General features: G+C 40.5%; 3 protein-coding genes, 1 long non-coding RNA gene and 1 pseudogene across 4 annotated transcripts in view; 4 read left to right on the plus strand and 1 right to left on the minus strand.

Moving 5' to 3' along the window:
- The first annotated feature begins 6,112 nt into the window (after positions 1 to 6,112).
- LOC136373749 (large ribosomal subunit protein mL50-like) lies at positions 6,113 to 7,717 on the plus strand. The gene is given in 3 exon segments (XM_066338720.1): positions 6,113 to 6,450; positions 7,212 to 7,369; positions 7,372 to 7,717. Coding segments are annotated over 3 exon segments (474 nt in total). The 5' UTR covers positions 6,113 to 6,370; the 3' UTR covers positions 7,608 to 7,717.
- A 4,126-nt stretch (positions 7,718 to 11,843) lies between these two features.
- LOC136373848 (serine/threonine-protein kinase RIO2-like) lies at positions 11,844 to 22,358 on the plus strand. The gene is given in 10 exon segments (XM_066338865.1): positions 11,844 to 12,156; positions 12,278 to 12,424; positions 13,713 to 13,763; positions 13,766 to 13,825; positions 16,388 to 16,563; positions 18,486 to 18,581; positions 19,649 to 19,833; positions 20,205 to 20,297; positions 21,693 to 22,052; positions 22,054 to 22,358. Coding segments are annotated over 10 exon segments (1,668 nt in total). The 3' UTR covers positions 22,241 to 22,358.
- A 769-nt stretch (positions 22,359 to 23,127) lies between these two features.
- On the plus strand, positions 23,128 to 25,876 carry LOC136373578 (uncharacterized). Its single transcript, XR_010745675.1, has 2 exons — positions 23,128 to 23,943; positions 25,565 to 25,876. It is a non-coding gene; the product is annotated as an uncharacterized lncRNA (long non-coding RNA).
- Positions 25,877 to 38,582: 12,706 nt separating this feature from the next.
- Positions 38,583 to 47,355, minus strand: LOC136373849 (ketosamine-3-kinase-like; annotated as a pseudogene).
- Positions 47,356 to 49,831: 2,476 nt separating this feature from the next.
- The window catches only part of LOC136374473 (3'-5' RNA helicase YTHDC2-like), a 32,348-nt gene continuing 11,061 nt past the window's right edge, over positions 49,832 to 71,118 (plus strand). The window contains exons 1-22 of the mRNA XM_066339848.1: positions 49,832 to 50,006; positions 50,690 to 50,780; positions 51,158 to 51,351; positions 53,002 to 53,201; positions 53,805 to 53,971; positions 56,401 to 56,503; positions 59,262 to 59,418; positions 61,574 to 61,681; positions 62,743 to 62,891; positions 63,258 to 63,393; positions 63,750 to 63,876; positions 64,893 to 64,958; positions 65,707 to 65,885; positions 66,053 to 66,149; positions 66,226 to 66,313; positions 66,420 to 66,500; positions 67,351 to 67,433; positions 68,364 to 68,469; positions 68,606 to 68,725; positions 69,557 to 69,829; positions 70,344 to 70,470; positions 70,928 to 71,118. The exon at positions 70,928 to 71,118 is cut by the window's right edge and continues 15 nt beyond it. Coding sequence (XP_066195945.1) covers positions 49,832 to 50,006; positions 50,690 to 50,780; positions 51,158 to 51,351; positions 53,002 to 53,201; positions 53,805 to 53,971; positions 56,401 to 56,503; positions 59,262 to 59,418; positions 61,574 to 61,681; positions 62,743 to 62,891; positions 63,258 to 63,393; positions 63,750 to 63,876; positions 64,893 to 64,958; positions 65,707 to 65,885; positions 66,053 to 66,149; positions 66,226 to 66,313; positions 66,420 to 66,500; positions 67,351 to 67,433; positions 68,364 to 68,469; positions 68,606 to 68,725; positions 69,557 to 69,829; positions 70,344 to 70,470; positions 70,928 to 71,118 — 3,018 coding nt within the window. The remainder of the gene's footprint in view (positions 50,007 to 50,689; positions 50,781 to 51,157; positions 51,352 to 53,001; positions 53,202 to 53,804; positions 53,972 to 56,400; positions 56,504 to 59,261; positions 59,419 to 61,573; positions 61,682 to 62,742; positions 62,892 to 63,257; positions 63,394 to 63,749; positions 63,877 to 64,892; positions 64,959 to 65,706; positions 65,886 to 66,052; positions 66,150 to 66,225; positions 66,314 to 66,419; positions 66,501 to 67,350; positions 67,434 to 68,363; positions 68,470 to 68,605; positions 68,726 to 69,556; positions 69,830 to 70,343; positions 70,471 to 70,927) is intronic.

Below are 71,118 nucleotides of genomic sequence, written 5' to 3' on the forward strand. Positions count from 1 at the left end.
GAAGGGACACCAGAACAAATCTAAAGGACAAAATTTTGAGCAAGGATTGAAGCTCTGTGCTTCAGAATCAATCATCTTACTGCTGATCACCCTTTGGTAACATGAAAGTGCTTCTAGCACCAATCAGCCATTAAGAAAGAGATGTCTTTTAAAACACTGGTGTTTCTACTTTTGGTTCAAAGCACCAATGATCAAAATAGCAGAGCAAGATAGAATCACCTTGCCTGTAGCCAGAATATGAGGAAATTAAGGGGGCTATGAATTCAGTACAAGCTCTTCATCCTATTTATTTATTTCTTGTAATTGTTTTTAACACAAGACAGCTGAATTTGCTTTGAAAATTTATGTACACACATATGACAGATCTGGTACTTTTATTTGGAAGTATGTTCCACTAATATACATTTCCTATTTTTATCTTTTATTTTCTTTCTGAGACTTTTCCTTCCTTTACTTTACCTCTATAATCTGATCTAGTAGGCACTGAACAGATGTGCCAGCTGCCACAGGACACACTGAGGGCTGTGTTTAATACCTGCTCTCCTGTGGTGGCTGGGCACTGCGTTATCATGAAGTAACTGCTGTGGTTCCAGTTAACAACCTAGGAAATGAAAGGCTGATTTGCATACTGACATAAAACCACACCTTTACCACAGAAATAATAATGGATAATATTAATTAAATATTAGCATTTGCTCCATTGAATTTGGAATCTGGTTATCTCTTTTAGGGCGGTTAGTCTGCTCTGAGTGTTTTGGGTACTACTTTGCTTTGCCCAGTCACTGGCTGCCTGAAGATGTCGCTTTTCCACCTTACTATGTTAGGCTGGCTGCTTCTTGTGTCTTTGGGTCCATTTGTCCAACCTCTTTCCTTGAGTGTGTAACCTACAATCCCTTTCTTCATCTGCCACTGACAGCACCTGAAGCTGACTGGTCAAAGCCCTTCTGTTCCCACTTTTGGGATGAATCTGTACTCTGCTATTTCCTCAGCAGACTCTTGGCACACAAATCTTCTCACAAAAGAGAGGATTTCCCTCTGCCCTTCAGGGCAGAGCCTTGTGCTCACCACAATCTCAGGTTCACCAGCAGGTGTGAGAGAGATCAGCTCTCACACCATCTTCCATAGGGCCTTTCCTCTTGGAAGGAGCACAGTTCTGATGGATCAAAGATCACTTTAGGTATTGTCCTGGGTGTGCCAAAGCTCCAGATTTACCTGCAGACACACCTGGGTAATATGTGAAAAGTTCACAATGCTGTGTCTCCTCCTCCCACCTTACCAAAGAGGATGCATTTCACACCCCTGTGTTGGTCTTGCCTAGCAAATTGATGGGTGCTACAACTCTTACAGCTTGAGGGAAAGACAATATTTGAGGTTTTGTAGGTCCTTTTGATTTGGAATAGAGGTTTGGAATAGGTAATGGGTGATGCTGAGCACAACCCTGGTCACAAGGCTGTGTATTTCTTGTTTACAGAAGGAGAATCAGTTCATCCAAGTGTTCTTTTGTAGCCACAGCCCAAGCACACCAACCCTGCAAGCTCAAAATTGTCTCCTCTCTAGGCTGTTCCTTAAATAACATTTTTTATTCAGTTCATCTCTAGATCTTTGGTGGTTTTCTTCATAGGCTTCCCTCTGCTTACACTAAAAACATACGTACATCCTTTCCAAGAAACACTCTGCTTCAATCAAATCCCTAACCAACTGTAATTTTGTAATGTGCTCAACTCTCCCTTGTAGCAATTGCAAGTGAAGGACTGGTTGAACCCGTGAGGAAAAAGCTGCCCCACTTGTCGCACTCCTGGTAGACTCTAAGTAATTGCGAATTGCTGCAAGACTTTCCCTGCAGTTCCTGTGCACTGTCATTGGATTGCTTGGCTCTCTCACTTTCTTCACAAAAATATCTCAAGTATCTTCACAAAAGTATCTCATGTATTAATACAGGTATTATTAATCCCTCTCTTTCTCTCCTTACCACTCAGATTTTTGCTTGTATTTTTTCCTTCATCTGCTGTGTTGTCTCTGCACAATAATTCACAAGGAGGTGACAGTTAAACTACAAACAACACTGAGGAAAGCAGAATATTCTCACTACTGGAGGGAAACAACAGCCTCAGTCTTGAGTTTGCAGGCTGTACGGAAAATCCACATTTAGCCTGCAGCATAGCTGTTTCTTTTTTAGCATCACAATCCAGCTAGCAGCTAGAACTTTCCCTTTTAAGTCCCATTTTAAAGCATCCCCAAACACTTTGGTCTGTGATATGTGCTGTATAAAAGAGTGGCTTCAAAGTTGGTTTGAATGCTTATCTAAAGTGTGGTGATTAAGACAGATAGGAAACCCAAATGAACAAGGGTAAGAGTGCTTTGCAGGAAATGGAGGAAATACCAAGGTGCACAGAGATAAAAGATACTGGCATGAAATAAAATAAAAGCTTGTGGCTGTCCCTATTTCAGTTACAGCTTTGCAGAGAGGACATCAATCTATTCTTCATGGGTTCAACACCTGAGAGAAAAATATAGAGAGGAGAGAAAAAAACAAGTATAAAGAAAGTGCAAGGAAAACATGCGAGCTGAAAGGTGTGCTGACTGGAAACCCTCAGATGGAGCCTGTGAGATACAACTGCTCACTTTAAAATTTTCAAAGATTTATTGAACCTCAACAAACACCACAAAGGACTGAATAAGGAAAAATGGTAGCACCGCGAGTGTGACTGACTGCCACAAGCTCATCCACAAAATGGCTGCTTCACCTTTTATACCTCTGGTGTTGTATCAGCCAACTCTGGCCCTTCTCAAAGTCTGCCCGTCAGCTCTTCCTCGCCATCCATTGGTGGGGACTTTCTTGCAATTTGATTGGAAATGAAGTGTTCTCATGCTATGCCTCCCTAGCAACAGGCTTTCCCCATTCCCAGCTGCCCCATGCAAGGGGCACTGGTGCACGCCTTCACTCTACATGAGCCTGACAGCCCTGACAACCAAGGCTGTCCGGTGGCAACAACAGCAGGGTGGAGGAATAATAGGGAGAACAGAGGGTGTCCACACAACAACCTATAAGAAAATAGCCATATGTCAATAACATTTCTTTTTAAATACATACAATATTTGTCTCTTAATTGTGAGAGCCAATCATCATATTACCCATCTATAACGGAGCCCATTTGATGAAGCATAAAAACTCCTTTTTGTTCCAAACATTTCGATGAACAACTGGCTGCACTAAACATACACTAACATACACTAAAGAAAAAGAGAGAGAAAAAAATGAGACATTCAAACACCTTCTGTCTCCCCCCCCACCCCACCCCACCCCCTCAATCTGTTCACTTTCCCACTCAACACAGAGAGAAAACTGAGATTTTTCAGTCAGTTGTCACCATTTAAACACGATCCTACATCACTTTGGGAGAGGAGCCTCTCTGGAGTTAGGGAGAACATGCCGCAAGAAAAGGTCTGGTGGCTTTCAATGCCACAATCTGCAACCGCCCGGAATTTTTGCAGATTCTGTGCAGTCCCACCCATATAACAGTTTCCCAAGATGTTTATGGGCCTCTGCATGTTTGGGGTATCGTTTAAAGAATGCTTTTCTAGTACAAAACAAGGATTCTCTTCTGTCTCTAAAATCGAATCTATCTCAAAAGAAATAGATTTCCTTATTCCTTCCCAGGAGTTGGGGACATATTCTGTTCAAAAATCTCAATTAAAACCCATGTATATCAGTACATACAACCCTTTGGCTAGAACTTGCATTCCCCCAAGCACCATTAGGATATTACAAAAACAGTCCATCTCCTTGTAATTCACATCCAGAGAAGTCTGGTCAAAAATGTCCACTTCCTCCATCCCATCTTCAAAATAGTCTTTTTTAGTTCTTTCACTGACTTTCTCTCAATGCTGTCTCTCTACATTCTAAATCACTCTTTCTTCCCCAGGACCGTGTGTTCGTGGGATACACAGACAGCGGCCAGGGAGAGGTGGTTTTTTTCTTCTTTTTTTTTTTTTTTTTTTTTTTGTGTGTGTGTGTTTTTGTTTTGGTTTGGTTTTTTTGGTTTGTTTGTTTGGTTGGTTTGGTTTTTTTGTTTGGTTTGTTTGTTTTTTGGTGGGTTTTTGTTTGGTTTGGTTTTGGGGTTTGGTTTTGGTTTTGGTTTTGGTTTTGGTTTTGGTTTTGGTTTTGGGTTTGGTTTGGTTTGGGTTTTTGGTGGTTTTGTTTTTGTTTTTTTCCTTTTAGTTAGTTTAGGTAGCTGAGACAAAGAAGCTTCCTGGACTGTGGGTTTTTTTTTCCTTTTTCTTGAGATTGTGTAAATCTGCTCTGGACGAAAAACACAGAGGAGGACCGGGATCTGGTACCCGTGGCCCACTGGGGCCCTGGACCTTGGCATTTTCCAGCAGCAAAGGGAGTAGGACTGATAAAGACTGAGAGAGTCGAACTAATTCCTGGCAAAGGCTTCCTCAGTTTGCCGTCTCTCTTCAGAGCAGCGAGAGGTTTTATTGTTTCATTTTTTTCATTCCTCATGCTTGTGGGCATGTTGTTGTTAAATAAATAGTTTTTTTCCACTGTTCTCTGAGGAAATTTTTTTTCCTGGAACGGCTCAGGGGAGGGGCCGTTTGAGTTTGCTCCCCAGAGGAACCCCATTCAGAGGTTTCCTCCCAAATTTGCCCTAAAACAGGACAATGTGACGCCTGGGTCCTGCCTGTCACTTCGAAGCCTCACCCTGATCTCTAGAAAGTTCTGGTGAGGACTTTGAGTGGTTGGTGTGGTCCAGGTTCCCCTTCCCCCTTTGTTTCTTGATTTGTTCTATGGGTTGTCAGTTAGGTTTGGGGTCACTCCCTTCCCATTCTGGATTGGTTCCAAGTTTTACCCTCCCCACCCCTATCCCCATACTTCAGGTGAAAAAGCCACACTCCGGTGGCCGACTCCTGGGTGAAAAGAGGTCACATGGATTCAATAAAACCCAGCTGAAGCTCACCACCGGAGTTCCATCCCTTTATTTCTCGTGTTGTTCACACTTCTCCTAAAGCAAAGACTCAAAGGATCAGAACTGTATTCCCACATACAGGACCATACCTCTTTGCGACGTCGGTGCCAGAGCTGGCCAGGAAGCAAGGGCAAAAGCCCTTAGAGAGGTACTGCAGCATCGCATATAGTTAACTAGTTCTTAAGGCTGAACAGACAAAAAAAAAAAAAAAAAAAAAAAAAAGAAGAAGAAGAAAAAATTCGCCAGGTGGATAGCTTTAGAGATAGATAAGTATTAATTAAAGTACTAATGAAAAATTGGCAAGTGCAAAGCCAATTTAACACAAAACAAAGAATTTAGGCTGGCTAAGACCAGACAGACTAAGGAACACCGTAACTGCAAGTGCTCTGAAGACAAAGTTGAAAAACAGATGCAAGGAAGACTTTTTGGAAGCCTTCATCAAAGACCCCCAATGACCCCTGAACTGGGGAAGTACAAGCACAGTGCAAAAGAACTATTCATAACCACGAGATCATACTATGTAAATTAGTTCAGGCACTTATATGATGAAGCTATAATGACATAGGAACACTACCGAGACTTAGTGTCTAAATATACCACAGCACTTGACAAGGGTGGGTGAGTTAGGTGGAGATATTCCTCTGATCACCAGTGCTGTAATAAACAAATACCTGCTCTATAGATATCGGTCGATGGGGATTTATTTCTAGCCTATCTTTTGGGCATCTCAACAGAGAAATTTGCATGTCATTGCGGTACAGGTCGGACCCCAGTGGGATTTTGGGGAGAAAATTTGGCTTGCAGCTGTGCACCTCAATGTGTGCATGTTTGGTATAACAACCATTATATTCACACGTACACTGTGTTACAGGACATCAGAACTTGCTCTTTCATTAAACTTGATCCTGTAGTATCACGTTTTGCCTTTCCATATACCAGCTGGAAATATGTTTCCATGCTAGATTTTCCAGTGAGGAAAAGCAGGGTAACACTTAGGAAGTCACTGAAATGGCACCTGACAGAGTTCAAGAAGCATTTGGACGATACTCTCGGGCGCATAGCGTGACTCTTGGGAATGGTGCTGTGCAGGGCCAGGAGTGGGGCTCGATGCTCCTGTTGGGTCCCTTACAATTCAGCATATTCTGTGGTTCTGTGAGCTTTCCAACACCTGGACACCACTTACAGCTTGCTGCCTGCTTGATTAAATCTCCCTTCTTGTCGGGAAGGATTGAAAGCACACAAAGACCAAACATCAAAGAATGCTTTCCGGAGGAAATTTTCACACCCTCCATTTCCCAGCGACAGGGCCGGCTTGAGGGGACGGACTACATTTCCCATGAGGTTTTGCGGGGCGCGGCAGAAATGCGTCACGTGCGGCGGCCGCGGGTAGGTGCCCGAAGGGCATGGCGGCGGTGCTGGCGATGGCGCGGCAAAGGCTGGGGCTCGGCCCCGTGGGGCTCAGGGCGTTCTGGGGCGGCCGCAGGTACCCGCAGGGCACAGGATGGGAGGTGGCTTCTGGTCTGCTCCGCATGCTGGACATTCAGCGGGCCGTAACTAGAGGTCACTTAGCCCAACACCCCCTGAGCAAGTCCCTCAGGATTTGTCCAGGCGGAGTTTGAATGTCCTTAGGGAAGGAGACTCCACGGGTTCCCTGGGCAACCAGCGCCCACCGAAGTGCACTGCTGGCGGGCGGATGCAGTGGTGCAGGGTTGGGGTCTTTTTAGAGGTGATACTGCTTTTGTTAGGACTGGCAAGAGAGGGATTTCACGGGAATGAAAAATAGTTCCTCTGTAACATTTTTCGTGAGGTCACGCATGGGTTGTTGACTAGATGGTGCCACACGAAGGATATTTTTTTTACTTAAAACTAGTGATGATTTTTTTTTTTCTGTACATATGGGCACGGATTTTCTTCTGTACTAGTGGTTATTTCCTGTTATGCTTGTTATTCGTAGCAAACTAGAAAATGGAGCTGTAACATAAAACAAGTAACTAATCTCGTTAAAATGCTCTTTTCACTCAGACCAGTGAAATAAGGTGAGTGGGTGATTGCTCTGCAGTGGCAGCCTGTGTGGGGAGCAGCACTTGGGGAAAGCCTGTGCACTTCTGGATAGCAGACCTGATGAGTCCATGGGATGTGTGAACTGTCTGGATTGAGTCTGGTTTAAAACACCACGAATGCAAAAATGCTGTGACTCTGTCTTAGTAGCCCAGAGGCTGAAACCTGTTTCTGTTCTGGTGCCAGCAGGAAGGAGGAAAGAGAAATGGAAGTAGACCGAGCAGTACCTGAGGAGGAGAGGAGTGAGCCTAGCCTGATCTGCCCCCTGCCACAAAGCCGGAGTTACCTCCCTCCCGAGGACCTGCAGAGCTGCCTCGAGTCCCACATCAGGGAGGTCTTTGGGCCTCTCTTGCCGAGGACTGGCAGCAGACTCCTCTGCAGGAGAACAGGCTGAAGCATCGCCTGCTGGCCCGGCTGGCGACAGAGCTGGGACACGCTGTCCCCAACTCCCAGCTGCACCGGATGTGCTGCGCCAGGGACGTGCTGGGTTTCTACTGTACCCCCGTGAAGGAGGGGACCAAGATTGATGAACTCGTGGCCACAGAGCTGCCCCCGAACCTGAAAATCATCTGGCAGCAGTGAGTCCCCCCACGGAGCATCCCTGTGCCTGGCTTGTGCTGCAGGGCAGCAGCAGAGCCCTCTTTTTGGAATGTGATCTGTGAATTCCACTAATAAAGGTTCACTGAGCTGTGCTTGGGTTTAGATGTTCCTGTTCTGCTCGTTTTTGCCTACAGACCAGTTCTTGCAAGGCACTGGTGTAGTGTGGGCACTGCCCGCTGCCCCCTGCTCTTTCCTTGCCACCAGGCACTGACACAGTCCAGTGGGGATGAACAAGGGGGCCATCTCTACAGTTTCTATTCTGCACTTCTGTGTTGGTTTTGACTGGGGTAGAGTTAATTTTGTTCCCAGGGGCTGTTATGGGGCCGTGTTTTTGACCTGTGCTGAACTCAGGGCTGATAATACAGAGGTGTTTTTGCAATTGCTAGGCAGGGTTTGCACAGAGCCAATGCCTTTCCTGCTTTTCTTACTGCCACACCGGTGAGGGGATTGGGAGGGGACACAGCCAGGACAGGTGACCCAAACTGACCCAGGGGATATTCCAGACCGTCAGACTCAGTGTGTAAAACAGGGGAAGAAGAAGGAAAAGGGGACATTTGGAGTGATGGCATTTGTCCTCCCAAGTCACTGTGATGTGCGATGGGACCCTGGCTCTGCTGGTGGTGTTGCTGGCTCAGCCGTGAGAAGCAGTGTATTAATTCCTTATTTTGCTTTGCCTGTGTGTGCAACCTTTGCTTCCCCTATTAAACTGTCCATATACCAATGCACAAGTTTTCTAGCTTTTACCTTCTGATTCTCAGGACCAGGACAATATGTTCCCCACTGCTCACACTGGTTCACACAGATCTCCTGTGAACAGATTTTCTGTTCCAGTGCTGTGAAAGCCAATGCCCATGTGGCCACGCCTGGGATGTGCTTGGCAAGCATTGGAACATAGGTGTCAAGCTCTGGAATGCTTTTTCCAGGACTGATGAATGGCACTGTAGCTCTCTGCCTGGCTGGATTTCTTCGTACTGCTCCTGGTTGGCCCAGATCTGGCTGTCAAAACTACTGAAGGAGTTGCCAACAGGACTGGTGTGAGGGTTAGTCTGGGTTACCTATGCTAGCCTTCAAGATGCTCTGATCTTTCCATTTCCCTTTCTCAAAAGGAAAAAAAATATGAAATTTTTTTTCAATTGACCTGTTTCATATCTTACTGTATGTCAACAAGAGCTCTCATGGAATGAAACACTCAACATAGTCAAAACTGATGTTTTCTTTCCAGTGTATGAAGCTTGATGGGTTTTATAATACACAGTTCAGTTGAGTTTTACTTCTGCTTATATTTAATTTCACTTGAAAGCATCAGAATACTGCATAATTGCAGTACAATGTGGTCTAAGTAATCCATGAATTTGTGGAGCATGCCACCAGACTTTACAACTTTACATCCCTGAGCTGTGGATCAGATGGGATACATTCTCCTTAAGCATCCAGACAGTTCCTGTTTAAAGGAAAAAGTAACCATTTAGTTACTTGCTTTGGAGATCAGCTCTCTGCTTTTACTATTCAGCATTCACAAAATGTTGGCCCGTTCCAGGGAAAGTCAGAAATTTTAAATCGAAGTGGTGTTTTGGTATGAAGTGGTGGGGGTTTGTGGTGTTGGTGGTGGTTTTTGTTGGGTTTTTGGGGGGTTTTGTTTGGCTGGTTGGTTTGGTTTTGGTGGTGTTTTTTTGGGTTTTTTGTGGTTTGGTTTTGGTTGTTTGTGGTTTGGTTGGTTGGTACAGTCATACAAAGCAAAACAGGTGTTCATGAAGTTTCTATTTCTAGAATGCTGTCAGTAAGTCTTGACTGTAATGATTTGATCTCCTCTTCCTGGAGATTTCACACCCTTAGAAAAAGACAGATTCCTACAGAATAATTTATATCTACACAATTGTGGAATCCTTGGGACTCCTTCTGCTTCTGTTGGCAAATGGAATAGTGAAACATCAGGAACACAGAATTTACTAACTGGTTCTGCAGGCAGTCAGATTGTGAAGGAAAGTAAAGGTAATAAATCCGTAACAGAAAGCTGGACAAGGACATCAAGCCTCGCATCTTCATTTCCCTGTCTCTTGAAACTGTAAGTTTCTCATCTTTCTTCCCCTGTTGACCAGGTGTCAAAATCTGTTCCAGAATCAGTGACAGGATCTTTTCAGCTCGTGGGTCTAGAATCAGAGCAAGGCAAGAAAGCCAAAGGTTCTTAAAAAAAAAACAAAGAAAGATTAAAGGATAGGAAAAAATGATGTTCATTTGCTACTAGATGGGCCTGGGAAAGGTGAATGCTTGTTTTGTGTCAGCTCAGTGAGGAATTGGGCCAAAATCAAAGTACTTTGGAGGATGCAGTCAGCCTAATCCCTGTTGTGTGTTCATGAAATGGACTCATCTGAGAGTACTGACCATGGCATTAGCAGGCAGATAAAAACAAGGATAGATAAAATTAACTTTGCCTGTAATCTGTAGCAATTATAGTCTCTTAAGTTTAACAAACCTCAATAAATAATGGAAATTTAATGAGCAATTATATAGTCTACATGGAACGTAAGACTCAGAGATCACAGAAAATAAATATGGGCATTTGTTCACAATATGGGCACCAGCTATGGCTGTCTTCTGCTCTTTAGATTGTTTTTGTTTGGGTCTTTTTTCCTTTTCAGGATAGCTGAACACAGATGACTGGATGAGAGAAATGAAAATTATCTTCTTATTTTCATACCTACAGTAGACAGTGGGGGAAAACAAGAAAAAAAAAAAAAAAAAAAAGGGAGAGAAAGAAGTGTGCCAGATGAGCTTCCAGTACATTAATGTGAAGGAAACTGCAACATGTGTTGATATTTTGGCATTCAGAACTTGCTTTTACAGGGGCCTAAGTGGTGGAATGTGGATGTGGACGTTCTTGACTTTCTCCTAGTGGAATATTCACTATGAAGTGTAAAGGAAGACCAAAGAAGTTTCTCTTCATAAGTGAGAAAAAAAAAAGTTCATGGTTTAGAATATTTTTAGTTTGATAAGGGGATAAGAAGGAACGACATCCAGCCCTGGGGCCTTCCTGGCTATCAGCCAGAGAACACACCAGTAAATTATATTTATGTTATCTCTATACTGCTACTTTAGTAGAGGTACATATATATTCATAAGTTTCATACATGATTTAAACATTCTTGGGAATGTTTAAATGCTTTTGATGTTGCAGGAACTCTTTGTTGTTTTGGTTTTACAGTCTGACTTATCTGCATGACATCCTGCAGATCAGATCAATGCATTTTATTCCTTCTTGTGGTTTCGTCCTGTTGTTTCACACTTCCCTGGTAAGAGGAGTTAACAAGTTCTTCTCTAATTCATTTCCGGTGCTCTGGTTTGTGTCACTGTTATCGCTTGCAGAGGTCAGTCAGCAGATGTGGGAAAACAACATGATTGCTTTAAACTGTTCTCTTAGTTAGATATGTGATATATTTTGTGGAATTAATTCGTGTTTTATGGTAGAATGTGATATAAAATTATTCATGTGTAAGAATGAAAGATGTTCAGGAACCGTGTTTACATCACCTGGTTCCCGTAAATGCAATCAAGTGTCCATCCCTGCCTGTAAAACTATTCATCAGACTGGCAGCCAGAAGGAAAAGAAAAATGAATCTGCAACAAAGACCAGGTGGACAAAAGGATAAGGCAACCTACTTTCCAGTCGAAAAACTGTATAAAAACCAACCCTGCAAAGACAGACTTCGTGAACGGCGGGATTCGGTGCGGTAGAGGCCGGATCTGAGGTTCACCCAGTACTGATCCTGGGCCTGGTGCTGAACTTTGCTTGTGGCTTTCTTGGACTTTCGTTTGGCAATTTTTCAATAAAACTATTTATTGATAAAATTGGCTGATCACTTATTACATACAGAAGCACAGAAGCATTTTAACATTGCATGATTTGCTAAGGCCCGCAATATAATCAGAACTCTATTTCTATAAGCTATATGTTGTATACATAGATATATTAATCACACTACTATTTCCATGACCCATACAGTCTATTTCCATGTATACTTTTAAGTACAATATAGTATAATATATTATAATATAATAAGAAGCAGCTAAAATATGGTAAAAATTGCATCATATTTGAATACTTATGATCAATAACAACAGGTAAAAGCTAATACATAACTGCAAAAGCCAGTATTGTAGGGCTCATTTTTAACAATTAATTTTGCCAAAGTGTCTGGATTCAAGTTTAAACGAGTTGGCAACATGGGATTATCCTTTGGAGAAGAGAGCTCTTTCCCAGCCAGGCCCCGGTGTTACGTCACATTCCACACTGTCCTACAGCATCACGGGACAAGTGGAAAGGACTCCTGCAGGGAATGGATCCTGGCAGCTGCACGGGTGTCCCAAACAACTCCCCTGCAGCATGGAGGGATGGAAGGGGGTCCTGCCGAGCTCCGAGCAGAGTTTCGTGGCATTTCGGTTCCGGTTCCCGGCTCGGTGGCGGGCAGAGTGCAGCAGGACCCGGCGGAGTGCAGCAGCAGACGCAGCTGCCACGACCTACCCAGGGCGCTGCTGTGTATGTGCAGCCTGTTCTCATCCTCCACATCCTTTTCCTCACCAGTTTTCTGATTTTCTTCCTCCTTTTCCTCTTTTTCCCATTCTTCCTTTTCCTCTTTTTCCCATTACCGTGGCCATAGGCAAGCTGAACATGGTGATGCTGTGGTACCTGTCCCGGGAGTACTTCAGGGCATGGACAGTGGAGCGAGGCTGGTCCGGGCTGGGCGATGTCACAGATGGTGGCAGGAGGGACCTGCCTGTGGTGTTCCTCCCTCCCCTGGGGCTCAGTGCTGGCCAGTTCTGGGGAGGGCCTGTTTTGGGCCTGTATTTCCTTTGGCCACTTGGCCAGGGGGAATCAGGAAGGGCAAGGAGTTCTTGGAGGTGCTTGGGTGTTCTCTGGGGATGCCAAGGAGAGTCCCTGGGGATGCCCGGGTGGTCGCAGACCCATCAGGGTGAGGCAGCGTCCCCAGCGTCTCTGCTCTCTCTGCTTCTCTTGACTGGGACCGAAATCTAATTAGCCACGCGTGTTGCGGCTGGCACTGAAGGTTCCCAGGGTGGGTTGTACATGGCTGCCAAGGAGCAGTGAAACAAACGGAAAGGTTTGTTAAGTCTTAAAACAGAAAGTTAAGTCTTAAAATCTGTAATCTTTAAAAAATTGCCTGTTTGAAAAGGGGTTTTACTCTTGAGCAGGATTTGATATTTCATTGTTGAACACAGGGCTGACAAATCTGGTTTTTTAAATATTCTTTTAGGTGGAAATGGGCATGAAGAACCATGAAATAGTTCCTGCTGGCTTAATTGCTTCCATTGCCAGCCTTAAACACGGTGGCCGTAATAAAATTTTGAGAGACCTGGTGAAGTACCAAACTTCTGACTTACAAATGAACTAAAAGTGAGTTTGAATTTTGTGTTGTTTTTTGTCTTCCTTTCTTATCCTGTCCCCAGTGCCTCACAGTGGTACCTGCCCAACAGATTGGGTTGTAGGAGTGCCCAAAGTGTTTGCTTTGCCTTCTTTTGGACTCAGCCTAGAAATGTGGGTTTGTGCAGTATCAGGTTCTGTATCTCTTGTACTTTTAGAAGTGACAGACAGGAAACAGAAAAACAGGTAAATTTCTTTTTTTCTCAGAATAAGGTAAAAAGAATCATCACTTGAAGCAATGTTCAAGTGCATGTAGGAATCAACCCAAATGAGTGATATCCTCACAGTACTGGAACAGACTGCACAATCCTTGAACATTTGACTGCCTCAAGAACAGCTGCTAAAGCGGTGTTTATTATCTGCTGTATAACGAAGTTGTGCAGGCCTTTCCCTTCAGCCTTTTAGTTGGATCTGGCCCTGCAAACACAGCAGGGTCGTCTGTGGGAAATACCTCTCCCTTTTGTCCCAGTTCTTCGGAGGACTGAGGGTTGTTCCACTCCAATTTAAACATCTTCACCATTCAGTCAAATTGGGCTGGTAAGAGCCAGGGGGTGAAATATTACTTGTTAAGAAACAAGCAACAAGACTAAATTGAGATTTATTTTAAATGTGATGTATGCATAATAAGGAGTGAAATGCATTTTATTTTTACCCAGCTGTCCAGGGTTATTGGTTAACTAATGCAGGATATGATTATCTGGCTCTGAAAACTCTTCCCGACAAGTCATCAATTCTGTGCGGAACCAGATGGGTGTTGGCAAAGAATCAGGTAAACTAAAATAATGCTTTAAATAATTTTTTTAAGCAAATGTAATATTGCAAATATTTTGCTAGAAACTTAGGTAGTTCTCCTCTGGATAGGCAGATCAGTTAATCTGTCAAACACCAAGATGTATTTGTACATAGCATGTTCAAGTGCTCTGTGAGGCTTTTGGCTACATTTGAGTATCTTTTCACAACAATGTAATTGCATTTTGTCTGTTTCTTAGTTTGTTATTGTGCTGGTTTAGCATGGATAGCAAGAGCCAATTAGTTAATGACTTTAGAATTGAAAGCTGGTGTGGGTTTACACTCCACACTCTCTGAGGGTCCAGCCTTGCAGAAAAATCACAATAATAATTAGTGAGACCACTCCTCGAGGATGTTTTGTAAATCAAAAGGTTTAATAAGGAAAAAATAACAAAGTAACAAAACATTGCAGGGGGGTGGGGTGGAGGTGGGGGGGGGGGGCGTGGAACAAATAATAAACCAAGCACAGGTGCGTGAGAAACCCTCAGACACCTTGCTACCGCATCTCGAAAAGCCCTTTCTTTTGTGTCCTTTTAAAGTACTGAATGTTTTAGGAGGGATAACTTGGCTAACAGCCAATAGAGAGAAATGCAGAGTTTGAAGAACAGTGACAAGATCCAATAGATGCTTCTTTCTTGGCCCTGAGCCAATCCTTCTCAGAAGGGTATCAAACTTTCCGGGCTCTTTACCTTAAGAGGTGAGCCTTAAGCTTTCCCTATATGGAGAACATTTGATGGGTGTGTGGGGATTGCATTACTACAAACTTGATTGACCAATTAGAAAGATGACACGCCTCCGGGAACACACAGGGTTAAAAATCAGGAGATGCCTGGGAAATTTCCTTTTCTTTCTGGCTTGCTAGCAGGTAACACCGAGCTGGGGCCGCTCTGTGGAGTGGTCCAGGCTGGCCAAGCCCCACCACACCCCCCTGTGGGCGGGGAGGCAGCCCTGGTCTGGCCATGCCCCCCCCAGGCCCCATTGGTTCCCGGTGGGGGAGGGGAGGCTGTCACTTAATATCACCTAATTTTAGAGCCTACCCTGAGCCAGCCGAGCCAGGGTAGATGTCTGCCGGGCTCCCCCCACTGATAACACCTATGGGCCCGGTTGGGTTGGGCCCACCCTGATAATCACCAAGGCGAGATGCAGGGCTGTGGGGCGGCAGGAGGCATCTACCAGCCAGGCCACTCGGAGATCCCTCATGGTGAAATTCTCTTCCCCCCATTCCCAGGGCTTTTGAAAATCCTAGAGGCTGCTGCCTGGCAGAGATCATGTGACCATTTGCAGGCCTGGGCAAGAATGTTAACTCTTTCCTGGTACAAATGAGACTTTTTAAAACTGCAATCTTCCTTTTGAATAAAAGGAAAAGGACAAAGTCATTGAACATAGAGAAGACACAGCATGAAATCAGTGAAAGAGAGTGAAATTCCTAAGTGGGACAAAGGAGGAGGAGTGTCCTCATTTGGCTGGACTTTTTCTTGTGAAACCTTGGAGACTGGATTATTTCCTGTAATATATGAATGCTTTGTGGGGGAATGTATATAGTTCTAGTTAAAAATTGTGGATTGATACAATTGAGATTTAATGAAGAATTTTGAACAGAGGAAGAAAAAGTGATAGGAAGCTCCTTGCTCCAAGAAAAAAAGGAGATCTCTAGTTTTAGAGATGAAGATGATTTTGGAGATGGAAGAAGAGAATCTTTGTCTTATACCTGAAGAGGCATCCTTGAACAGTATCCCAAATAAGCAGACATAACCCATACGCAGTGTTGGGAAAAGCTGCTATTGGGAGGGACTTCACAAAGGTGGTTGGTTTTGAGTTGAGACCCACAAGAGAACTGTTCTATGTCATCAGTGGAGAATCTCCATGGAAGCTCTAAGAGAGACTCCTCTCCTAAAGAACTGATGAAAAATCATTTTCAAGTGGTGTTCCTGCCCGGTTATGACTTTAAACTGTTACAGTTTTTTGAAAAGGTACATTGCAGGCAGGTGCTACTTGTGTTGCGCTTTGTGAAGGGTTTCAAACCATTTAACAAAAAGATGATTTCTTTTTGTTAAAGAAAAACAAAAGTAAAGTAAAACAGGCTCAAAACTCTCAGAACACTATCTTGGTTCCTCTTATGAAGTATGACACAGAATGTGACTTCTGTAATTGGAGAAGGGAATTGTTTGGGACAAACACTAGAAATTAAGTTTAGGGTATTTGTTAACACTTTAAATTAAGAGTCTGGTCCCTTGAGTTGTCTGTCCATTCATCAGGAAGGAGATGTGTTTAAAAACTCTTCCAGGATGTGTTTAAGAACACCGGAACACTGAAAGATACTTCCGATCGTATCATCGTTTCTTCTATTGGAGTGCCATGAACTCTTTAACAGTAATTTCTTCATGTTCAGACCTCTGATACACACTGTGTAATTAGCTGCTTTTGCTAAAACTTGCAGGTCAGGAAGAGTTAGGAGTGAGGTCACAAACTTGCACTGCACTTTTTCAGCTGGCTTGTTAGACATCTTTCATTTCTTAGATCTGTGCTGGTATGTATTTTCTAGATATTTATGTTGCTGCCAACGAAGAGGAGCAACAGTTTGTGCTGAAATTGCACCGGCTGGGGAGAACCTCCTTCCAAAACCTGAAAAACAAACGTGACTACCACAAGCACAGGCACAAAATGTCCTGGCTGTACTTGTCCCGGATAGCAGCAATGAAGGAGTTTGCCTACATGGAGGTAGGTGGCCAGTTACACAGTGCCAGCAAAGGTGGGACAGACTGGAAGATGCCTCTCAGGCTGTCTTTTAAACAGGTTTTGTTTGCAGTACTTGTAGGATTTATGCTTAATTTTTTCTCTGTCCTGATGGACTTGAAGTGTACATTTCAGGAAATTTCAATGCAATGTGCTTTGTACACTTCCCAGTGCCAAAATTAAGCTTTGCCATTGAAATCACACGGAACAGATTCAGGTGTCATGGGAGAATTTCAAATTAATGATGTCGTTTATGGCTAGATAATCTAAATATCACCAGTTCTGCAGTTTTTCTTTCAAAAGTTATTGCATAAACTAGGAAGCATTTCTTAAAATTACTTTCCTAATTTCTGTCATTTCTTAGAATTAATCTATTTTTTATTCTACCAAGCTTTCACTTGTTGCTGTGCTATTGAGAGAAATCTTTCAGATCAAAACTGGTGTTTTGATCTAAAAAGGCATACTTAGTTCTGCACTGTGAGAAAGGATTCCATTCCCAAGCATATTCTGCTACTCTTGAATTCTATGGTTTTTTACCTGCTTTTAAAAAACATAGATACTGTATACTGATCAAATATGATAGCTGAAAAGTAATTATTAATAAAAACGTAGTTTTCCTTTCTCCTTCTGTGCTATCCAATAGTAATATGTACATGAAACATGATTTTCTTGTCCTTGTAAAAAAGAACCATGATAAATTGTCTCAGTGGCCTCCACAGAGAGAGAAAGAACTAACACTATAATATAGAACTTCTGTGTTGGTCCAGGGGATCCAGCTGGTAAAGACTTATGTGGTCAGAACCTGTAGGAATGTAATTGTGGGGGTCAGTTTCCCTGAGCAGAAGGTTAGGGGAGGTTTAATTGAGCAGTATTAGCTGAACTGAGTGCTGAAAAGCAGTAATGTTGTATTTCTCTGGGAAATGGGTTTTCCCCAGGACCCCTGGAGCCTGTAACCATGTAGTTTGACCCTTCCTTGTTTTCTTGACCTAATTGGCTGAGGTCCAGCCATCTCCTCTGGGCAGGAGCCTTGATAAGGCCCTGTTCTTCCTCCTTCTTCCTCTTGCCCTCTGGCCCTCTCTCCTTCTGGACCCCTCTTGCCCTCCTGCCCTCGTTTCCCTTCCTGGAATAAACGTCTTGGATCAACCCTGGGGATAAGAGCCTCTTTTGGATCTTTTGCCCTGTCCCTGAAATATTCCCCCAAGCCTCCCAAGAAACTGAGCTAGTCTCAGGGGGCTGGTTTCACAGTAATACTTAAGTAACAAAAACTGTACTTATGTTGCTTTAACTTAGGACTCTTAGAGAAGACTTGTAACAACAAAATGGGTAAAAAGATAATTAACTTCTAGAAAGTCAAGTGGATCCAGTGAATCTGTGCTAGAAAAGGCAAACAGAAGGGCTTCAAAATATTATGACCTACCTTTGGTTAATCTTAAGTGTGGCATAATGCTGATTATTACGGTTTAAGTATGAACTTCTTGTTTACAGCAATTGTTTACAGCAATTGAGCATAGATTGACTAATCAGGCAGGAGCGTATTGGCAGCAGTTTAGTGTGGAATTCTTTTCTAATGCCAAACACCCCATTTCCAGTTACCTGCTACTGATTCCACAGGCTAATGTACCAGATAAGGTTCTGTCATTTCTCCAGTCTGTTGTGGTTTTCTTCCAGATGCACAATAATTAAACTGTAGGCAGTGTACTCAGCGTCTAAACATTGGCATTTTATTGTCTTTGCAGTGAAAGTTCCAGTGGCTGTGAGGCTGTTTTCCTTGTTAAGCATATAATTTGGACAATATATGCTGCTATCACAGTGATACGTACTGCTTATCTTAGAGGTGAGTTTGTCAATATATGTAATGTTTCCTTAACTATTTAATTTTATTTTTTCAGTGTGTTGTCTCATCCTAGGTTTTGCACGACAGAGAATTTCCTGTTCCAAAGCCCACAGACTACAACAGGCATGCAGTTGTTATGGAGCTTGTTGATGGATATCCTTTGTAAGTAGTGAAACTTGAATTCTCTGTGTTACAGGGACCTTGACAACCTTAGGAAAAGACACAGCATTAGAGTTTTTCCTTGTCTTCTACACAGAAATTGCATATTCTGTATGTTACTTTGTATATATAGTATCAATACCCCTCATATTCTGAGCTCCAGTTTGTGATCCTTGCTCTGTTAATTCAGGTGAGTTTGTATATTGTTTATATAGACAACACGTACAATGTGGTTTTGCACCTTTGAGAAAGATAATTTTGCTTGAGTTTTCCAACCTCTGGAAAATTAAATATTATTGAGGTTTGTAGGTGAAGGGTTGGTTTGGTTTTGAATGCAAAAGACCTGTCTCTTTCATACAATAACCAGGTCTATTCCAGAGATCTTAAGTTTAATCAGAAGGGAATGAATTCCAAAGTAAAACAGTTGAAGAATAATGTGGCAAGGACTTCATTGTATTCTGTCTTCCCACTCTCATTTGTTAAATAATTCCACATCCAGCGTGTAAACAGGACACTTCAAGTTCCTTGTGGCAGTCTGCTGTGGAAGTTTACTTTTTCTTCTTTTCCTAACAAAATCTAGAAAATCTGATTTTGTAAAAGAAAATGCCAGGGGCCATTTCAATTTCAGTATAAGAAGATTTAGCTCTTACTGACATGATACGATTACCTAAAACAGAAGAAACAGAAGTTTTGCATGTTTAAATAATGCATTATGACAGCAGTGCTCAATGGGAGACAATGAGTGTGAGTTTAGATGAGACTTAGTGTGCCTATAAAGACATATTTTCTTCTCTTGAGGGCAGAGAGGCAGTGGCAGAGGTTGCTTGGGGGGATTTCACTGTCTCTCTCCATGCCTGGAAGTTTTCTATCCCAACTAGACAGAGACCTGAACACTCTGGTCTGGTCTCAGATTTGACTCAGCTTTCAGGTGGATGCTGAACCGGAGACCTGAGGGCCCTTTTAATTTTAATTACTCTGGCATTCTTTCAGATGTATTTCGTATACTTTATCTATATTTTTGAATTAAATCTTTCAAGGTTCACAATATTTTATTTTGCTTAACTTTTCCGGTGTCAGGTACGCCAAATGGAAGATCCTGCTGGTGTCTACAGTGAATTAATGGATCTCATCGTAAAACTTGCCAATCATGGTCTGATCCACAGGGATTTCAATGAGTTTAATCTCATCTTGGATAATAACGACTGTGCCACTTTGATTGATTTCCCTCAGACGATGTCAACATCACATGCAAATGCTGAATGGTAGGTTTAGATCTAAGCATGTTTTGCAGGTGAATCTGACAAATGCTGATGACAGCAAACAGTCAACCATGACTTGTTTCCATAAGTCTTTTCCTGAATCTTTTTTCTGCCATTGTTGTGATGCAGCACAAGTAATGTTCCAAATGAAGAATGAGTATAAATGTCTCTGCAGAATAAATATGTGATTGCTTCTCAGAGATAATAATATTATTTGGTTAAGAAATCAACTGTATCCAGTTTCTTTTCCTCAAGCCTTTTGGCTTAAGATTACTAATAGAAATAATTTTCAAATAAAACCATGTAGAGTAAATGTTTCTCATTGCGATAGACTTCACTGATTTTTTTATTTGTATAATTCTGTATTTTTACAGGTATTTTAACAGAGATGTTTACTGTATTAAGGAGTTCATCAAGAAATACTTCAACTGTGACAGTGAGCTCTTCCCAGCCTTCAAAGATATCAGGTAGAAATGGCCAGATGAATTTGAGTTCTACTTACGGCACTAGTGTTGGTTTTCTGAGAAAAGTGGATTCTTGTGAGAGATGCCTACAGAAGAAATAAAAAAATAGGCCCAACTATGCAATTTTAAGTTATATTTTTCTCATTTCTATTGTGTTTTCTTCAAAGTTACTATAAATGGTTTTCAAATGTGCTTCAAAATCCTCTGCTGCCTTCTATGTCTTCTTGCAACCAAGGAAGAGAGGTCAGCCTGAAAGCTTGATCCAAATGATGAATGTCCAGGAAATTTTAACAGTGACACATGAAACTTCCTGGAGTCTGCCCCAGACTATCAGACCCCTTTGAGTTTCCTTGGGTCTCAGCTTGATGGCAACTTAATTGGAGAGTGTAAGAGCTTTGATCCAGTTGTCTGAAAAGTAGTTTTAATAATATGAAAATAACAAAAAATAAGATGTCCACTGTATTGGACCAAACCAGATCAAGGCAGTAACAAGGGCCAAAAGGCACAATGCCAAAGGCAGAGTCAGAGAGGGGGAGTTATACACCCCGGTGTGGGTGGGGAGTTAAGGTGTGGTCTGAGGGAAAGGTCCAACGGGGGACAACGATTAAGAATATTAAAATTCCTGCACCAAAAATCAACCTATCATAACAGAGAGAACTGAGAACTTTCTAGTAACAATTTGCATAGAGAGCATGTCAATCAGCCTTTTGCTTATGGCCTTTAAGAATGGGGTTTCCCAAGGCATTTTTCCAAGATTCTCTTCTTCTCCAGGGAATCGGCCCTCTACAGATGCAGAATCAGCCTGTTTGACAGTCCTAATATATTGAGGATTAATTTGGGTTTCCATTTTAAAACTATACTTAAAATGCTTGTAAATAGGGTGAGTGTCTCCTCAGGCATTATTACATTTAAACTTTTCTTCCTGAAGTCTTTTGCTACCTCTGAAAAGTAAACTAATTTTTCACTTGTTTTTCAGATCACAACTATTGCAATGAAAATAGGTCTTTTTCATCCTATCACTTTTCCTAAGAAGTTCTACTCTTCAATCAGCCTTTGTATGTCACACCCTTTAGTATTCTGTTTGCCTAAGCAGTGATTTGAACTTGTTATTCCTGCTAAAGTAAGACAATTTCTTTTTAAAAAAGCCGCATAAATGCAGGTTATGGAGATGGAATCATCTTCTGGAGGAGTTTTCTTGGACTACATTCCAAGTTAGTATTTAATCTAAAGCTCAGCACCATCATGTCTTTGGTGTGTTTCAGCAGAGTGTATCTTTTTTGTTAACAGTGTGGGTAATTTTAGTCTAGCTTGGTTAGCATTTTAAACCCAAAATGTAGTATATGAGTAACTTGGCCTATTAAATTTAGCATATTAAAAGAAAACATTCCTCTTTCACAGGAGGGAGTGTTCTCTTGATAAAGAGATTGCTGGTAGTGGCTGTGCAAAGGAGATTGAGGAAGATGGTGAACTGCTTTACCCCGCAGGTTCTGATGATGACGATACAGAGGTGTTAGAACTTGCAGAAGACGCTGAGAAAGAGCTCAACTTCTTCAACAAAAATGAAGGAAACAGCAAAGACTTCATGTGTGAAGTGGGTGATTTCCCTGAAAGCAGAACTTCTGACAGTGCCATGAGCAGCAGTGAGGAAGAGGCTGATGCAGCTGAAAATACACAAAGACTGAAGATGGCAGAGTTGAGTTCAGCCTTGGAAAAAGTTGAAGGGCCAGCTGTGCCTTGGAAGTCCAGTGAAGATGCAGAGTTCTGCAGTTCCTTCTTTTAAGGGCAAAAGATTAACTGAAAATGCTGCTGAACTGGAAGGTCAGGCAGGTCAAGGAAGGTGCTATGAGGGTACAGAGAAGGAAGACAAGTGCCCTGAGCTCGTCAAATCATCAGCTTTAAAGGAGGAATTCAGTCATTTCAGGCAGAGATTCCCATTTACTGTCTAGGAGTGTGACCTTTCCCTTTCCCCTGAAAATGTAAAAATGTCAAGTAGCTCAAGGAGAACTGCTCTTCAGTTGCCCTTGTTTAAACTGAAGACTAAAAATTCAATTTATTTTGACAATATAGCAGTAAATACCTGTCTTGGCTTTTGCAACAAAAAAAAAAAAAAAAAAAAAAAGGTTTATTCTATTCCATCTGTTGAAACCCGGATGGGGAGATTTTCTTTATCCGTTGGAACTCCAGAAGGGAGGAGGTAACTGCCTTCTCCGATAACAAGCCAGCTGTTAAAACCGGGTAGGGCATTGTTTCTTATCACTATTCAGTCTTCCACTACCCCCATGGGAATATCTTTTGTTAACGGGCCATTAAAGCTCACCAAAGACAGGACACATTACATCATACTACTGTAAGATGCTCTACCCAGGGAGGAGGAGCCAAACCATTTTCACCTAGATAAAACGGAGCCACAACTGTCACCAGACATCCAGTGTTCCCATGGGACTCCCAAAGGAAGACCGGACCCATCTCTGGACCCTTTTCTCCACTGGACCATCTCTGCTTCTAACAGGACCACATCTGCCACTCCAGGAGGGCTTATTTTTGGACTGTTTCCAACATCCTGACCAACAAGGTGTCAGGTTGTATTTCTGACTGTCAGGGTTTTCTAGGATTTCTTGTTTCTTTGCTTGCTTATTCTTCTGTACTACAATATCTGTATTTTTTAATATATCCCTAGTAAAAAAACTACTATACCGATTCCCAAAATCTTTGCCTGACAGCCTTTTAATTGCATATTTATCCTAAATAAATATGGGGGGGGGGGGGCTTACATTCCGAGGGAGACTCCAATATTCCCTGGCAGATACCTGTCTATTTAAAACAAGAGAATACCCTTCCTATTGGTGCTATGGTTTTCCATCTCTGTTGTAATATCTAATGAGAAAACAGGTCTTGCACTTCAAAGACCAGCCTTTTTTCTGTGGTAGATTTCCCCCCTTTTTCTTCATTTCAGCTAATATTGGTAATGAAGTAGTTCCTGATGTTAAAATACTACTTCTAAATAACATTCATGAGTGAGTTCATAATTCAGATACTCTGTGTCAAAGCCAAATGTTCTGCTGCTCACTCAGCTGAAGTTATCAAGAACAAGCTCCTTGGAATGTTTCATTCAAATGTATTGTACTGTATGTTGCTCTGGCTTTTAATTCCTTTCCTGACATGCTTAGAAATTCCTGCTTGCCTTCAGACTACCCCTTGTGTGTAAATTCTGTTTCTTGCGTGTGCCAGTCCACCATGTGTGTGGATACAGAGATCATACTCCTTCTCATTTGCTTTTGCTTTTAAATATTATCAAAATACTGTGCAGGATCTGAAGTGTTTTACTGCCCTGAGGCTTCTCTTCTTCTGCTCAATATTTACACGGCTGCTGTGCAACAAATTTTTCCTTTCGCGAAGTGTCTGTCTTGAACAACCAGTGTTAATGTTTAAAACTTCCATATTCTGTCTCAAGTTTTCAAGTTGTAGTCTGGGAAGGGAAGACTCAAATAGGGTGCTCATAAAGGCAAAGGTGTGTTTATCTTGCTAGTGGAACAATACATTCATGTATTTCAGTAATGAAGAGCGTATTGTTCCTATTTCTGGGAACAGAACAAGGACAAAGAGCACCACATCAGTCAGAAATATTGGGAGCTGTTCAACAATTCCTCTGGTAAATATTGTTATTTTGTCATCTAGTTTACCCTCAGACCGCCTTTAATTGCACAGAGCTGTTAGCACCTGTTTCTGAAATTTTTCTCTGGCATTAATCATCTTTAAACACTCACCGTCTGTCTTTCCAGTGTACTTCTCCAGTCCTACAGAAAAATAGGACTGATACTGCTGTAATTGTTTACAAGGAGTGATTTCCAGCACTCTTCCTTCATATTTTGCTTTTTGGTCTCTGACTGAAGTTCCATATCATCACTAACAACTCTCATTTACCCAATAACTAATTTATATTAATATATGTTAATGCACTAACAGCATGAGTTCATCCATTTCTGTTGCTAGCCACAATTAATATTATTTATTTTGAACATGGATTCTTGAGTCTAGATTTAATTTTGCTTTTCTCACCTCTCTTAGAGATTTCTTCACATTCTTCTCCAAAAGATTTCTGTGAACTCACCTTTAAGAGCAATCTCTTGGGTAATTTGAAATTGACCTTCTGAATTACATAAATCAGGACATTTTCAGCAGAATTTAATCTGCCTTTCTTCAACCCCAGAGGAGGCAGTAGGTGATACATCTACTTGGCATCAGGAGTTTCAGAACACATGTAGGTTGTGATGATGCGAAGACTGAGTCTTTCCACCAAGTGCTGCAGTTCAGCAATAGAATTTGGTGAGTTTACATGTGATAACATGTCATAATGGTATCTGTCTTGCAGAATTTATTCTAGCAGGTATCCAGCAAGATATGGTTCCACCATGATGAAACAAATTAAAATAATTTAATTTCTCTTTTTCTTCCAATAAAAAAATCGGCAGGTGTACACTTGGCATCAGCGTGGCAACTTGAGCTGGGACCATGCCACGGTCTACAAAATCATGGCTTTGTTTTGGTTGTGGGCAGATATTGCTATCACAATGGAGAGCAGAGCTCAGAATGAGCCACAGGTGCAAGTAACAGATGAAATTTCATAAAACTATTGCAGTTTGATGGAATGGGAACACTGGATAAGGAATTGTAAATGTCTAATTCCCCATCTCTCTTAGCCATGCTTGTGTTACAGAGTTGTTTTCCATTAGAATCAGTCATTTTTTTTTTTTTTTGTAATCTAAACTTCAGAATAACCAGGGTGCTAAAAAAACCAGCCCAAAACAAATAATACTGCTGGACATGGAATGTTCTGCAATACTATAAGAACTTACATTTTTGTGTAAGGCCTATGTTCTGCACTGAGAGGTGTTGGTCCTTTAGCATCTTAGTAAGGAACACACTTGGAGTTAAATTTTAAAATTAAAAAATATTTCAATTGCTATTTATTATAACAAAGACTATCAGAAGATCAAAGCACAGATAACCCCGTAACCCTTTAGGTGCTGAGTCCTAAACATGTAGCACACAAACATAGCACTCCATGCAGACCTTGTCTATAGCAGAGAATCTCCTTTTTCAGTCAGCTGAACTTTTTATGATTTTCTTATAAGGAAACAACTCTGTTCATTTCTACAGTCAGTTTCTACATCACGAATGCTCATGTTGTTCCTGAAAAATTCCTGTTGTCATATCATGTCCTACTGCTTAATGATGTAAAGAAGTTTTAATGACAAATTATGTGTTCACAGGAGCTGGCGAAACACAAGATAAAGCGTCAACTGACCAAGCAGCAAAAGTCTGCTCTGAAGCAACGGCTGCAAAAAAGGGAGGCAAATATTTACACCAGACATCCTCGAGAAAATATGCACAACATTAAGTCAAGCTTGGATGCAGCCAATTTCTGGCGATAATTTATTAAAGCTCCCATGGAACATGAGGAATGTACACAGCTGAAAGGATCATGCTAATTTACCAATAATCCTTTTATGTAAAGGAGCAATCTCTGCTATGCAAACCAGAAGTTTTCTGGGAGTTAATAAACCTCATCCTCATTCCTGTGACTTTGACTGTTGATTAAAATTATGACAGGAATTTTCGGCAGTGTTTTGTCATAACTGAATTGTAGTGCGTTTCTGGTGCAGAGACACAAAAAGGCTTTTTCTTTTCCTCATTTGCAGATGCACAGTTATTTGCATAAACGTAAAATGGAAACAGTTTTTGGTAAGTTAATCAGATGTGACATTGTCGCGATCGGCGGGAGAAATGCCACAATCGAACGACTGATCAGCAAGACTCAGTTTATTAAAGTGAGTTTACACAATTTATAGCACACCTAATGAAGCTCATGCACAATACTAAAGCAAGCTCACTATTGGTTACATGATAAAGCATTAACTAACCCCCACCTCTGCATTCCTATGGCTCCTGCTACACCTTTTGATAATGTCCAGAAGTTACACCCATGGACACTGTGCCCCCGACTATAAAGATAAGGGCTGATTACGTATCTTGATGCTATCCAGCTGCAGAGTGTTTACGTGACCTCTCTCAGCTAGCCATTCCTCTACATATCCCCTGTTTTTCTGCTGGGCAAGGATAGCATGGTTAAATGATTGGCAGGCATTTTTCATAAGCATATTTTGCAAACATGACACCAAGCAAGGCAGCACAAGCAATATAAGGCAGATTATAAGCAAAATGATCAACCCCATCTGTAATATTCCCTTCAGTCAACCGGTTATTCCCCATTGACCAAATTTTATTCCAAAAACCCATCATCTTGTTTCAAAAGCTGCACATGTTGTTGTAGGTCCTGCAGCTTCCGGTGAATGGATTCCAATTGGCTTATCTATCAAAGGAATTGTAATAATAACACATATAAAGTTGGATGATTGTCAGTTACCAAAATATTATCTCATTGTTCCAGATTCTGCAACAGCTGAAAAACTCCTTTTCAGGGAGGGCTTAGGTAGCCTCCTCGAGTAAGGCTCTCTAAGTTTACCTCAAAAGTCTGTTCAGCTGTCATATGCATAAGGTCAGATTGTCAAGTCAAAGTGACTTGTATTTAGTTTTTGTTGTGCAGAAAACATCTGGATTTGCTGATGAAAACATCTCCTCTAGTTAAAGTGTGGCCAGGACTTTGGCTTTATCTTAGAGTGATATCTTTTAAAACATTTTTAAAGCAAAGCTCTTAACAATAACAACAACAAAATACTCGATCAATTAACAAGTTATGTTTTTTAAATAATTATCTTAAACTTAACGTACTTGTCTTAACTTACTTAACTTACTTATCTTACTTAACTTACTTCTTACCTTAAAACACAAAAACCTTACAAATAACTATAAATCTATTATCACTTAAACTTTAAAAACCTTAATCCTAAGTTATACTTATCAAAGCCTAAACTTAAAATAAATCTTATTATTACTTAAACTTCACAAATCTTAAATGTAACTTATACTTAACAAGCTTTACACCTAAAACAAATCACATAAAAATAATTTTTTTAATACCAATAAAATACTAAAACACAATCTCAGATCCAAGTACATTAAATTATGACAATTAAAAATTCACTTTCATTTTAACAAAATAAATGATTACTGCATTTTCTTTTGTGAACTTTGCTTGTGATCATGACACCTGCTTTGCAGGCGTTCTGTGGTTTCCACATTTCTCCCTCTCCTGCATGAGGAGTGGGGGCTCAACTCTTGTGGTGCTGAAGCTGAAAAGCTGGAATTCTTCCATTCCCCGCTGATCATGGTGGGGGAGGGAACACCGTCCACTGTCACCTCTCTCGTCGCCGCCTCCCCCCCTCCTGTGCTCCTCCGCTTCCCTGTTGCCAGGAGAGGGGAGGGGGCTGCACCGCCTCTCTTGCCACCGCCGCGCTCTGGTCTCCACCTCACACTCCGCCTCCTGCGTCGTCCCCGCTGCCAGCCCCCCTTGTCGCTCTCAGCCCTGCCTGACCTCTTGTGTTTCACCACGCCCTCAGGGTCTGGCATCTGTGACACTTCCTGATCGGTCAGCTCGTTCTCCGAGCTGGCAAGAGAAATTCCACTCCTGAAGCCACGAGGTCTTATTCAATGCATCAGAGCGACAGGCAGGGGCCATTGTGCCTTTCTCGGGACAGGGGTTACAAAGACTGAAAAAATTCGCAAAACTTGGAGGACTTTTGCATCTGTCTGCATCATTCCTCGTCCCGTTAAAAGCCTGAATGGCGATCTCAGGAGTCAGGCAGTCTCAGCAGCCTTTGTGTTCGGCTGAGACAGTTCCCAGGCAATTAAACCCTCTTTCCAACCCGCGCCAAACTCCCAAGCTGTTTTTCTGTCTTTTCCGCCTCCAAATGATACAGTTCCACAGTATTTCTCTTATTTTCTCCACTCTGTCTCACTAAACATGAGCGATGGTCTGGCTACTTTTCCTCTTCTGTTTTGTTAGCCCATAGGGCTAGTCATTGTCCTTAATTGTTTCACCTCTCTTAGAGAGAATATTTGAGAGGAGCCAGTAGCTCCCTGAAACTTTCTATCCATATTTTTTCCCTTCTGTTTCTTTGTTTCACAAGTTCAGCTTACCGCAGCCATCTTCTTCACTCAATGCAAACCCCCGCGGCTCCACTTTTCAAACTGGGTGGTCCCACCTCCAGCCTCCAAACTCTCTGCTGTACTTCTGTTGGCACGCGGCGGCTGGACAATGAAAAGAACACTCCCCAACACCAAAAAGTGGGAAAGGAACCGTGTTACTGTGGGGGGAGGGTACTCAGCTTCTCTTGCAGACCCAGGACTTCTCCAGCTTCTCAGGTCAGGTCAGGTCCAGAGCCGGTTCAAAACCTTGGGGGGGTGCGGGGGGGGAAAGGAAGGAAAAATCCCAAACAGAAGCAGCGAAAGCCAGCGGCAGGGGCAGGCAGGAGGCACAGAGAGAGAGAGAGAGAGAGAGAGAGAAAGAGAAACAGCAGGAAAAAAAAACCCAGCAGGCCAAGCAAAGCAGCCAAGCCAGAAAACGAAGCAGGAGCAGCCGGCAGCAGCAGCAGGCAGAGAGCGAGAGAGAAAGAAAGCGAGCCAGCAGCAAAAACAGCAGGCCTCGCCAGAGAGGGAGGGGCAGCTGCCAGACAGAACGATGTAGTCCAGGATGTGGGATATATGGGATAGGAGACAGGTCAACCCAGAACACCTCTCCATCCTTTTCGTCAGTGCTGTTGCAGCCTTGCAAGGTTTCGGCAGCACATTACGGCTGGACCCTCCGCTGAGGTCGTCCGGGGCGCAGTACGTTGATGCTTTTCACTGTCCCTGCTGCTAAGAGGATCCATCCCCCATCTGCCGACCGGCCATGGTCCATTCACTTTTATCTCGTCAAGGTCACCATTTTGTTGCAGTTGGCGGGAGAAATGCCACAATGGATACGACTGATCATCAAGACTCAGATTATTTAAGCGAGTTTACACAATTTATAGCACACCTAATGAAGCTCATGCACAATACTAAAGCAAGCTCACTATTGGTTACATTATAAAGCATTAACTAACCCCCACCTCTGCATTCCTATGGCTCCTGCTACACCTTTTGATATTGTCCAGAAGTTACACCCATGGACACTGTGCCTCCGACTATAAAGATAAGGGCTGATTACGTATCTTGATGCTATCCAGCTGCAGAGTGTTTACGTGACCTCTCTCAGCTAGCCATTCCTCTACATGACATTATTGTCTTTTAAATTTTCTTTGAAAACTCAGGGACTTGGTCAGGTGTAACAACTTAGTTTCACTGGCTGAAACAATGATTTAGTGCAGGATGTGACTTACCTGCTGGAGCTTAGAAACATAAATAGGAGGACTCCCTAAAATATTTATTGGCACAAGTATATTTTGAAGACCTGTTCTACAAAAAAATACTGAAGCACAAAAAACCTTACTGTCATTTTATTCTGAAGGTGTAAGTAACTTACAGTAGATGTAAAAAGTTAATCATAAAAAAATGGTAAAATACAACTGATAAAGATCTGTAAAAGTATCAGTATTCAACAGTCATTTAGAAATCCTTCAGTAGTGTGCTTGTGAGTGTTCATCGTTCATAATGTCACAGTCATTTGCACAAAGTGCTACCTCAACATTATTCCATTATTTCTGTTTTTAATCATCAGTACTGGCAGAGGTGACCAACAGGAGTTGTCTCATTTGTGTAACCATTCTGATTAGTTTTGGAGGTGTTTCATTGATGGTTTGTTGGGTTTTTAAAAAATATTCAGTGTCTTCACATGACCTGCATAGTACTCTGTAGGCAGGAAACCCTGTTTTATAAATGATTAGAAGCCAATTCAAAATAAGAGAATTTATTTAGCAAATTTCCAAAACCAAATTAAAAAGCCACAGTAAAATTGGACAACATCAATCGAATGCTGGGTGGGCAGAGTGACAGTAACAATGGTACCATCAAACCTCAACCACACACACTAGGTCCCAGTGTAAGGTTTTTGTACAGTTTATTTTCCCTAAGGCTAAGTCCATTGAAAGTCCAAATATTCATGTATCTCTTTATTTCCAAGAGGTCTTGAAAGGGATTCCCATAAGTACGAAAAGGCGTTTATAGTCTTCCCGGGTCTCGTCTTTGGGGTGCTGATTTGATCATCGTCCAGATCCCCTATCAAGATTGATATCAAATGTCGAGCAGCTGTGAAGTGGAGGCCTATCCTTGATGAATGGGCCATCTCCAGTCCGGCCATGTCATTTCTGTTGCAAATGTTGTGGTTTCGCAGCTTGCACCACAGGTCTTGGAATCTCGGAGATGCCCTGGAGTAGCTTTTTAATAGACCAAATCTTTGATACACGAATTTATCCATTACATTTACCACACTCTGAATCTGAAGTTTTCTTTGTAGAACTGACAGTAAGTGACCTTTTCATGTGAGCTACAATTTTGCTTTTCAGCTGCTTCAAGTGCCTCCTCATTGCATCTGAAATATACAATCTCATATATTTTACTAGGCATAGACAGACCGAGTTTGTTTCACCCTTCGTGCCTTGTAACATAAATGACAGGAAGAATATAAAAGAATAATCCTGGTTATTTTTTGACCTTGTTTTAGTTAAACTGATGGATCATATTTTAATATGGCTTTTTAGATACCGTACTACCAGAAGTATCATGGACCTAACTTACACTTAGCAATCTGAGGCCCATAAAGTTTCCTGGCTTCTAAATATTTGTAGGATGCTATATCCACGGTAAATTGGTGTAGCTGGGAGACCTGCCGTAAACTTTCAAAGACGTGAAAACAACAAAAGGTAACAATGGGAGAGACACATACTTTCTAGTATTGAAATTGTATTATCATATCATAAACTGCAGCATGTTTTATTTCTTGAAAGACCGATGGTTTTTTTTAATCCTGGCTGATTGAGATCTGGAGATCATTATCATAAAATTAGTCCTTACATTCTGCAATTTAGAATTTAATCTTGGATTCACAAAGGGAAGTATTCCTTTCATTATTTGACTGCTGTAAGCACATATGACATGCAAACTTAAGAATGCGTGTGAGAAGATGTTTCCTCAGTATGTTAGAATAGAGGTGCATAATGCATCATAAGGAAAGTAAAGCTATCTTTTTATCTCCTTTAAAAACACAGTGTGAGTGTGGCATTAAGAATAAGTGGATTTTGTTGGTTTTTTCTGCCTAGAGAATCATTTCACTTAACTTACATTAACATATCTTAGTTAATGAAAACTTTTGAAATGTAATTATCTTACTATATAAAGCAATACAAATGCTTTTTAAACTACAGATCGTCACACTAGTTAAACAGAAATAATTTTCTTCTGTTTAATTTTCTGAAATAGCAACTTTTAAAGGAGTAGTTTTCTTCTGCTGTAATTGTCAGTAATTTTTTTTTTTTTAATTAATGGCATTGCACTCCAAAGATGTAATTGTATTGCTTGATAGTGTTAACGCTTTTGAAATACCCTTCTGGCTGCACTGCCAATCCTGTACCTGAAGTTACTCTGCTCATTGCCTAAATCAAACCTGTAAGGATAAAAATTGAAATTAACTGACTCAAAGCCATAGTGACTTGTGAGACATGCCTATTTCTAAAATACAACACAATAACAAGCAAGATTTTTCAGTACTTTCTGTTAAGATTTTGTTGGTATTTTAAAAATACAACTCAGTGCTGTCTTTCATTCTGTCTCTTCTCACACTTTACACTTCCAGAACTTTAAAAAAAGAGACCAATATAGGAAGTTGTATATACTGTATTGGGAGGGAAAGGGGTGGGAGTTAGGTATAAAAGAAGTGAAAGAAACCTAACATGGACGCTTGTACCAAATCTAGTTTTATTGATAGCTCATGGAAGAATTTCTATTCATTTCACCTGGATTAACTAAAGGCCTCCCACAGAGAAAAGGAAAAGCTTCTGAATGTATGGATCATGATTTTTGCTTCAATATTTTATTTTTAGTAATAAGTGGAGGATTTTGCTATAGCTTGGTATGAAAATTTTAGAAAAAAAGCACTACACAGCATCACATGGGGTCAAAAATCTCTGCAACAGTCAGTTAAAATAAGAAGTCAGGGAAGAAGCTATGCTGAACAGGCAAATTGGGACTGAGGTACTCACTACTAATCTGCAAGGAAACATAATCTTAATATTTTTGTGCCAAACTGGTTCAGAAATATTGGGTGGAGAGTTCAATTCCAACAGAAGGAGAAAAGGGTGGTAGATCTGTGAGCTGTACAAAGAAGCTGCAACAATGCTAGGAGGCATGACTGCACAGAGGGAAACTGTGCAGAACAAAATAAAGAGTTTTTGATGGAGATCAGGCAAGGCCAGGCAGGAATGCTACAAAAAAAAAAATTTGACAAGTGAGGACTATTAGGAATTCAAGAAATGGTTGCTCTTTTGTCATATTCAATGCCTAAGGACAAGCTAACTCTATACCAGTTCCCACCTGCCTTTACTTCTGCTAAAACAGCCTCACAGGAGTTTTAATCACTAGATTTATTTTGGAACAGCACTGAACATGAAAAGCACATGGAAAACCAGTACTAGAGTGCAGCATTTGAATCTGCAGGCAGTTTTTGCAGGTGGTAGCAATCACTGGAAATGAAAAGAGAAATCACACTGAAATGCTGGGCATGCAGGAACTTTAAGCAATTCAACAGGAAGGCAGGTTCTTGCAGAGAGGTATCTCCACAAAAACGACAGTAAAGCCCAGAGTGGTTGTGCAGGCTCCATTCTTGGACAAAGAACTAAGTGAGGTGGCCTGTCCTTGTAGCAGGTCATCCCGCTCTAATGCAGACCTTCTGAGGTCTGTCCCAACCTGAATTTTCCTAAGATTCTTCCCACTGAATTCCAATTTACAGGTTTCCCTAACTCTTCTCCAAGGCAGAAACCAATGTTACTCAAATTATGCATAATCATATCCCAGTCCACCATATAATTCCCAAAGGAAATAATTTCACAGTTTAGTTTAAATTATGCATGCGGTGTAATACATCTTAAGAAAAGACTTGGAACTATTATTAGAGGACATTATAATTGCTTACAACATAAAATGCAAATACACTGTGTAGTCCAGAAAAACCCAGTTTGTTTGTGTAGGTTTTTTACCCTTTTTTCCTTGTCCAAAGTGAAATGGAAAGTCAGTAAAATTATGATAGAGAACCAGGACATACTGAATAATAGCATGGATAGAAGGAAATATACTCATCAGACCAAGAATTTACAGAGGAAGCCAAGTCAGAGAAATGGATGAGAAGCAGGACACAATCTTTAAACTGTGAGAGAAAGAGATGAATACTAACAAAGACATGCCTAGAACACTTAATGCAATAAAATGATCTCAGGAGAAAAAATTCTAAGAGCACTGCAGAACTACACAAAATGTATTTTAAAAAATCCAATTAACTTGTAGAATTGCAATATCTTCTTGAGGAACCACGAGAACCCGGCCTTCAGGAGAGATTTTATTCTGTCCTGTATTAACACAGCTTGGTTTTTAGTTAAAGAGGAAATAGTTCCCTGTAAGGACCTTGGAATTTCCTTTGGAAAGAACAGGGACCTATCAGAGGCCAATTTTTAGATACTGATGTATTATATAGCCACTGAAGAAGCTGAACACGCCTTTGTGAATAGACATGTAAGTTGAGGAACCCGGGAAATTTTCCTTTTCCTTCCTGCCTCGGAAGGGCTGATCCCCGTCCGCTGCGGGCCCCACCTCGGGCCTGGCAGAGCCTGGCCAGGCTCTGCTGCTGCTGCAACCATGGCAGGGCTGAGCCAGGCCCCTGAGCCCAGTGGCTGCTGGTGGGCAAGGGGAAGCCAAGGCTATTAACATCCCGCTGACCCTAAGGCCTGCTCCCCTGCTGCTGGCGGGCTGAGGGAGATGTCCCCCGGGCCCCTGGGAGCTAGGTCCTAGCTCTGAGCCCAGGCTAGGCTTGGCCCACCCCATGAGACTGAGGGGTGGGGGAAAGTTCAGCCATGCGAGAGATCCTGACTGCCATTCATGAGCCCCCGCCCCCATCCTCAGCTTTAAAATCTGCAGCCATGCTGCCAGAGCAGCTACTACCCAGCAGAGATTCCATGACCATCTGCAGGCCTGGGGGAGATGTTAACTCTTTCCTTGACAGACAAAATTTACAAAGCACTAACCTGAGTGAGAGAAAAGTCAGAGTGGGAGACATGTAAGAGACAGTGTGAAGATACCAGGGTTAGTGAAAGAGAAGTTATATCCTAAGTGATGAGGAGATAGAGAAGACGCCTTGGTATTTGGGGTGAAAGTTTTTTGTGAGCCATGGTAACAGACCATAATATGCTAGAATATTCCTTTAAACCATGAGAAAACTGGGGAGATGAAGAGAATGTTTAAATTGTAGAGATAAGCAAAGGCATTTGCAATGGACTAAGTGAATACTGATCTTATGAGAAGCTGTGATCCTATGAGAAGTTTGAGCAGAGAGAGAGATGATATATGAGCCCTCTGCCACAGGGAAGAAAAGAGATCTCTGTTCCATGAGATGAAGAAAACCCTTTGCCTTTGGAGCTGTTCATCTTTAAAAATGATACCCCATGAGTATGCATGAGTCCATGGCCCATATGTAGCCACAGAAAGGACTGTGTGATATGGGAGGTTCACAAAAGCAAATTCCCCAGTGGCTGTTTTTTGTGAGAATTAAAACCCACAAGAGAAGTTTATGTTGTTTTATGTTGTCAGTTGTGAAATTCCATGACAGACCAAAAGAGACTTCTCTCTCTAAATACACTGATAAAAGACTATTTTGTAAGTGATACTGACGTAGAGTTCCAAGTTTTGTCTTTATACGTTGTCTGTGAGAAAGCAAAGAAGCTATTGGGGGAGAGGGAATTGTTTTGAAGGTTTCACTTTGATTCTCATTTTTTCTTTTAATGTTTGTTAATAAATCTATCTTTATACCTTCTAAGTTTGAGCCTGCTTTGCGTTTCTCCTAGTCACATCTCACAGTAGGAAAAAGAGTAAATGATTTTGGTAGACACTCAAACTACCACAAAATGTGCATTGGCCAGGAAACAAAATTGGTGAACACGACACTGCTACATGATTTCTGATGTTTCCGCCCCGTTTGAACTTAAACCATCACACATACCCAGATTCAACTGTTGTCTAGAAGGGCTCAAAGACAAGGGATCTACAGAAAAGAGGAGCTTCCTGTTACATCCCATTTGTCTGCCTCTTTATACCCTTTCCAATTTTAATGACAGCACAAAACAGCTTTGGAAAAATGAGCACAGTGTCCCTTAAATTAACACTCTAAATACAATTGTTTACATTTGTGTAACTTGGAAATAACACAGTTTTTCTTCAATGACAAAAATCCTTTGATCCAGTTCTATTAGGAAACTGTTCTCTGAACACTGTTTATCAGTGACTTTCTCTCACTAAGACTGACAGAAAAACCACTTTCATATTCATTTTACCCTGCTAATAATAAAGAGTATTTGGTATTTTAGAAAAATCAGCATCCTTGTGGCAGATTGGTAAAGAGAATAACCTTGTTAAATCACTTTTAAGTTTATTATGGAGGAAGATGGATCAGTTAAGGGATCTAACCAGGATGACTACTGGCTAAAGCTCCACAGCATTTCTTCAATTAACTGGACTAAGTTTGGGTGAAGGGAACGAGGAAAAAGGCAGAGACACAATGTTTTATCATCAGCATCCACTGGTAAAATACATAAAAATTTGAAGGCAGAGTAGGTCCTCCAATTGCACTGTAATGAACAACACATGTATTTTCTTCAGTGACACACTTCTCCAGACCAATCCATAACCGTGCATATTCCCATAAACACCTCTGATAATCATAACTCTCTCATGTAGTAATGACTTCTAGCAGGTCAGAGCAAGAAACTCACCAAGAATAAACACAAAATGTAAGGCTTTAATTTAGGAAACAGAGAAAACCATAATCAACTGGAAACTTTTTTTTTCAGCAAGAAGGTAAAAATAAAGCCTGTTTTACCAAGCAGACTTTGTGCAGGAAGAGTCAAACAGCCAGTGAGAAAAACAGCAGAATTAAGGAGCAAAAACTGTAGGAAGTAACAGTCTTCTCCAAACTTGCTTCCACTTTGTATAAGTAACTGCAAAACCAGCACCCAAAAACCCCCTCAGTAATATGCCAATGTCCAGTGCAAAGCCCTTTTAGTTAATAAAAGTTCCCCAACATTCAAAGTGCATGTTAGACATCATGCACCTCTCTCACCTACCTGGTACGCTTGCACAGAAGCACCAGTACCACCCTACATCAAAAAGAGAACAATTTCAGTATTAACACCTTGGAGGCAAAACCCATAGTCCGTGAAACTATCATCAAGGACTTCTGACACTGGTGAGATGCTGTCCTCTGAATTACGTATTTATCTCCCTCACTCTCATGTCTCTTACCACAAGAGCTACAGCACATGCACTTAGTGGGGACTGTGATGTAAAAATTTAGGAAAGGAAGACCCCCTTTCTTTCCACAGATGTACTGAGCCCAGAAGTGTCTACATCTTCCCCTCCTTAGTTTGTCTGAGTGCCTGGGAAACCTTCACAGATAATATTTTAGAGTGAACAGTGCAGCACTCTTAAGTCTGCATTAGAACTCCCATGAGCACAGACACACAAAAGGTGCAGCATTAAGAGTGGGCACACTCCCAATTTCATAGGCATAAACAGTGTGGTTTACTGATCACTGTGACAGAATAAGGCTCATAAACTATCGTTGATAAATACACTGCTATGAAAAAGCACAAGCAGTACAATCCCCTTGGGAAAAAACATTACCTGACGGGCACCCCTGTGGAGAAGCAGTGGAATACAGCCCATCAGCCATCCCAGGATACACAGGGCACGTCTCCTCTGACCCCCACTCCTATATTGTATTTATGGTTTTCTTCGGAGGTGGGGAAAAGACAACGTTCCAGCTGATGTCATTGCATGATTACATGGAGATTAAGTGACTTTAGCTCACACATGTGAAGCATGTACAGGTTTTACCTCACCAGCATGTGCAGGTGTAAGAATGTTTTATGTATTTTCAAGCCAATGAAACAAAATTCAGGCTTTGGTGACTGGTGACTGGGCCCTTCCTTGGTTTAGCTCCCATTGGCTGCATTGCTTTAAACAGAGCATGGCCACAACACATCCGTGCCACTCCATCTTTTGTTTCCTGCCTCTCTCAGGGCAGCACACCAAGATCCCTCAGTGTCCTGCTCCTAGGGCTGCCGTTTGTTTCTGGTGACCTACTGCTGCCATGGACAATTCCCTTTGCTCAGACTTGTCTTTTAATATTTCTCCACAAGGACTGAAATAAAATGTTAGCTTATGGCACCTGTAGTCTAAAGCTACAGTAAATGTATGTGAAGACTGTACCACGACCAGACGGCATTGTTGTGTGGGCAGTGACAACAGTCAAAAAGCACCTTCTGTTTGCAGCGGTGAGAGAATATACCTCCGCATGATGTGTACATGCAAAGTGTCTTACCTGGAGAGTTCTCTAAGAATGAAGACTACTGGACAAAAACATAATCCAAAAAAAGAAGACAACTAGTTCTCTTCTGACAAGAAAGCACAGAACAGCCCACAAGCATGCCAGGAGGCACCAAAATTTCACACCACTTTATAAGAGAACAACCTCCATCCAAAAGAATCACATTAGCAATGCACTGGAGGTCTTTAAAAACCTCTGGACACAATCCTGAGTAATGTGGTCAATGGGATTCTGCTTAAAGGAAGGAGGTTGGACTTGATGACATCCAGAGATCCCTTCCAACCTCACCCATTCTATGATTCTGGAATAATAAATAGCAAGTCCAAATCCCTTCTCACATTTCCCATTACATTATTTCCCTGTTGGCTTTCAAACCATGTTCTTAACATTGCTCTCATGCTTACAACCAGATGAGAAAGAGAGGGGAAGACACAGCAGAACATAAAGGGCAACTTTTTTAGGCATCTTTTCAATGCTTATTTTTACTACTTTGCATGATCTCTAGTGCTTTCTGGATCCTGAGACGTTAATATTCACTGTGCAAATGAATAAACTCCTTCTGCAGATATTTCCACGATAAAGCTATTTCCAACTACCCTAAAAAGAGAGGACTAAGCTACACTTGGTACTCAGTAGGACTCACTGATTTTAAGGTCTCCAGCTGAGCAAGAAGGTCAAGGATCTCACAGGGTTTTTTTCACAAGCACTACGCCTTCAGCTGCACCAGCAAGTCTGAGGTTTTCCAAACAGCACAGTAAGTACTTGGCTTAAACAGCAACTTCCTTTACAAGGTTTCTCATAATGTTTATAGAAGACCCTCTGTACCCTGAACCAAAATGGCTCCAGTGGTTCACGTAGTGGAACAGCTGATAAAGCTTCAGGTATTTCTCAAACCTTGTGGCTCTGGGGATTTTACTGTGGTAAGCAGAATAAAAAAACTGCTGAAGCCACCAAACATCCCAGCTATTGCAAAATCATACTCTGAATGGCCGTCGAAAGAAGCTGGATCAAAGATATTTGGATCACAATCATCCTCAGCTACATTTCCTCCCCAGAGATCCCCATGCAGGGGAGAAGGAACGATTTCTACACCACAGAAAAAACTGGGTATCTACAGCTGCAGAGGGGAAAAGCAAGACATGTAAATTACTACAATCATTCACTTTGAAATGGAGAAGTTCATCTGCATACTTTAAACTTTTTAAAAGTCAGCTAAATAAACTTGTAACTTCAAACAGCACAGGACCAACTTAACAGAGATGCTGAGCAAATCCAGAAGATTCCTGTTTTTCATAAAGGCCAGCAGCAGCATAGTCATCCAAATCTCTTTTAGGAAGACAGTAAAGAATTTAAAACTGCATTTAGTGCTGTAATATTGACCAGATTTAATAACAACAACCACCACCAGTGGTGGTGCTCAGGCATCTCTCAGCAACCTTGAAGAAGTACCCAAAGAGCCAAAACTGCAGTCACTTAACCAGAAGCAAGCAGCAAATCAACAATGTTGAACAGTACTGCTTATGTACATTTTTCATAATGAAAGTGTTCCAGGGAGTGAGAAATATGATCTCCATCTATAAGAGTTCCCAAACAGTACAGCTATCTACCACTTTGGAATTCACTCTGGAATGTTAGCATAGGGTGATGTGGCAAAAGCCATTGCATCTTAGAATAAAGGGCATTTTAATCCCTAGAAACTGGAGTCTCTCACCAACAGAGCCTAGTGCAAACCAACGAACAGGAACTTCAAGAAAATAAAATCTAGATAACTGATACCCAACTGTCATTCTAATGAGAACTGAGAAAATTGCAGGTACCTGAAGCTGTCCTCAAAGGTCCCTTGCTTCCCTGTCTCCTGAGCTCCTTTCAATCAGGTCCATCTGGGGCTGAATCCTTTGTCTTGAAAAGAAAACTCACCCAGTCACTGTGCCAGTTGTTCACCTGAAGGAACAGGACTGCAGATGTCAGTCCTACACCACACAAAAGACAGATTTTCCTCTATTCCACATAAACCTTTTGAGGAACACACAGCCTTTGTGCTGGTACCATCCAGGACAGTAAGTGATACCATTTAATTGACTGTTATCTTAAAACATTAAATTGGGGAAATAAATAATTTTCTCTCAGTGATTAAAACCCCCAAAAACTGAAGAGCTATTAGACACACACAAATCAGTGTCCAATGCAGCTATAAGTGCTGGTCCAAAGCACTACTTTTCTTAGCAGGATAAACCATGTTTTTCCTTATTCATGGCTGCTTAAAAATTCATTTATTTACATTATGGTAATTTTGACCCTTTGTGTCACCCAAGGAAAAAAGAGGTAAACTTAAAATTCCATCAGTCTGATGAAGTACAACCTACCTGCGGAAGACAACCACAGCAGGTATGAAAGCCAAACCGGTCCACAAACTGGACTTCCATTTGCCCTTGTCCTTTACCTTTCAAACCAAAGATGATATTTCAACACCAATGACTAAATACTGAACATCCACAATGCAAAGGAACCTTAAAAACTATGCATGGGTACAATGCTGCTTCCACTGAGAATAAAAAATACTGCACTTTAATGTTCTTTTTGTTACAGTGGTTGCTGCTGGTTTTTTTAATTTAAAGTTCAATGTAAAGCAGCCATATTTTACTTTTGTATTTTGAGGTACTGTATCTCTTCTGATACCTTCTGATGTCCTTGTGGAGACTGCGTTTCAGGCTCCCAAACTGAATACATGCTTTGCTCACAGAAATGCAAGCAAGGCAAACAAAAGCAAAAAGGAGAACCCCTCACCTGTGTGTTTCATACCAACCTATTCTCATACTATCCTTAGTGGAAGAAGATGAACCTCTCCTGAAGTGTCAAAAGCTACTTATTTATATATATACTGGACTTACATAAAGTAATTATTTTGTAAATTATTATTCATTAGGTTCAATTTGCAAACAGCTGTGTACTGTACCAACTGTGCTCCCTTCGTTCTTCATCTTCCCTCTAAGCTGCTGGTTATGAAGGTGAAGATCAGCCAGCTGAGTTCCAAGCAGTGCTGAATGTCTAAGAAACAAAATAATGTTAGCAACTCTGACACATGAAAAAATCCAGACCTTGATACTCCAGGCATTACTTGAAAATGTTTAACAAGCAAGTAGAAGTTCTCCATCTCTAAGCAAATAACTTCCCAAAGTATTCTAGTGCTATAAACACTTTGTCTTCCTATCAAGACTGCATATTAATATAGACAAAATGAACTTACTTGGTTGTTTCTGACACCACTATTGAAAGTGAAATCATAAATTTACTAACAATGAGAAACTATTAACTTCCTGTGTGATATCACTTCCATAAGCATTTTCAGTAAGGTATTTGTAAGAAAGCATGCACATAACGTGGAACATGTTATGCATTTTTTTTTCCCCTCTGGCAAACTGTCTTTGGAAAATAGAACCAAACAAGGCTGATCCTCTTCTTTCTATCACTGTCTCTGGCTGCTCTTCTCTAAAAGGCCTCAAAGGAAGGTGTCAGGTAGGCCTAGTTTAATATCTATTTTTTAATAAAAGCTGATCCTCTACAAAGTTCAGAAAAGTCTTGTAGTAATTGCAAACAATACTTACAGCCAGTTGCCCCCAAGTTAACAAAATTGTGCTCCTTTTCCTTTTTTTGACCTTTCTCAACTTCCTCTATTCTAAAGGCACAGTCATTTAAAGCAAATTTAGTTCTTAATTTTGTTCCTGTTAACACAGATTGCAGCTATCCTCCAGAATCTGCACGCCAATGGTACCATTTGAAATCCAAACCAGAAAGATCTCTGCCCTTTCTCTTGGGACTCACTGAGAGCTCTTCATGAATCAGAAACCCTGGCAATGAGCAGGATGAGGGACAAGACTTTAAACTGGCTACAGAAGTTCTGAAGGTGAGATAAGAAATTGGTTATGATCGTCTCCCCAGTGGAATCTGATGGGATTCATCATATTAAGTACTAGTCACAGGGAAGGCTCAAAAGTTTGAAACTATCAAAATGAAGGCTAAGAGTTGCAAAAATATTGAAACCAAGATTAATTCATTTGGGAAAGTGCCTCTGCATACTCATGGCAAGCATTTGAGCACTGTCTTGTATCAAAGGCAAGTAAACAAAACAGGTAATCAGGTTGGTCATTTTCCCTACTGTAAAAAGTAACCTTATTTTAAAACCCACTAATTACCTAAACAAACCAACAGTAACCAAGACCCAGACACACTTTTTGATGTATTATCAGTTTGCTGAGTGAGGCATTATGAAGTACTTCATATACAGTTCTCTGCTGTGTCACTTCCCATATGTCCCTTGACTTGCTTTATAAAAAATTTAAACAAGTTTCTCCTATAAAAACAAGTGATTTAATTGTTGTAATAGCAAAAATTTCCAGTCAAAGGAGGCAAAAATAACTGTTTTACCTGTTCAAGCTCTTAATATCCAAATGTTCCATCACCAGCAGGGTATTGTCCCCAGTCTGTTCTACAACCTTGATGGGTTTAGGCACTCTTGCTCTCTGCATTTTCAGGATGGCTTCCAAATTTGCCATTTCTCCCAGAAACATCCTTCTGGCCTGCAAGATATTAAAGAAAAACATTAGTCTCTATAACCATCAGTCGCAGGTAAACTGAACTAAACTAATCTATAAAATAAAGTTTGGAGCAAGTAGTTATTGAAGGACAATATAAACAGAACTGCACCATCAGGCTTGATGATAATTTGACAGTTCCAGAAAATTCACTTTGTAAAACAAAGTGAAAAGCAACTTAGGTTCTAGCATTCTCTATAACAGAAACTCTGTTTACAGTTGAAAGACTGTAAACTGCAAACACACAAAATGCATGCAATATTCTATCAATTCAGCAAATGTCTAGAAAGCCATGGACAATGTGATAAATGGATATGATTCGTGCTGATGAAATTTGAAACAGTAATCAATATTTTCAAAAAACAGTAGTTAAAAAATGTAACTTTTTTTAGGAGAAGAGGGAGGGGGGAAATCTGTCCCCCTTCTCCGGCAGATATTCAGTAGAGAGGAAGAGACTTGAGATAACAAAAATTATATTTGTCTGGAGAGGTGAAAGTTTTGAGAAAAATCCAGAGAAATGTTAATTAAAACAAATTTATTGCCTCCGTGTACCATGAAATTATTTGGATGTGCATATGTAGTATTTATTGACATAATATAGACTTAGTACGCATGTGTAACCAATGGGTTCATTGTAGGGACACAAGAGGAAGATGAGAGCCTTCCTCCCCACGACCCCCGAAGGTGGGGAAGACCACCTAAAAGGGGTGGTGGAGTCTGCGCAGTTCAGGCGGAAATGGGTCTTGATAACGGAGGAGACATAGATCTTACGAATCAAAAATAGGAGTGAGTGGGAGGTGACACATGGTATAAAAAGGCTAAATTAGAGCTTTGGATTTGTACATGAGGCTTGACAGGTCCTGCTCATGTACCCCACGGCATAAATTTGCTTATATATTAGAATCAATATTATCTATTTTTAACAAATTATTGTAACTTTTAAGTTGCTCAAATTAAACTTGCTGCTACATTTAATTTTGTTTGGGTTTTCATTTCTGATTGGAAAATTAGGGCAACACATTCATTTATAACACTACGAAGTTGTGAAGAGAGAACATGGAAGGAGGGCAAGGAGTGAGAGTTTTATACTGCTGTGAGGAGCAAAATAGGCTTGATATTTCTCAAAAGAAATCTTTAAAAAGTTTGTATGTCTTCCATTTAAGACTGTGGGTTTTAACTGTCAATCCATTGAGTGTTTGTTCATTTGTCTTCTTATGTAAGTTAAACGAATCTGTAGTTTTTCAATATTAATCTATATTCTACAATATAAATTTTCCATAATGCCCTGATTTCTAAATGCAAATAAGCATATACCAGAGAGTCAATGCAAATGTTAATGCTGTAGCACTACTAGCAGCACTTAATCTCCAACATTTGGATTATATATCCAAAATCTGACATCTCTGAAGGACAGGCAGGCTACACCTGATTCTCAGAGATAATGGACTTCTCAGACTCTCCATCAAATCAACAGGACGCTTAGGTTCGTGTGATCTCTGATCATGTCTACCTCAAATTACATGTTGAACAATAATAAAAGCACCGTAAAGCTCTCTAAATTTAACTATAAATAGTTTTGCAATAGAAAACAACTTAAGTCACTGCATAAAAAGCTGCCAAGTGACCAAAATCAATTGACCAAAAAAAGAGAAAAACTTCCTTCTAGATGACATTCAGCTGTAACATTTTTCAATTTACCTCTCTCAAAACCCATCAACCAAAGAAACAGTATCTTTGTTTGCAAGCTGGAAGTTTTAATTTAGTAATATTCTCTTGAGCAAGGTAGCCACGGTGTGCTATGCAGAACTTTCTCATCCTCAAGAGTCCAGCTGCCCAGAATGCCACCTGTGGAGGACCCCGAGGCTATCACAAGGAGGTCCACTCTCCCATGGAAAAAAGGGAAAAAAAAAAGTGCTAGTAAACAGAGCTCCTCCACAGAAGCCTCTCCGGGAAACATACCTGATCAGGGCAAGTAAAATGTGTAAAAACCATGAGCACTTGCCTGTATGCTAATCCCTTAGCCCCTATTTGTTAAACCCCTAGTTCCTGGTTTTTCTATCTTCCCATTGGTTGGATTTGGATCCCTTCTCTGATTGGTTGTTTCCCCAATTCCTTCTCCTATTGGCCCAAGTGGCAAACCCCACCCCCTCAGTACCCCATATAATCCCAGCACCCGAAAGCCTCAATGTGTTACAGTCAACCGCTTTGGAGGGTAAGGAAAATTCTGTAAGACCAGAATGACTCCTCTTCTCTGTTCCTGCGCCACCTGAAAGCGACCTGCCTGGCTAAGCTGCCCTTGCAGCTAGGGTTGGACAGCTGACAAGCTCGGTTGCTGCGGCAACCATTCACAGGCGAGCTGGTTTACATCGCTGTGCCTGTGCCCCTGGGGCAGAGATTGTCTTTAAAAGGCAACTCACTAGGAAGGTCACGGCACCCAGAAAACCACCTCCAGGAGTCTTGACAGCTGGCGACAGCCACCCCTTTCAATTTCCTAAATACTACATCCACCCCTTTTCACACACTTGCTAAAAAGTTCCCTGTTGCTCCCTGAGGTTCTCAATTAATAGGCATGTCACTGTTACCTGAGCGACACTGTCACCCAATGCAGACAGGTTCTCCTGGGGACACTGGCAGAGTGAGGATGGCATTAAACCACAGGTACAATTAAAACTTTGTTTTCTTAACAGAAATTATGATTGATATAGAAGAGAATTAATTATTAGAATGACACAGGATTTCTACAGTCAATATAACATAATCTGTAACTAGCACAGCAGGGAATGTGTAATACACTTCAACTCATAATTTCTAATCATCTGGATCCTCTGAGCTCAGGTCAGATCCCAATCCATAGTTTGTTGTATTAACATTACAACCAAAATCTCCAGGGGCTAGGGAGCCAGAGGTTGCGGGAGCTGCCTGGTGGCAGGGCCTGGCAGCCAGGACCCACCCAGCCATCCCAGCCAGGTCAGCCGAGGATATCAGACGCCTCCCTGGGGATAACAAAGGCAAGGCTGGGACATGGGACCAGGGTGGAGCTGGCTTGGCCACCAGGCACCCAGGCACTCTGTGAACAAGTGTGCCTGTTCATGACTTTGCAAATGTATACCAAGCTACTAAGAAGTGGGTATGCTCAGATCTAAATCTGTGCCTAGCCTATATAAAGCATGCCCAAGTAATATAAGGACTAAGTAAAAGTTCTTTGCTATGTAAACTTTTTTTTTAAAAAATTAAGGAAGTGAAATTAAAAATATAATATATTTTCTATGATGTAACTTACAAAATGCATATTTTTGATGTTACTGTAAGATAGATGGGGAACTTAACTATTCTAATTGCTGCCACTGCTTAGATATTCCGACTGAAGATTTTCATGTACACTATGATCAAAACCAATGCCTGGTAGTATCAAAAGAGAGACGAGCCTATGTTTCAGTCAGCTTTAGATAAAGACCGTATTGTTTATTGATCTTCACTGTAACAAAATTTCAAGTAACAGACATATAATGTGAGTTTAAATTAATGTTATTTAAAAACATCGTCGTGTGCAGCAAACTGCATCTGCTGCTAACAGGGCCACAGTTTAGCTAGGAAATTGCTCATTTAATTCTCATCAAAATCTTGTGTCTGAAGTCATTAGCCTTCTTCATGAAGCCTTCTTCACATTACTTTGTTTAGATCCACTTGTCATCACAGACCTATGATTTTAAGTTCTATCTCAAAATACAAGCTCTTGTGCAGCCTTTACATGGAATTCTGAGCAGAGCTGCTTGAAAACTCTTAAGCTCTTAAGACAGTATATTCAAAAGATGTTATGGGGGGGTTTTTTTTGGGTTTTTTTGTTTTGTTTTGGTTTGGTTTTTTTTGTTTTTTTTGGTTTTTGTGGGTTTTTTTTTTGTTGGTGAGGTGCATTCTTCTGATTTTTGTCCTCCTGCTCCCAAGAGTAATCTGCAAAAATGAAATACTTTATCTAGGATTGAAAATATTTTAGATAGAATATTAAATTTTGCATAGAATATTAATGCCTCTATTGAGAAGCTTCCTACTCATTCTTCACCTTTATAAATGCTCAACCACATTGCAAAACTGTTCTAAAAAATGTATTTTTTGGTGATGATGATGAATAGAAATGAGAACAGGTTTGCCCCTTTTTCCAAAAATATCCTGAACAGCTCTCCTACTCAAACAGGCAGGAACCTACTCCCGGATCTTACAAAAGGATCCACAATTTGGATACAGAAAGTTAGAAGTTCATTTCTTCATTTCTTGTATATATACATAAACAAAGATATTAAATACTTCCACTGTTTTTTATCAAAGGATGTTACTTGAAGCTATATCTCTGTCAAACAAAACACTTTGGTCAAGGAAGGTGGGAGCACATGTAAAGATAAATGGTCGTTTTGTAGACTGTGACTATGAGGTAACCTCAATAACTTTTTTCTGCAGCCTACTGATGACTGGGATAGTTAAATGTGTTCTGCGCTCCAGAAAATTCCTGCAACATAGGTATTATTTTAGTCAAAATATTTGAAACTGTATTGTAACAGGAAATTGCATTCTGGATAAATAAATCTCCATAGGGAGCACATCAGTTCCATTCAGTCCCAGTTTCAGGAAAGACACAAGCACATGAATCCCAGGTATGAAATCCTTCTGCCTTCAGTCTACTCCTAAGCTCACAAGACATGGGACCACTGCAGTTTTCATGCTGCCTTTATAACGTGTCCTAGACGTTAGGAAGATGTGTTAGCACAGGATCATCCCAGTCTCTCTCCTGTTCCCTGTCATTTGCTCACTTTGGAAACTGAAGTTTCTCAGTTTAGGAGTGAAGAATAGTGGAGAAAGCTGTGGGAAGAACTGGGGCATATCTAACCCTGTTGCGAGTCCTGCTCTTTCCAGCCTTCGTTCTGGATTCATTGTTGGACTCTGTGGATGCCTTGAGCTCCATAAGGGAGGGTTGCAGTTCTCCCCTGGAAGTTCAACAGCCCAGGCTCTGGACTGCAGCAAGTGAGGACTTGAGAGAAGTTGTTTTATGAGGACAGAACTGATCAAAAGGCCTTTTCTTGATGTCTCAAAAATAAATAAAAATTGAAGTGAGTAAAGGAAGTGGAAAAGATTGATAAATAAGAAATTATGTGTCAGTAGATGATAGGAGAGCGACAAAAAAGGGGTGGTGGCAATCACCCAGATAAGAGCCCACATCAGCAGCCAAAGGTCTGGGGACCTATCAGTGTATACAGTACTATGCAGTAAAGCAAGAGTTGCTTATTTTCACTTAATTTATTGAACAAATATCTCTTGATATTTGACATCAGTCAAATAATTTGACATACGTAGTACATAATTTGACATCAGTCTTACTGCCTTAAATGTGTGTAAATACATAACTTACTTCATGGGATAATTAATAATCAAAGCAGCCAACAGCTGTCTGCTTATAAATTTACTATGATGCTTAAAGAACATACTAAATTCCTTTTTTTTTTTTACTCAAGGAACTGAAAAGAGAAATAAAATCTTGTGCTTGCTCTTTCATTAACTTGATCTTAACAAATTGGCTCACCAGTGATCCATGCATTATATTTCAAAAGCTAGTAAGTCTTACAACACTTAAAAACTTTAAAAAAAAAACCCAAAGAAACAAAACTCAGAAAGACTATTTTGCAGTCAAATCTGACACAATCTAACACAGTACATAAGAGATAATACTGTTTCACCAACTCCCATTGCAGTTCTTTTTCTCTTAGAACTGGCATCTTTTTTGTAACATGAGAGTGTTTATGAGAGAGAAAATATTCTGCAAACTGAAGTCAGAAAAAGTGCTTCTAGAGAGGATAAAATAGGAATACCTAATTGTATTTAAACAAACATGTATTTTTGCATAAAACTGTGCTGCCTCTTAATTCTTCTTACTAAAAAATACATGGGCATTTGGACACATGTTAATAGAAGGAAATAGTTCTTATTCCAGGCGTTATTTGTTTAGAGCAAACATCAGCCAGAAGGTATTTCTGAGGCCAATCATAAAGCCAGAATTTTTAAAGACTTACAGGTTGTTAATTCTAATACGAAAATGCACAGCTAGTAATTTTTATTACGAGAATACGAATAAAGAATAAAACCTCCATGTCTAAGAGCTTGGGTAAGCACAATTCTGTCTTTGCTCATGTTTTTTTATATGCTGAGTGCAGACTGCAATTCTGTCTTTAGCAGGGCTGCAGCAGGCAGTGCATGGATGACGACTCTGCTATTTTTTCAGCCTTCCAATAGCATTGCAGAGACCAAAAAGCAGTGAATGAAGAAAGGTATGTATTAAGGAATTTGTTATGCAGGATGCACTTAGGCTTCACTCCACTCTTAGCTGTATAGATGAGACCTAACCCAACAGATAATTATTTCTGTGTGCTGCTATATTTACAGGATTGCAGACTGAGAGCAGAACTGGGCCTGAGGGATCATTTTTCAGAATCACAGGGTTTTTTTCTGTAGGAAGGCAAGATGATGCTAAGAGGCAGAAAGAATGAAGAGATGGGTTCATAATTAAAGAATTCTGATGTTGCTCTTTCAAATGAGTTATGAGTTCTCATTTTTTACTGTTAACCAAGGCTGAGAAGAGGAATCCTCATCTTATTCAGCGAATTTTTCATAATAACCATGATGCACTCTGAGGTGGCAGTACTGAATGTCACAGGAACAGCTATGAGGAACTAGAATTATGTACTTTGGTTGAAGATACATAGGCAGATACCTGAACTGAAAAAATTTTAGAAGTTACCTTTCAATAGATCAGTTGTTGAGCTCCAGTGCAAAACTATGCTGGAGTGAGCTTTGGTAGAGGTCTCTTAAGAACTGTTTTTCAGCCAGCTGCATCAGACACTGAATGTTTATTTTCTATTTATTTAATTCTCCAGTTCGCAACTGGGGAGCAGTTTGTTCTTCTTCCAAGTACTCTCCTTCTGACTTAAAGATGTCTCCAAAGCAGCAGCCTTCAATATCGAGCCTTGTGTCATGCCCAAGAGGTCTGGGTTTAGTTTCTGTCTCATGCCCTCAGCGTGATGTCAAAGGACAGCAGGAAACGACTATCTAAAATCAAGGGCAAGTAGCATTTACAGAGGGAGGAGGCTGTCAGCCGAGATGACCCTCGCCACACCTACGTTTAATGCCATTCAATTAAAACACGTAATTTATGATCAGACGGCGTAACGTTGACACTTTCTGGTCACGGCCATACACGTACCTCGGTACACGGCAGCTTCAACACCCTAACGCGGGGAAAAGTGGCAATTTCCTTCCGTTCGGGGGCGTTTCCGGCTGCGGGTGACCCCACGCAGGCCCCGCCCCGCCGCCGGCGTCGCCCCCGGGCCGAGGATCCGTGGCCTCGGCTTGTGCCGGTGTCGGGGCCGTGTCAGGGCCGTGTCTGGGCCATGTCTCGACACAGGCGGGTCTCACGGCGGCAGCCCAGCGGGGCCGCAGGGGGCTCGGCTGCCGCCGCCGCGGTGCGCGCCCGGGCCGAGGCCTTTAGGGAGGTCGGCGTGGACGAAGAGGTGGAGATGGCGGTGCAGCTCGCCCTGGAGCGGTTCCAGAGTGGGGACGAGGCGGGTGCGCGGCTCAGCTCGGCCTTGAGGGAGCCTCTGGGTCTTGGGAGGGCACTAGCAGCGGATCGGGGCCTGCGTGGGGTCACTGCCTCTCTGCCCAGCCCTAGTGGGGCACAGCTGGAGTGCTGTGTCCAGCTTTGGGCTCCTCAGTACAGGGAGGGTGTCCAGCAGAGACCACTGAGATGAGATGAGGGGTCTGGAGCGTCTCTTTTCCGGAGAGGTGCGGGAGCTGGGCCTGTTTAGCCTAGAGAAGATTGGGAGGGGATCTTACTCACGCGAGGATCTTACACCTCCAGGGTGAGTTCCAGGAGGGCAGTGCAGACTGTTTTGGTGACAGGATAAGGAGCAATGGCCATAAATGAAAATACAGGAAGTTGTACCTCAATATGAGGGAGAACTTCTTTCCATTGAGGGTGGCAGAGCACTGGAACTTCGGCCCAGGGAGAGCATGGAGTTTCCCCCTCTGGAGACATCACCAACCCACCTGGGTGTGTTCCTCCATCACCTGCTCCAAGTGACTGCCTTGCCAGAGGGCCTGCACTGGGTGATGTCCCTGCACTGTAGACTGTCCCACAGTCTACAGCAAATTGCAATCCTAACAGTTCTGTGATTCTATGATATTGGGATATGTCAAGATTACTGCCTGTTGCATTGTAACTGTTTTGTAACGATTATTTCTCATTCTAGAGATGGAATTTCCTTCTAGTTTCACTAGTACTGAAAGAGCATTTGTTCACCGGCTCTGTCAGTCTCTTGGACTGGTATCTAAAAGCAGAGGGTGAGTTGGGGTACAGTTTTCAGGTTTTTGGTGCAAATGAATGGAGTTTCATGATTAATGATAACCTGATGGATGTTTTCAACATACGCTGCTGTGTTGCAACTAATAGTATTAGACAAGAAAGGGTAAAAATAGACATGGAAATTCAAATACCTTTGTTCATTGCTGTATGCATGCTTGGAAAAACTTGTGCCATGCTTTTTGGGATGGCTTGCTTTTATACTTTGTGGATTTAATGCATCCATTAAAAAGGCTTCTCACTGTGCTCTCTTGGTTTTTTTAAAGGTTTTGCATAGAACCTCATACCTTGACAGATAAAAATTAACCTAGAGTACATTACTTATTCCTGAAATACATTTTCTTTTCCCTTCTCACAGAAAAGGAGCCCATCGATACCTGACTGTAAGGAAGAAGGACGTATCAGAGACGCATGCAGTCATGACTTGTGACTTGGCTCTCCGTACAAAACACGCTGTTCGGAGTCTAATTCAGAGCTTTCCTGTCACCAATAAGGAGCGCACAGAGCTCCTGCCAAGGACAGAGCGAGGAAAGGCCTGTGCTGTTGAATCTGGTATGTTTGGTGTGTCTTCTGATTTGGATTTGTCCGTCAACACCACTTGAAAAAACCAGCTGCAACCCAAGGACAAAACAAACCCCCTTTGGTTCTGTCCCTTCTTGTGTCCCAACAGACATCTTGACACCAATACATGAATTTTCCTTACTTTTAAGGTCTTTTGTAACTGGTGTTGTGCAGAACTTGGGCAGTCATACCATGCACAGTGCGATGTCTACCTTGCACTCAGTTAATTTAGAGTCTTTGAGCCAGTTCTAGCCAGATCTTTTCGGAAGCAAATTTGTGAAATGTGGCTTCATGCAAGTGCTAATAGGTGGGTTTGAAGAGTCAAGTGCTTCATACAAGTGCTATGAGGTGGGATTGAAGGGTGTTACCGTGATGCCATAAGAACACCCTTATGAGAAAATGAGGTTGGCTGTTCTGCTTAGAGAAATTCATGTCCTTGATAAATCAAGAAGTTTAGTGTTTGTTTCTTCATCTCTACAAAAGGGATAGGGTCCTTAAGATCCTACTGTCTAGATTTCTGGAACGTGAAAGAGTTCACTGAAGGACAAACTTCTGATAAAATGTTGGGGGTTTTTTTTAAAGCAATGCGTTAATCTAGGTTATAGCTTTAGCAGCTACAAGTGGAAGAGTTACACTGTGTTTCTGTGTGCAGAGGTGGGTGTAGTGAACAGAAAACTCTTGTACCAATATGCCTTGTATAATTGTGTATTTGTGATACATAGTGTCTGTTCTTTAAGTGCTTCTTTTGGTTTGTTTTTTTCAATTGTTTCAGTTGTTTAATAGGATTGTTTAATGAAGAGAGCGAAGCTATAATTAAAGTACTGAAATGCAATGTCTTAGAAATATAAGGGATAAGTTAACGAACAGTCTAATATTTGTCTTTCTCTGCTTCTCGAGAATGTATTTTTAGTTCTCCTGATCTCTTAGTCTGTGTATGTCTTGGTACAACAGAGCTTGTAATTTAGTACATGAATCCGTTAATCACATAAAATACACATATTTGAGTTTACAGCAAGCTTTCCATTCTTCTGGAAAATAATTATCAAGGAATTACAGAGTAGCACTTGCAGTGCTGGATTTGAAGTAGCTCCCTCAAAAGGTGTGCATGTTTTTTTGGCTACTTATAGGCTGCTTTCCAACACATTACACTGCTGTGTGGGGTCCAGGACTCTTGATACAGCATGCTTGAATTAGTATGATTTCAGGCAAATGTGTGTTATAGTTTAAAGGTTTAACTCTGAAAGTGTGTATTTCTAGGCAAAACTGCAGATGTGAAATGTGGGGACAGATACAAAGGCCACCAAAATACACCAGACTGTTTTTCTCTGGTTTAGTTTCCCTTTCTCCTTCTGCTCTTTGTAGGCGTTTTTTTTTTTTTACTTGGAGCAATGCTCTGGAAGAGTCTGGTGTTCTTCAAAATACCTATGAAAGTAATAGCTGTTTTGAAATATATGTGTTTCAAGCACTGGAAGAAATCGTATTGCTATAAATATGACTTCTAAATCTGTGGCAGGTTTGCCACTTTACCCCCAGGGATGCATAAAAAATCAGCAACATTAATTTTTAAGAACAAATTTTGAGCAGTGTTTTAGTGACCTTCCTCTGTATCTGTATAAATAAAATTTTAACTTCTCTTCACAGAAAACAAAGAAGTGAACAAGACAAGTGGTCGCCTAAATGACGGTATCCCCCAGGTCCCTGTGAAAAGAGGGGAATCAGAGTTTGATTCCTTCAGGCAATCACTGCCAGTTCTTGAAAAACAGGAAGAAATTGTCCAAATAATAAAGGACAATAAAATTGTTTTGATTATAGGAGAGACTGGATCAGGAAAAACTACTCAAGTATGTTTCTTTAGTGAAATAAAAAAATTAACAGTATTTATACTAAACTAAAGCCAATTGTGTAACGTTTGTGATAAGGGACATTTTTATGCTATTTAAAGGCTTTTCTTTTCCCGTATGATTGAAAATCTTGTGTTCTAATTCACTTTCTTGCTTTTGATATACTAAACCAGCAGACAGGTACTAAAAGCATAAATAGTTCCTCCCAATTTTCTGATAGATACATTTTTTCATTAAAATAATGTAAAATATTGAAAGGAAAGTAGCTGTGATGTTTGTATAACCCTTTTTCTTCTAAGGTTCGTTCTGTTCTTAGAGTAATATATTTTCTGTGTTAAAATGAGAGATTGTCTTTAGGGCTTTTTTTTTTTTTAATATAGATTTCTCTGAAGCAGGAGAGAGACACTGCAAGTTTTTTCTTTAAAAAATCTTAAGTAGGTTATGCTTAGAAATTTGTTTTCTGCCAATTCAGGTATGTTTGCAGTGATAATCCTAATGAAAAGTCTTTTTGCGATGTGTAATGCTGAGATGCAGTTAAATTGTTTCCTTGTACTAAGAAAGCTGTGACATTTTCAAAAGTTACTTTGAACCACTTCTTTACAGATCCCTCAGTTTATCCTTGATGACTGCTACAAGAATGGAACTCCCTGTCGTGTGTTTTGTACTCAGCCAAGAGGCTTAGCAGCTGTTGCTGTAGCTGAAAGAGTGGCAGCAGAAAGAAGAGAGAAGATTGGCCAGACAATTGGTTACCAGATCCGGTTAGAAAGCAGGTACTAATGGTATTTCTAAGTATCAGTTGATCTTGTGTTGGTATCATGAATCTTGTGTACATTTAAACTGCAGTATGGATGCAACCCCATAAATTACAGGTGGGCTATGTTGTTGCACGTAAGGAGTACTTAAGAGTAAAAAGGACAGCTTTCTTCCTGTGTTTTGCAGTTTCAGGTTGTCTTATAGAACTGAATTTCAAGTGCTTTCTATTGATTACTTTTGGGAGTATGTGCATGTAAATCCTTGCCTGCTTTTCAGATCAAGTCTACACTTTCCTCTCTTCTCTTTTTTTTCCACTCTTTACTTTTAACATATGGATCCAAAAGTTCTGCAAGCTTTGAAGGTAAGTGGGAAGAGCAGCATGTGTTAACAAGTGTTATGTAGTGTGAGTTGGCAGGGGGTCATGAAAGGGAAAACAACAGAACTGGAAGTCACTGATGAAACTGAGTATTATTTACCAGTCTGGTTTGGGCTAAATTTACTCTGCTTCAGCTTTTGTGTTTAAAAGTGTGATGTAAAAGCAGACATTTCAATATCACTTGATGGTTTTCTCTATAGAACAGAGCATGGATGGGCTGTATAGGTTTTCTACATCTTTGCACTGTATAGCCAGTGACACTTCAGGGAGGCGGCAGCGGTTGGGGTATGAGTGACCAGAAGATGGCAAAAGGTTGTGTTGGCTTAAATGAGCGAAGATAACACAGAGCTGATGAAAATTAACGCACTTGAGCAACAAAGCCAGAGTAAGAATTCAGATGTGTGTATGAAATCTCCCAAAGCTATTTAGGGATTACAAAAGCTAGTGAAGATGTATCACAAAGAAGCTGGATGATTATGTGGGAGTACTATGCTGGCAGAAGAAGAGCAGAGGCAGATCAAAATGGAAGAATTACTGCAAGCAATGCAGAAAATCCAGCATAAGAATCAATACATTTACTCCAGAGAACCACTAAAAGGGGGAGATGACAATATTTCGAGCTGTGGACAAAAAAGGTCCGGAGTGGAGATTTTTAGAGGTGTTTATAGTAACATAGAGGTCTAATTTTTAAAGTTTTCTTAACGGTCTTCAAGAGAAGAGCTGTAGGAACTTTTCAGCTCCTTTAGGACAGCACTATTGGAGGAGGTAGTGACAATTGCTGTTTTTCCGGGAAGGGCTAACTCGGCCCCAGGTATAGGATAGTAATATTTTGGTATTTTGGCCTCCTGAAAAACCAGAGGATCAGCTGATTACTTTGTGGTTTAGTCAGCTGTGGTGTACTGGGGTTGCAAGGCAAGGCTTTGGGAGCTGTGGGGAAGCTTTTGTGAGATGATGCCAGAAGCTTCTCCCATGTCTGACGAGAGCTGGTGCCAGCCAAGACAGGCCTGCATCTGGCTAGAGGCTGAGCCCATCTGTGATGGTGGTAGTGCCTCTGGGACAGTGGGAAATGGGGGAGAAAAACCTGCACAACAGAGGCAGCAGTTCAAGGAGAGCAGTGAGAGCGCGAGAGAAGCAGCTCTGCAGACAGGAGGGTCCATGCAGGAGGAGAAGAGGTGCTCCAGGTGCCAGAGCAGGCCATGGTACAGCCCAGGGTGAGGCAGCTGTGCCCCTGCAGCCCATGGAAGTCCATGGTGCAGCAGAGATCCTCCTGTGCAGGAATCCAGGTTGAAGCAGGTGGATGCCTGGAGGAGGCTATGATCCTCTGGGAAGTCCATGCTTAAACAGGCTGCTGACAGAACCTGTGGCCCTGGGCACAGCAGCCCACACAGAAGCAGGTTTGCTGTCAGGATTGTGACCGTGTGGGGTCGCACTGGAGGAGGCTGTTCCTGAAGCACTGCACCCTGTGGAAAAAGACCTGTTCTGCAGCAGTTCACGAAGAACTGCAGCCCATGGGAAGGACTCATATTGGAGAAGCTTGTGGAGGGCTGTCATCCATGGGAGAGACTCATGTCTCTGCTTGTCCTTGTCTTGACCCTGTGAGTCTTTTCTTGTGTTTCCTCTCCCCTGCCCATGGAGAGGACAGATAGAGTGGCTTGGGTAGGCACCTAGCATCCAGCCAGGTTCATCCCACCACGTGTAGGCAGATAGAAAGGCTATTTCCAAGCATGTTCCGAGGAATTGGAATGTGTTTTTCCACATGGAATTTTCTAGTAAATTGGATGACATGCAGAGTTTCTCACAGCTCTCTTTAACTTCCTTATTTATTAAAATTATAATCTTTCTTTTTCAATTAATGTTTTGTCCAAATTTTTGGGATGCAAGCACTAAGAATTATTAGGAAATGTCTGGGAAAAGGCATAGTTTAAAAACAAGTGGTGTGCATGAATCTTCTGGGGAGAGAACTGTAATTCCTCTTCTGGTCAGCCGCAGCTTTAATTTTTGAACCATGGAAAGCTAGCAGCCTTTAAATGCTGCAAACCCCCTGAGTTGTCTCTGTGATCTGTTCTGTAGGGTTTCTCCAAAGACTCTGGTAACATTCTGCACTAACGACATGCTCCTTCGCACACTGATGGCAGGAGACAGCGCCCTGTCTACCGTGACCCATGTTATTGTGGTGAGCATCCTGTGGTCTTTCATGTGGGGTGGAGCAATATGGATTGCTTTGGAAAATGAGGTCCTCATTTGTTTTATTGAAATTTGCTGAGACTTTTAGGTGCTTTTGTTTGGTAGAATCTGCTTCAACTTTAAAGACTTCCTGAGTCCTTAGAGCAGCATGCATGTTTTGTGGATTTTAGTGCTTTTCTGTGTGTTTGTGGTTTTTTCTGTAAAACTATCTTATTTGTTTTCATAATTTGTTATATAATTAGCCAATAGTTATATAGTTGGTCAATTATTTCATAATTAGCCAATAATTAGTTGTAGAATCATGAGTTTAGGAGGACAGAAGAGTAAATGTTTCTGAACTTCCCCTGTCAGCAGAAAAGCCTTTGAGAACTTCCCCTATCAGCAGAAAAGCCTTTGAGAGGCTTACATTGTTGTGGTTCAATGTGATCATGTCCGAATTTCTGTTACCGTATATTTGTTTTAGCAGTACCAGGTTTTCAGTCCATTTGTTTGCCCAGTGTTTTCAAGATAATGTGCAGTCTAATTGGTAGCAATTTATTCAGGTATGTTCATTTATGATTATATTAATATTCCTATTGTGGAATATACTAAGTAATGGGAACTAGAATGTTTATGCTGAGGTTGAAGTATTGAAGATTAAAAGAAATCATGGTAAGTTTAGGTTCCTACCTGTTTATCAAAGTCAAAAAAGCATGAAAATGATCTAGACATTCTTGATGTGAGCCTACAAACTTTGTATTTGAATTATTGTTTCATTTATTCATAATACAAAACTGTTGTGGTTTCACATTCGTCAAATTTTAATTATCAACTGGGAGATAGGACTTTGGGAGAAAAGGGCAAAACAGGCACAACTTAAAAGTAAAAACAGATAGATTTTATTAATAAACACTAAAGAAAAAGAGGGAAAAAAAAGAGACATTCTGAGCCATTCAAACATCTTCCCCCCGCGCCCCCCCCCGCGCCCCCCCCGCCCCCCGACAACTGTTCACTTTCCCACTCAACACAGAGAGAAAACTGATTTTCAGTCAGTCACCCCCATTTAAACACGATCCTGCATCACCTTGGGAGAGGAGCCTCTCTAGGGTTATGGAGAACACGCCACAAGAAAAAGGTCTGGTGGCTTTCACAGATCTGCAGCCGCCCGGAATTTTTGCAGATTCTGTACAGTCCCACCCATACAACAGTTTTCCATGCTGTTTATGGGCTTCCACATGTTTGGAGTATTGTTTTAAGAATGCTTTTCCAGTACAAAACAAGGATTCTCTTCCATCTCTAAATTCACTTCTATTTCAAAAGAAATAGAGACCTCCTTGTTCTTTCCCAGGAGCTGGGGACATATTCTAATCAAAATTCTCAATTAAAATCCATGTATATCAATACACACAACCCTTTGGCTAGAACTTGCATTCCCCCAAGCAGCATTAGGATATTACAAAAACAGTCCCTTTCCCCATAATTCACATCCAGAGAAGTCTGGTCAAAAATGTCCACTTCCTCCATCCCATCTTCCGATAGTCTTTCTCAGTTCTTTCACTGACTTTCTCTCAATGCTGTCTCTCTACATTCTAAATCACTCTGTCTTCCATGGAGGAGGGAAAAGGGTTAAAGTCGTTGCCCAATGTTTTTTTTTTCCTCTCCAGCAGATTCTCGGAGCTTCAAGGCCACAGGTGATGGTGGGGGGAGGAAGGGGGAGAGAGCGAGAGAGCGCATGCTCAGGAACACTGATGGATGAAACCTCCTCCACCCCTGGTCAGATCTAAAGTGACTCAAACTTGGATCAGCTCCCTGGAGCTCCGAAGAAAAGTTCTTAAAAGTCTCTCCTCCTTTGGAGCAGTGGCTCTGGCAACCAAGGCCCAGAGCACGGCCATCGTGGTCCTGGCGCAGGGCCAGACTGCTGGTCTGCAGTCTTCCTCCTCCTCTCCCCATCGGAGGAGCTGGGAGGGGACACGGCCAGCCCTGGCCGCTGTCCCACAGGCGGGCCCCCGACTTGAGGCCCGGCAGGCCTGGCCCCGGGGGCCCAGCCCGAACCCTGACTCACGAGATGGTGTAACCTTTCTGCCAGCCAGAAAAGGAAAGGGAAAGGTCACCAGAACCTGTGATTCAAGACTGTGTTTCCAGAGACATAGAAACACTCCCATTTGTCAGTCAAGCTGTCAATCACAATCCATGCTAAAACTACCTTATGGAAAAAAACTTTTCACATTCATGCTAAACCACCACATCTTTTACAAAACAAAACAAAAGAATGACAAAAATGATTAATCAGTTATGTGCCTTAATCAGTTATGTGCCTTAATCGCTTTGCATATGACTTGTCTAAGCAATGTATTTTTTTTCTGATTATGTGGTGTCATACATTTCTTCAAATGCTTATCAGTGGTGAAGTGAGAATTTATTAAAATAAGATTTTTAGGTTTTGTGGTTTGTGTCCTTTTCTTGAAATTGGGCTTTAAATACAAAATTAGAGAGGTTTCAGATATTCAGTTTGGCCTCTGAAGTTAAGGTACGTACAGCTTCAGCGTTGCAGTGCACTTGGCTTTGATAAACTTTTTGAAGTATGTTTTGGTTTATGGATAGTTCTTAAAAAATCCCTGTTATTTAAACTAGACTTACACATTTTAAGGCCTCTGTAATGTGCCACTAAATCGTATATTTTATTTTTTTAAAAAGGTTTGTATTTGTCAGAAGTTGTGATTTTGAATCTGTGATGTTTATCTTTTTTTTTTTTTTCTGTTTTGTTACAGGATGAAGTACATGAGAGGGATAAGTTCAGTGACTTTTTGCTAATAAAACTGAGAGATGTGCTACAAAACCAGAATAATTTGAAACTAGTTATTTCTAGTGCTGCTCTAGATGCAAATCTCTTTATTAGGTATTTTGGAAGCTGCCCAGTTATACATAGTAAGTATTTATTTATCTTAACTCTTAAATCTGAGTATACCTGTCCTGAGACTCACAGATCTTACTAAACTGTAGCAAACAATTCTGAGTAAAGGCACATGATGAATACATTGAGAGTTACAGGAATCTGTTCTTTGTGTATTCAGGTTTGTTATTCTTTAACTATTTGCACCTACATCAGAGCGAAGTATTTTAATCTGTAAATGCAGGTATGCCCTGCCTCCCTCCAGTATTAATTCAAGAAGTAGGAAAAGGTTATTGAAAGGGCTTTGTACTCATACAGGACTTAAGAGCTACATGAGTGTGATATATATTAATACATTCCAGTAGATTCTAATTCTTTAGGCCTCATAAAGATTGATACTGGTTACTGGATAAAACACAGATAATTGTACCTATTCAGTTCAGAAATACAGATGTAGGCAGATTTGGTTTCATGCTTGAATCACATGATTCTTTGATTTAAATGAAATTAGTAGTCGTTTGTCTAGGTAAGTATTCAAAAAAGGCATCCAGTTTCTCTTAGTTTCTGGTCAGACTCAAGTTACCTGCCATTAAATTACATTCTGGTGCAAAGAAAGGTTACCATTACTGCTATTTTAACTTCATCTGACTGATCTTTAATAGAGGCAAAATAGAGATGTGTGGGAGATGAGGGTATTTAGGGAGTTTGATTTTTTTTCCACCAGCCTCCTGGCTAGGTTTTTCTGCATGGGCGAACTCTTCTGACACCTTGCAATCCTCTTACTTTTTCAACAATGTCCAAATTTAATGTGGTTTGAAAAGTGGCTGTTATAATAAATGCTTTATGTGACAATCAGGTAGACACTCTGCCTGTCAGCTTTTTTTTAAAAAAATCTCAACAGTTTTAGGAAATCTGTGAGATCCCTTACTGGTTTATTTCAGCAAGTGTTTGTGAGAAGGAATCATCTTTTCCCTATTTTTGCAGATAGAAGTGCTTATTTCTAGTTCCCAAATTTGAATTTCTGCCTAGTAAAATAAAGCTTGCAAATTGTTGGAGACAGGAATCTGGAAATTACACATTATTTCATGTTCTCTGAATTTTTTTTTTTGCAAGGGAGTTGCAAGGAAGTTGTGATTGTTTTGTGGCTTTCCAGTTTATCTTTTTTCAGTTTCCTGTTCTTTTAGATCGGTGTATTTGTGTTGGAAATTCTGATGACAATCTCTTCTGTTTACCACAGTGTTTATGCTGGTTATGTAACAAGCCAATAGTACTTGAAAAGATGGTTTGTTGTTGTTGTTGTTGTTGTTGTTTTTGAGAATTTCAGAATTAAAAGAACCTACTTTGTCTGTTACAGTAAGGGAAAAGGTTTGATTCTCCTTCAGCAATCAGTGCATTAACTGACAAAATTCTGGGCACAGAAACCAATATTTTGTAGCTGTGTATTTCTGTAGAACATAGAGTTTGTGGTCAGCGTTGGAATACTTCGGCTATGACAGCTTATAAAAGTGTGTGAATTGTGGATTTTTTTTTTCTGAAGGAAAATCCTGAGTGGTCTAAAGTCAGCTTTTGAGGGATAAGAAATCAAAATGCAGAGATTTTAATTCATCATGCAAAAAGCATCCTTTCATGTCCACAGATAAGGTCTAGAAAAGAATAATTTTGAAAAAGAAGTCAGGATAATTTATTGGAAAGTAAAGACCACTGGGATGTCTCATCTGTCAAGAGGTATTCAGTAAAGAAAGCTTTGTGGAGTTAGTTGAGGGCATGGAGATAAATCTATCTCCTCACATACTTCTCGTGAAAAGAAAGTAGTTTAATACAAAGATGTAGTATCTCCTTGTGGAACCTTGCACAAAGCTGTCTTAATTACTTATTAATTAATTACATTTTTATTCCCAGTGGCAGGCTTACATGATGAGTTCTTGTTTGTAACCCTAAACAAAAAGGCTGTTTTCCTCATTTTAAAAAATTTGTATTTAATAACTGTCAATCTTATGAACATCTCTTGCTGTAACACCTGATAAAATTGAAGAAGTTGATGAGAAACAAGGTGGCATTTTACTTTGGAAATGTTCTGGTTTGTATGATTTTGAGAAAAATAAACCCAGCAATGTTATTTTTTTTTTAAATAAATGCTGTAAGTGAAGCCAGTGAATATCTAATCTTTTATGGATTTTTTTATACTTTTAGTCCAAGGAAGACCTTTTGAAGTTAAAGAGATGTTTCTGGAGGACATTTTACGAAGCACTGGGTATACAAACAAAGAGATGGTTAAGTACAAAAAAGAGAAGCAGCAAGGTTGGTGGACTTCTTAATTGCAAGGTTGGCTATGAGAATCATTGATTGATTGGTCAAACAATTAGCAGGGTTATTTTCTGTTAAAATTCCAATGTCAGGAGATTAAATGAGATGTAGCTTGATGATAGCAAGTATCTTTAAGCTCTCAGTATTTACATTATTGAAATAGTTTACGCAATTAAGGAAAAAAATAATTTTGTTTCAATGGTTACATTCTTTTTGCTTCTAGTTGATAAATGTCATATCTTTTCCTAATTATTATGGTGTAGAGTTACATATAATTGGGGGCTCTGCCCACATGAACACTAAAGCAGCATACAATGCTCTGTACTTTGGATGCAAATTGAAGCCTGCAGGATTTTGTACATCTTGCACAAAGTGTACAAGTTGTTCCCTTTAGTAACATTTTTCACTGTGTTCTTCAGGCATAGATGTATTTTTTATAAGCATTAACACTTTTGAGCTAAACACAATTTGTTTTCGTTTAATTTAGTAGATACTACTTCAGAAGTTTTCCTGGCAACTGACAGTAATGATCCTGGTGATTACTGAAAGAAAAATTTAAAAAAATGTAAACCCATAACGTAAAATCCTAACTGGATATCTATCAAAGTGCTCAGCTCTGATCACTGGAGACAGAAAAGTTTAGTTAAGACACTGGCGTTCTCTACTTTTTCTTCCGCTTGTGTACAAAACCAGGTTGTTACATGCAGAGACTGTATCTCTTCTCTTCAGCATTCCACTTGGGGAGAAAGATCTGGGCTGAGGTAGAAAGTAATTACTTAAGAGGCTCCTTTAAATGCAGTAGTTTGGAAGAATGGAGGCTTCAGGGATTGAACACTAAAATGGTGGGTTTTGCCTTCTTATAGCCTTTGTTTGCAGTGGTGCACTTTGGGTACTTCTAAGCATGTCATTTATGTTGGACTGGTAGTAGCATTCTAGATTAAATAAAAGAGGTTGAATCGGTAAAACTTTGACCTGGTATAACTGTTTCTTTAGTAGAAAACAATAGATAATAAAGATGACTCTAAAACATTCTTGGGGAATACTTTGCACCGTAGAAGAGAAACAGAAGAACACTCTTGCTGAGTGGTGTTCAGTTCAAGAAAACACTAACAAACTGGCACCTCGGAGACAAAAATCAGTTCCAAGGTCAAATGAAGAATACAAATGGTTGGATGATGGTGGTGACACAGTATTTAATCAACTGGTAAGTTTTTTCTTTGGTTGGAAAAGATCTTTATATTTGTGTTGTATTACTAGCCATTTAAAATCTGTTTTCTGAAGATAATGCTGTAGAGTCTCTCAGGATAATAACGTATTTTAAAGATTACTTTATTAGGATGAACTGGAGTGTGCCCTTCAGTTATGGTGGTTGTACACACTCAGATCAAAGGGCTCAACTGCCATAGTGTGAGTACTTGCATATGACACAATCAATGAATTAACTGATACCTGACTGCGGGATTTCTGAATTGCTGCTGCGAAAACTAACCATTCAAATTCTTTGTGTGTAATGAAAATAAAGACAATTCTTGCAGGTGATTAATTTTTCAATATTGGTTTTTGTCTTCAGACTGAAAAAGATGTGAATTGCCTTGAACCGTGGATAGTAAAAGAAATGGATTCCTGTCTTTCTGACATCTGGTTGCATAAAGATACTGATTCCTTTGCTCAGGTGTTCCATCTTATTTTAACTGAAAATGTCAGTGGTAGGTTTCTTGTGTTACTACATAAGAAAAAAGCAACCTCAAATGTACTTAAATTTCTGTGGCTACTTTATCTCCAGGTTCAAATGTTCACGAGGTTCACGTTTGCATTCTGATGCCTACTGAAAAAATGCATAGGGCTAGCAGAATTAATGACTTGTTTTGTTAGTTGCTGTTTTGGGGTACTTACAGAAGTGTGTTTCCAAAACAGTGTGGAATTCACATGAACTGACTGCAGAGATAAAGCGAAGAAGCAAATTATCTTTGGGCTGAAATTTGAAAGCAATATTTGTACTATATTTAGATGTAGAAATAACATTTCTGTTTGGTTTACTGGTTTGGTTTTTTTTGCTTCTCAGTTGATTATAGGCACAGTGAAACTGGTGCGACTGCTCTGATGATTTCTTCAGGGAGAGGCTTTTTGAGTCAAGTAGAACAGCTGATCAGTATGGGAGCAAGTATCCACTGCAAGTCATCCAATGGCTGGTAAAAACAGAAACCACAAGATTGATGTATTTATTTGTCGATAAATTTATTTCTATCTCTCTTATGAGAAAGAAAATTCTATAGCACCTAAATTAATTTGTTAACTTACCTCTCTGCTGTAAGAACTATAGATTTTGACAGCCTAAACAGTTTCTACCCCCTGTTAATCACATTGATTTCTGTACATTCCAAATTGAGTTCGTAATGACATGGTCTTGATTATGGGCCATAAACTTGGTTTCAATAGTTCTTATTTAAGACACTGTATAGTAGAAAAAATGTTATCTACTGAATTGGACCAAAATGTTTGACAATTCTTATTTTCTTGGAGTTACCTACATTAGAAGGTAGGTTACGTTTCTAAATATGCTGTATCATGTAATAATGTTTGTGAATCTATAAAAACTCAAGTTTTGCGGTTATGAAGTATATCTTCATATAAACAGGGAAGTAGAGTAATATAATTGTAGTATGGAAGGATAAGAACTGGGATTCCAAGGATCTGATATTTGGTACTGAGGCTTGAAAAACTTGGGAAGGGATGCAGTTTAAAGGTAAAACAGTGAACTGCATTGTGAGGAGGACAACTTCTGAAAGACATGGATTAGCCCAAAGTTTTCTCACATTTTGATGAAAAATGCCTGGGGTGTGACTTCTGGGGCATGACTTAAAGGGTACTGCAAATGGGCAGGTCTGATCTCTGCACATTCGTGTGGGCTTTTTAAAGGAATAGAGCATTCTTCCTTCTCATTTCCTTGTGCATGTTTGCAGGCACTCCTGTGTAAAACTAACACTCTTTTGTGGTAAAGAACTGCAGTTATCTAAAAATCAGATAGCTGTTAACACCTGTTCAGGCACTTTCAAATGGGAGGTTGCAGATCCAGCAATAACAGTACTGATAACAATACGGGAATGGGTACAAAAGTCTGGTGTCAACTGTCTCCTTCCAGATGTGCTGATCACATTTGTCTTTTGAAGTGAAAAACTTACTAAAAACACTTATGCAACTCTTTCAGGATGGCTGTGGACTGGGCTAGGCGCTTTGGACAGACAGAGGTTGTTGATCTGTTGGAATCCTACAGGTAAGCTGTAAGTGCTTTGCAGAAAGAATTGCATAGCATGGTGAAGGGAGATTTGAGGTTTGTGTTCTTTTAATTTAATCAGAAGAGGTTTTGTTTAATCAGAGCAGGTTTTAGCTTTTAATGCTGTAAAATCTGGACTAAATAGCAATATCTTTTTTTGAGAATAGGAATATTTCAAAAACAAACAACAAAGTTTGTACTCAGTATCATATGTTTGCACAACTTCCTCATTCTATACTACGTACCGTTTTATTTTCACATGGTTACTTTTGGAAACAAGTCTATTGTGTGTTTTGATCTATGTTACACTAGGCCGTTCAAGAATGATTTTTTGATGAACTTACAGTTATCAGTTATCATAGTTGAGGTAGTGTTTTGTAAAGATTATATTTATTATAATTTCTCTTAGGATAGCTTCTGCTAGTAGGCAATTTTTGGAGAACACATAGCTTTTAAATATTTTTCCCTGAACAGGTAAATGAGAAGTGTTTTTATACTTTCATTTGTTTATGTGGTTGTGTTTCAATGAAGTTTAAGAAAACTAAACTTAACACTAAAAAAATGAAGTGGCATGCTTTGTTGGTTAACATTTAAATCAGTGAACAGTAATAGTATAGTGATTCTCTTCTGCTTCACTTAAAAATTAGAATTCAAGTCATGTTGGTCTTGATCAAAGTTTGAGTTGATGGCTGAATGCAACCCCAAGGGGGGCAGCCTTGACTCTGGTCTGCGCATTTTTCTATTACAGTGCTTCATTTGGATTCGGAAATCTGGATGAAAGTTCTCTGGTCCAGAAAAGTGGCAGTGACCTTAGTGCAGAGGACAGAGAACTACTGACAGCTTATCATCACAGTTTTGAGGATGAAAAAGTGGATCTGGATCTGATAATGCACTTACTTCACAGCATCTGTCATAGTTGTGATGCAGGTAGGTAAATACCCACATTCCCAGTGAATTGTTGTGGATTTGGCTGATGAATCATGTCTTTTTTCAGAAATCCTCAAAAGTTAAACTTTACGAGTGGTAGTTTACATGGCACTGACCTGTATTTGACTTTTCTCTGCTTAACTTTGCAAACCCACTTCCTTTTTTAGGAGCAATTTTAATATTTCTTCCTGGATATGATGAGATAGTGAGCCTGAGGGACCGCATTCTTTTTGATGACAAGAGATTTGCTGATAATGCTCACAGGTAAATCCTTTAGTTTCTGTGGCTTTTCACTGCTTCTTTTAAGGATCCTTAAAGTGTGCTTTTTGTCTTGCATTAGATACCAAGTTTTCATGCTTCATTCGAGTGTGCAGACTTTGGATCAGAAGAAAGTGCTTGAAACTCCACCTTCTGGCATCCGCAAAATTGCAAGTATCAGAGGACTTTGTCAGATGCTGCAATGATCTATTTTGCCTTTGCTTTTACAGTTACTATAGTTTTCTGGTTTTGTTTTTTTTTTTTTTTTCTTTGCAGATTCTTTCTACTAATATTGCAGAAACCAGTATAACAGTCAATGATGTTGTGTTTGTCATTGACTCAGGCAAGCTGAAAGAGGTATGACTGCCTTAAATTTTTCTAGTGTGAGTCTAAAAACATACAGTTCATAAATTTTGGAGAACTGTTTTTTTTGCTTTACAGTAGGCTGAGAGCTAGTGCCTGTCAGGCAACAGACCTCACTGAAAAGTTTCAGCATCCATTTGTTTTAGGACAAATACTCTAAATAGCTAGCTGTCTGAAATCTTCTTCTTTTGCAATTTAGTATTTCTGTTGGATTTTTAAAACAAGTCCTCAGTTTACACTACCACCTTCCTGAGACTTAGAGAACACTGGGAGTTCCTTTTGTCCTACTAATGTATCAAGTCCATAAATAATCCATTAAGGTTTTAAGCACTTTCTCTGGTGTGTTGAGTGCCCATTCCGAAATTTTTTGTTCAAGAAAAACGAGATAACATAATGAGACAATTTAAGACCTGGTGCATGGCTTGGAAAATGAAATTGGATTTCATGGGTAATAGGGACGCCAAATTTCTAAAGTTCTCATGAAACAACCTTTTTTTGTAATTTTACATCAATCTAAGCAAATCAATGCCCTAACTCAGTCATTTCCAAGTGAGATAAAAAGGAGAGCTTTATTCCGTATAATAATGTATTCTTCCTTGTTTTCTGATATCTCAGAACACAGATCTGACATATCTTTTATTGACGTAAAATTACCTATAGAGTAGAAAAAGTTCAATTTTGAAAACTGTGTAACATAAGGATACTGCAAAGGAGATAGCATAATAAATTAATTTGAAATGGAGAAGATACCATTGTGCTTCTGTTGGTAATCTAAATAACTAGTAACTTCTATTTCACGTACCCTATTCAGTCTTAGGTTTTTGTTCCTTTCTTGTTTTTATAGAAGTCTTTTGATGCACTGAGTCGTGTTACAAGGCTAAAAATGGGGTGGATTTCAAAAGCCAGTGCTATCCAGAGAAAAGGCAGGTAATGAATGCCTCATACTGATTTTCATTTTTCAGATGTCCACCATCCTGTATGGTAAGAATGAAGCACACAGCATAATAACTGTTTGTAGCCTAGTCCAGTGTCATGTTAGACAATGAGCAACACTTTCTCTGCAGACAAGTGGGGGTCAGTATGCATTTCCTTGGAATCGTTTCCCAAGTTGTAGAAAAGTGCTGCTCAGGCATTTCCCAAAGGTCTTGGTTGTTTTCCCTGCATTAATTTGTTCTCCTTCCTCCTTCTCCCATGTAGCACCAGCAGTCACAGTGTCCAGTGGGGTGTTTACACACCCTGTCTGTGGGCAGAGGACTGCCTATTTCACTTTTTCCAAACTATCCATGACTTAACAGGCCATGATCATATTCTCCCCAGCACTGTGACTGAGGGCTCAGAAGTTAACGTAGCAGCAAATGCCTGTTTAATCAACAATATTGGCATTAAGCTACAGGTGTTTGTGCATGAATGTGAGAATGTGCTGTCTCTGTCCATTCACTCACAAGTTATTTAATCTTTATTTTACCTTTTACTCCAAAGGTCTCTTCTGTTTGGGGGATGTGAGGGGAAGAAAATAAGTTTGCAACTTTGATTCCTTGCAACAAAGGATGATTGAGATTTGGACTGGTCTTAGGTTAGCAAAGCATCCACAACCACTTTACTTAGATAAGCCTTTTTTTTCTTTCTCCAGATTTCTTAGTGTTGGGTCAAAAGTACAGTAAAAAAATTGCCACACTCTCAAAAATATTCCGTGATTGGAAAACTCTCACTTTGTATGTGTCTTACACTTAACAACACTTTTGTTCATAGTACTGCTTCTACTTTTCCATTCTAAGTTTCTGTGTCTGTTTGTTGGCTTTTGGTTTTCTTTTTAAAAAGAAATCCTAATTTTCATAACTTTCATGTTTTATTTTCAAGGGCCGGGCGCCGTCAGCCTGGAGTCTGTTTTCATCTCTTTAGCAGGCTCCGGTTTCAGAATATGTTGGAATTTCAATCTCCAGAACTTCTAAGAATGCCACTTCAGGTGCATGTTTAGTTAGAAATTAGAACTTTAAAAAACGTAATGTCATCAAACCATACTATTAATTGCAACAAATCCTGTGTTTGGGGGTTATTTCCAAATCTTGGTAATCTTTTTTGTTCTGCCTTTTAATTTGCAGGAGATCTGTTTGTACACAAAACTTCTGGCTCCAATTAATTGTCCAATTGTAGACTTTCTTACAAAAGCTCCTGATCCTCCATCTGCTGTAACTGTGAGAAATGCTGTGCATATGCTTAAGGTCAGGAAAAGAATAGGTTTAGATGGGAATTGTATTTGATTCCGAATTTGTGGTGTAGCAGTCTATCTTACTGACTTCAGTTTGTACTGAAGCTGTTTTTAATCACATCAGGATGTTTTGAATTTTTGTTCATTGTCTGTTGCCACAGCAGGGGTCGCGTTAGGGATTGAAATGAGCCGAGACACACACTCTGGTTTATCAGTGTGAAAAGAGTCCCGGTTAATTCTTTTTCACAACTCAGCCATCCTGATTCCACAACTACTCACTGACTCAGACTACAGCAAACTCCCACTGTAGGCTTTCCTTGCAGACACTGACTACAAGGCTTTTCCCTGCTAGGCTCTGACTGCAGGCTCCAGCAGCAGGCTCTAACTGCAGACCCAGACCTACCTCACAGCAGATCCTTTACAGCAGCAATTCTCTATCCCATCTTGCCCATCTCTCCAGTCCTTCTGTTCCTTCCTTCAGTTCCTCCTTCCTCAGGATCCTTCCCTGACTAACCAGCCCACCCTTTTTTCACTCTCATCCTTACTGTATGCAGCTGTGGATAAAGCAGTGACTGGATATAGCTGTGACTCATCAGGGGCAAGGCCTGTAATCCCTTCTCCTACAGTCTGTTTTCATTTAGTGTGTGGGGATGTGTTTTTCCATGTCAAGGGAAGAGAGTTTTTCAAAGTCTCTGTTAATAGTTCAACTTGCTTTTTAAGTGTTTGGGAACAGGTCTAGTTAATGTCTAGTATTCACATTCTTTCTGCTTTCACTGTAAATTGATTTTGTCTGCTGTCCCCATCCCTGTCTCCTTTGTTTGTTTGTTTGTTTGTTTATAAACAGACCATAGATGCCATGGACCCTTGGGAAGATCTCACTGAGCTTGGTTATCACCTCACGGAATTACCTGTAGAGCCACACCTTGGTAAAATGGTGTTGTATGCTGTAGTTCTGAAGTGCCTGGATCCTGTTCTGACCATTGCCTGTGCTCTTGCTTACCAAGACCCTTTTGTGCTGCCCACGCTGGCCTCGCAAAAGCGTGCAGCCATGCTGTGCAGGAGGCGTTTTGCTGCAGGGACATTCAGTGACCACATGGCCCTGCTCAGGGCTTTCCAGGTAGTATTTAATTTCATTTCAGAGAGTCCTAATCACAGTAGATCACCTGATCAAGGCAAATAATGCACCAGTCTACTTGGATGTAGAGTGGTGGACTGTGATTAAGTCCTTGGAGAACACTTTATTTTAGTCTAGTAGCTTTCCTGTGTATTTGAGTCATAAATTTGTAAGGGAGCACTTTTTGTGGTATGTTTTGTTGATATTTTCAAACTTTACAAAATTCTTAATGTTCCAACAATGTGCCTCTTTACATCCTACTACATTAAGAACTTAAAATCATTATCTTAATGTAATGATATTTATTAAATTAATCATTTTAACTGGACATAATGATCATTGTTGTGAACGGGTAAAAAAAATTAATTCTTGAACAGAAGAAAGAATCTATTTTGATACATTTACTTTCAGAGTGGGTTTTGCATTCATTTGATTGACATAAATGTGATTTTTTTAAAAAATGCGATTTTCAGTTTTAGCTTGTCAAATTAATAAGCAAATGTAAAAACATTCTCAGGCATGGCAGAAGGCACGCAGCGATGGCTGGGAGAGAGCCTTCTGTGAAAAGAACTTCCTTTCCCAAGCCACAATGGAAATCATTGTAGGAATGAGAACACAGTTGCTTGGCCAGCTTAGAGCATCGGGTAAAGAACTTGGAAAAAATTTAACCTTGCTTTAAAGCTAAGCATATAGAAATTGTAATAAAAATCAGGTCCACTGGTGTAATTTTCTTTACTTAATTTTGAAACACACTTACACGTACACATTCATGCAGAGTGTGGTGTAGATGAGGAAGTGTGGCTGATCTAACTGAAAGTACCCTCATCTCCACATGCCAGTGCATTTCACTATTGAGATGAATTTCTTTGGATTTTTATGTTTTAGTAAATTATTTCCATAGGAAATGTCTTTGTATTGTAGAAAATAATTGTATTCTGTGTTAGTATGAAGCCCTCATTTCAGTGTAATGGTTTCTTCTTGATGCTGTTATGGTTGGCAGTAGTAAAAAATGCAACAAATAGGTAGTTTATTTCACCTTTATTTTCAAATTCCTTTTGAGAGTCAAACACAAGCCATCATGGCACCATTTTGTCCTGTCAGGTTTTGTGAGAGCCAGAGGAGGAGCTGATATTAGAGATGTTAATACTAACTCTGAGAACTGGGCTGTAATTAAAGCTGCCTTAGTGGCTGGGATGTATCCCAATCTTGTGCATGTAGACAGAGAAAGACTCGTGTTGACTGAACCAAAGGAGAAGAAAGTGCGATTTCATCCTACCTCTGTTCTTGGTCAG

Source organism: Sylvia atricapilla, chromosome Z (assembly GCF_009819655.1).
Source record: "Sylvia atricapilla isolate bSylAtr1 chromosome Z, bSylAtr1.pri, whole genome shotgun sequence".
NCBI lineage: Eukaryota > Metazoa > Chordata > Aves > Passeriformes > Sylviidae > Sylvia > Sylvia atricapilla.